This window comes from Cucumis melo, chromosome 5, assembly GCF_025177605.1.
Source record: "Cucumis melo cultivar AY chromosome 5, USDA_Cmelo_AY_1.0, whole genome shotgun sequence".
Classification (NCBI taxonomy): Eukaryota; Viridiplantae; Streptophyta; class Magnoliopsida; order Cucurbitales; family Cucurbitaceae; genus Cucumis; species Cucumis melo.
The window spans coordinates 15,309,004-15,381,092 of NC_066861.1; the positions used below are offsets into that span (position 1 = coordinate 15,309,004).

The 72,089-nt window shown below is 35.1% G+C and overlaps 1 protein-coding gene and 2 long non-coding RNA genes across 9 annotated transcripts; all 3 read right to left on the reverse strand.

Moving 5' to 3' along the window:
- Window positions 1-6,556: 6,556 nt before the first annotated feature.
- Window positions 6,557-12,876, reverse strand: LOC127149278 (uncharacterized). The gene is made up of 5 exons (XM_051084413.1): window positions 12,755-12,876; window positions 11,347-11,841; window positions 7,214-7,272; window positions 6,778-7,132; window positions 6,557-6,692 (listed from the first exon to the last, which is right to left on the reverse strand). The coding sequence occupies exons 2-4, from the start codon at window positions 11,837-11,839 to the stop codon at window positions 6,923-6,925; spliced, it is 762 nt and encodes a 253-aa protein (XP_050940370.1). The 5' UTR covers window positions 11,840-11,841; window positions 12,755-12,876; the 3' UTR covers window positions 6,557-6,692; window positions 6,778-6,922.
- A 26,573-nt stretch (window positions 12,877-39,449) lies between these two features.
- On the reverse strand, window positions 39,450-54,605 carry LOC127149279 (uncharacterized). Of its 6 annotated transcripts, XR_007820677.1 has the most exons (6): window positions 54,175-54,597; window positions 53,985-54,069; window positions 53,799-53,898; window positions 53,505-53,554; window positions 52,265-52,700; window positions 39,450-39,477 (listed from the first exon to the last, which is right to left on the reverse strand). It is a non-coding gene; the product is annotated as an uncharacterized LOC127149279 (long non-coding RNA). The 6 variants fall into 6 exon arrangements; XR_007820678.1 differs by having other exon boundaries at window positions 52,265-53,554; window positions 54,175-54,605; XR_007820679.1 differs by having other exon boundaries at window positions 52,265-53,554; window positions 53,980-54,069; window positions 54,175-54,605.
- On the reverse strand, window positions 39,699-41,595 carry LOC127149280 (uncharacterized). 2 transcript variants are annotated; one of them, XR_007820683.1, is made up of 4 exons: window positions 41,377-41,595; window positions 41,186-41,270; window positions 40,704-41,099; window positions 39,699-39,899 (listed from the first exon to the last, which is right to left on the reverse strand). It is a non-coding gene; the product is annotated as an uncharacterized LOC127149280 (long non-coding RNA). The 2 variants fall into 2 exon arrangements; XR_007820684.1 differs by having other exon boundaries at window positions 41,186-41,277.
- Window positions 54,606-72,089: the final 17,484 nt, after the last annotated feature.

Consider the following 72,089-nt stretch of genomic DNA (forward strand, 5'->3'; position numbering starts at 1 on the left):
TGGCTATCATCCAACAGTTCTCCCAAATTAATTAACTTCCTTAAAAAATGGGTTTGAAACCAATTCAATCTTGATTGGAAAAAATCTAAGATTAAATCTTCAAAAATTAGCCAATTGAACTTTTAAAGAAACCTCAATTAGATTCGAAATTAAATGTAACGCCCCGAATTTTTTGAGGTAATTTTTATCATTTTGTGTGAATTTTTCGCAAATTTAAAATTTTGGTGTAAATTCTTGGTTCGCTTTGAAGAGGGAAGAAAAAGAAATTTAGGGTTATGAATTTCTTTAAATTTAATATTGTGTAAATTGATAGAATAATAATATAATATTAATTATATTATTATTATTATTATTAATAATATTATTATTATTTAATATTAATAATATTATTATTATTTAATATTATTATTATTATTATTATTTAATATTATTATTAATTATATTATCGTTATTATTATTATTTATTTTTATTTAATATATATATATATATATATGTATATAATAATTTTTTTTAAAAACCCTAACGCGCGCGTCCGTCCCCCCCGACTTCTTCGTCTTCTCCTTCTTCATCTACATGCAGCTGTCGCTCCATCTCCCTCTTTCGCACGCGTCTTCACCTTCGTCCCCGTCTCCGCCTCTTTCTCCATCTCCGTCTCCGTTGTCGCCTCCGTCTCTGCATCGAATAGCCGTCGCGGCCACCCCCATTTCCGATCTCCTCTCGGGCTCAACCGACTAGTCACCGTCGTGTGTCTCTTCCGTTGGCCGTCCACCGCGTTGAAGCAGAGCCGGTTGTCGAACTCCTCCAAGCCACGAAACGTCACTGCCGTCGAGCGTCCGAAGACTCGTTGCTCGTGGTTGCCCCGACTTCAAGCTGACCCGACCCGAGAACCCTCCTCCAATCTGACCCGCAGTTCAAGCCGCAAATCCAAGTCGAGCCGCGAGCCGAAGACTGAGCCGAGCTGCGAGTCGAGCCGAAGACTTAGCTGAGCCGCGAATCGAGTCGAGCCGAAGACTGAGCCGAGTCGCGAGCCGAGCCGCAAGCTGAGTCAAGCCGAAGACTGAGCCGAGCCGCAAGCCGAGTCAAGTCATGAGTCGAGAGTTGAGCCGAGCCGAGCCAAAACTTTACTCAAACATCATAACATACAATTCATCAAAATCTCAACAAACATCACAAGCCAAAACTTTTAGCTAATTAAATTTTCATCCAACAAATATTTAATTAATTTCAACTTCCATAAAATCAAATAATTCTCATTAAATGAATTAAAAAATAATGTCCAATAAATTAAATATAATTAAACAAAACTAAGATAATTGAATCCAAAATTATCTTAGTTTTGGGGGCGTTACACACTCACTAACTTTTGACTTATGTTTTAAGTCTCTCCCCCCTGGCCGGTTTTTAGGCGTTAAGGCTAAGTATGGAAGGAAGAAGAGTTCTTACATGTGGAAGCTAAACAAGGAGTTCTAAGGTTTACTCCATAGTTTATGTATTTAAGAAATAGTGTAACATACTTGGAACGTGTATTTATAAGGACTAGAAGAAGTCTTTGTTATTAATATCTTGCATCGTATATCTTGTCGTCTAATGACTACGTATCTAGTTGTGCATTAAAATAATTGAATTGGAAATAGGCGTTTAACCTAAAGTTCAAGTGTTTAAGTTGGGGATACTATTGTTTTACAATAGAGGCGCTAGTACTGCTCAAGTAGTGTTGCATGCCGCATTGCGCGGTTAGGACGCGTGCAAGGCAGGGTGTGACGATTTCTTAAAACTCTAATTTAATTTAATTGTGTAAATGCATGTTAATTTCTAATAGGATTAGATGCAATTAGGGTAAAATTGATTCGATTTCTGCTAGGCATGTCTATCGTATCCATAAAAATATTAATTTGATGCAAATTTACTTCGAATTAAAACTATAACTTATGAGAGGAATATATAGGTAAATATGATTCAAATCCGAGCTGAAATAAATAAAACTACACGTTTGACTTGTATATTAGTGGTAATAATCGAAATCGATTCGATGGGGACATGACAGAGATGTAAATGAAACTCTTTTTTATTTTTATTTTTCTTTGTTAGAGAAGCTTCCTTCTGTTTTTGTTCACTTTATTTTACATTTAATGTGAAAACATGTGCATGCTTTATATAAATATACTAATATTTCAACTCTGGAGCATTCTTATTTCAAGGAAAGCAAGTAACGGAGGTTTCAGAGTGTTGCAAACATGGGCCACTTGCATAAACGAGCCATCTGCAATAGGTGCAAGTCTTTCCATCTCTTTTAAAGTCAGAAATGGTGAAGCACTGGGGTTGACCTTTAACCCATTCGAAGACACAGTAAAATAATGTCGTTCCCTAGAAGTTGGGTCTAAAGTTAAATAAGTAACTTTTTTCTGACGATACGACATTAACTCTCAAGTCATCTTGCTTGGACCTACAATGAATGCCCAAAAGAGGGCCACCCACTTTGTTAACAACAGTGACTGTAGTTTTTGGTAAAAGTGAGATCAATTCATCTGTGGCATGTAGGCTGATGGGTAGTAACAAAAACACTGAGAATGCAAGTGCTAAAGATGAAGTCATTTTGTCAATGAAAAGGATAAAGAACTATTACAATGTAATTATCTATCAACTACTTGTTTTTGTTTTAAAGTTCCTCGATTACAAAGAGGATATAATCAAAATCTTCATATATATAGGGAGGTTTGACGGTGTTGTAGGAAACTACAGTACTAGAAAGTTTCCCTAAAAAAGATTGTTAATTATAATTGTTAGTTAGATATTAACATCCATTTACCATAAATAATTATAAGGAGGAAGTATGAGAATATCTTAAAACCCATAACAGATTCAATGTAACTACAAGTTAGCATTTTACATCACGTATAATTAATAATAAAATAAAATAAAAGTAAGAAAAATAAAATAAAAGTAAGAAATATATGGAATATATATGTGAAAATCGAATAATTTATTTCATTAAGGATATAATTAGTGCATGTTACCCTACCTCCATACAATTAATTAAAATAAATTAGAACGATAAAGGATGAGAAGAAATCCAGTGTTGGGTGCACAATGAATTTTTGTTAGTGCAAGTTATATCCTTCCACATTTACACTAATGTTTTGGTACATCATATAATATAATTCTCCATTACTATTTTGTTTCTAATTCGTTTTTAAAAAAATGAGTTTATTATTTAATAAAAAAATAAAGATAATGGTATAAAAGTAAAAGTTAGAAATTGAATCAAATATTTAAATGACATTACAAAATTATGTCTGGTCGGTTTAGATGAGATGTGCAATTTAATTGATTCCTCCTTTCTCTCTTTATTTGTTAATAAAAATGAAGGTTCTTGAATAATCTGTTACTTTGGTCAAATCAAATTATGCAAAACAAAAAACATAAATTAAAATGCTAAATGGAAATGATTAAAACATTTTCGCCGAAGCATTACTCTCTAATTTTTACTTATGATTAATGACATGAGTTTAAAGTGCCAACGAAGATGGCTAAAAAGTTCTCTTTTTTTCTTCTTTAAAGAAGAAAAAAGAACTTTGGTTAACAATCAACTAAAATATTTAGAGATTAATTTTATGAACTACAATAGGATTTATAAATTATATAGATAGATAAAAATAGATAGATATAATCATAAAAATGACCGTCTAATGTATGATAGCGATGGATATAAAGGATTTTAAAATGGTTTTAGAATAGATAATTTAACTAATATTTGTTACTAAAAAATGCTTATATAATAAGTATTTTCACTTAGTTACAGTATTTGACAATTTTTATTCGAGTGTTGCAAAACTAATTCTCATTCCAATGCCTTTAGAGGATTTATTAAAATGCTTTTTTGGTGGCTTAGTTAGAGGAACTCCAAAGTTTAGTGTGTTTAGTTTGGACCAATCCTATGTTGGGTAATCTCTTGAAATTTTTTTTAAGGTACTTGTGAGTGATGACAAAACATGTTAAAAGAACCTGTGTTTGGTTATGAGGACGACTTTCACTTTAATAAGTCTTCAACACAAGCAAGGATGACATGACAATGTCAAAATGGATACATGGTAGTGTCAAAGCAATCAAGTACCGAATCCGGATTCTGAATCTTGGTTCGAATTCTGCTCGAGGCATTACAATGTGGTAAGTTTTAAGACATGAGTTTGCTCATCCGATTAGTCTGATTGGTAGAAAGGCCTTTTAAGATTAGAAAATTATGGAACTAATGCATGTTAAGTCAGCTCATAACCCCTCTTTTAGTTGATTTTGTAACGACCCAACTTTCCGGACTAAGCTGAGGTCACTACTAAATACCAAAACTCGACCATACAACATAAAATTTAAAACGGACCGGTTACGATTCATTAAAAACGTTAGAAACATTACAAAAGACAGTTTCGGGCCCTATTTTAAATCAATCATAAAAGTCTCAAATAAAAAAAACTCACGTCATCAGTTCAAAGTCACAAACCAAATATTCTAACAAAAATACATAGCGGAAACAATAAGAAAACCAGACGCGTCCATATGGCCTTCACGCATCCTTCCTGCCTCTCGTCGGTCTGCCCCTCGCTGTGCCCTTACCTGAAAGTTTAAGAAGAGAAAAGGGTGAGTATAAACATACCCAGTAAGGGACCCACTACTGGGCTCGTCAGGGAACAACAGTTAACTTCCTATTCAGGGGTACCCTACATAACAGTCTAGTGGTTCCGTAGAACGCACATATCAGTCTAGTGCTCCCGAAGGATGCACATATCAGTCTAGTGCTCCCGAAGGATGCACACATCAGTCTAGTGCTCCCGAAGGATACACACATCAGTCTAGTGCTCCCGAAGGATGCACACATCAGTCTAGTGCTCCCGAAGGATGCACACATCAGTCTAGTGCTCCCGAGGGATGCACATATCAGTAAGGCACACTACCCCATAGATGAAGCTAACCGTTACCCCTCAGTCCATACTAAACCGTCTACAACAGTCATACCCCGTCCACACTCATATTACAATTTCGTCATAGGCTTTGCCAGTCAGATAGAACAGGTTTAAACAACTACATCCTCAGTTGCCATGCGCGTAACCGTAACTTCAAGGTCCATCGACATGCAATTCCAATCTACCACGTAACCCGTTAACATAACCACACTATACCGGACATCTAACATCGGGGTCTACTAGCAAGAAACTCCTTATACCCGATAACGCACAAATTACAACTAGCGGTCGCATTTCTCTTACATCAGACAAGAATATATTAACAATGCTTAAAAGTCAAACACACAAATATTTATTCGGTACAATTACTAACGTGTAATCCCCTGTGGACTACTACGTTTCCAGCCTCGCTCCGAGGTCCAGTAGTAGGAAAACCCTTACCTGAAACTTGGTTATGCCCCTCGATCGAGTCCACGCTCAACAGATCCACCTAAACGAAAACACGCAGGTTTTAATCGAAGATACTAGTAGAAGTCATTTTAAATGGTCCTAAGCGACATCCGTTGACTTACTCGAGGAAAGGAAAACTATCTCCAAACAAGCCTGCCGCAGAACCCGAGAACTTAAACGTCAATTCCTTAATACCTTCAAGGGATGAAAGATAGGACCAAAGCTTATTCCAATATTCAACTCGAATCGGATATGGCAACATTAGGGAATTCATCAAAAACAATCCTTACCGAAGACTCACCGTGACCCGAAGTGGAGGAAGGAAGGCTTAGGTGGCTCGGCTCGGCTCGGCTCACTCTCGGCTCGGCTCGGCTTGGCCTCGACTCACGGCTCGGCTCGCTCTCGGCTCGGCTCGGCTTGGCCTCGGCTCACGGCTCGGCTCGGCTCGGCTTGGCCTCGGCTCACAGCTCGGCTCAACTCGGCTCGGCTCGGCTTGGCCTCGGCTCAGCTCGGCTCGGCTCGGCTTAACTCGACTTGGTTCTCGGCTAGGCTCGCGGCTCGCGGCTCGGCTCAACTCGGCTCGGCTCGGCTTAACTCGGTTCGCGGCTCGGCTCGCGGCTCGGCTCCACTCGGCTCGCAGCTTGAAACACGGGTTGGATTGATTCGGGTTTTCGGGTCGGGTCGGCTTGAAAACGGGCAACCTCCACTACAAGAGACGTGGGTACTCCCGACGCACAAATACGTCGGCGAAAATGCAAAGCACGTCGGGAAAGGATATCCCGACGTACAAAACGACGTCGGGAAGAACGTCGGGGCAAATGCGTCGCGAGAGGCTTTCCCGACGCCGTACCAAATCGGCGTCGGGAACGGCTTTCCCGACGCCGTGAGATGCGTCGGCATCGACGGCGTCGGGAAAACCTTATTCCCGACGTCGTCTATGCCGACGCATCTCACGGCGTCGGGAAAGCCTATTTTCCGACGTTTTTTTCCCGACGTAATGAACGTCGGGAAATATTTTTTATATATTTTTTTAAATATTTTATTTTTACTTTTTTCCTTATAATATTTTGCTCAAACATTCACAATGATGTTCGGATTGCTCAAAAAAATTTGGCGACGTTTTGGATTAAATTAATAAATATACAAACACAAATTAAAAAATAGAATTAAAATTAATAATACGAATAAGTTGACTACAAGAAAATATAGTTCTCAATATACAAAAAACATAAACATAAGACCCAATCTCCCAACGAGGTGCGTATGCGCGTCATTCTACACCTTCGGTCCTAAAAATGGTATAAAAATAACTAAGTTTAATACATAATCATATATTGCAAAAACTTAAGAATAATAGAGACATATACGACGTACCGCAGGGCTAGGGATCATGTGGTGGTCCCTGTTGTGCACGAGTTAGGTCTTCAATCATCTTTTTCATAGCTTCCACTTGTGAAGCTAATGCTTGGTGATTTCTATCTTGTACTTCAATCCGTTCCAAAGCTTCATGAAGTTTAGCTTATAATTCAATCTCTTTTTGTGTGGACTGCGAACAAGATGTCGACGAACTGCTTGCACTTGCCGTTCTGCGGGCCTTCGGCTTGGGTCCCCAACCAAGGCCTTTTGAGTAGCCTGGTCGTCTACCCAACACCTGATCGCATATCTCATCCTCAGAGAGTGGCTGACTACCCTCTGGGGTAGGCTGGGATTGGAGTTCCAGCATTTGATTCTGCAACAAATTTAAAAATTATGTTAGGTAACGCGCAAAAATATATAATAAAAGTGGATAATTAATAAGGGTATAACTTACATGCGCATCCTCGGCGGCCTGCGACACGAATGTCCCAGCTCGAACGTGTGTTTCCCGGAACAATTCCACACGATCGACCGGCTGAACTCTTCTTTCAGCGAGCTCATACTGTCGTTGTAGAAACGACTTGGACCCGCTACTATGATTGTAAGGCTGCTTCTGTCTAGCAGCCTTGTTTGTCCGTGATTGCTCCTGCATTAAAACAATTATATTGTTTATTTCTTATACATATAAAAACTTGTTATCATAATTAATCATGACAAATACCTGGAATGCACGGCTGATATAATGGTCGCAGAGGAAGTGTCAATCCTCATCACGTCCAACCAATGCGTTTGGTGGGTTGGCACGAGCCTCCTCCGGGTCGCTGTACTTTTTGAAATGTTTATGACAGTCGGCCCGGAACTCTTTAAAGGTCGTGAGCATCTGATGCTCAACAAACCTGTTCATTGCTTGATCATTGAAATCAAGCACAAAGAATCGCTGCACATTACAAACATAACACATTAGATTGGTTAAAGTTAGATATGTTTCAAATGAAATCATATATAAATGTGTAGTGCATTTAATTACCTGGAGGTCGCCCTTGACGACCTCAATGTATTCTCTCCCAACGTCCGTCCACTTAAGACAGCGGACGGGAAATGTCTTTCGCACGCACACGCCTATCGCTTGGCTGAAGCGAATGGCGTGTGGAGAAATAGGCTTCTCCGCTCCAGGGGCGATCGTCATCGGAATGCGCCCATTTATTGCAACGTGGCGCTCTAACTCCAAGAGTCGAGACTGCGCACGTCTCCTAGGAGTCGGAGTCGTTTGTTGAGAAGAAGACCCTGCTCAATAAATAGACAATAAGATATAAAGTTAGGAACCCCTACATGAAATATTTGTAAGTTAAAAATGAATAAAATTCTTAGACTCACCCGTATTGTCGCCCACAGATGACGACCCTCCCGCAATGTTATCTAAATCCTCCTCAAACTGGAGGAACATATCGTCCGTCTCCATAAAACTTGATCGTCGATATGACATAATGACTATGGACATATAAAAAACAAACATTCAATAACCAAATACAAACACATAGCTAGAATCAAAATATATAAACTAGATATAAATATGTGCATACGTGGTTTAATTTGTCACTATAATTCCTCATCGCTTGCATGTGACAAGTGTTCATCCACATCGTCGATGAAGTCGTCAGTGACATGACGCACAACTGGTCTTTCAACGATTGTGGGATCAACGTCATTTCTGCATAGAGTGTCATCCTCGATGTGGTCATCCACTTGGTGGCTTACAACAACTTCTACTATATTAATATGGTCATTCTGAACATCCTCCACTTCTGGCACGTCCCAAATACGCTTATTTTGGATGACTTGCACAACTTTCCAATTGATACCATTTTTTGGATCATCTACATAAAAAACTTGATGTGCTTGAGTTGCAAGAATTACAGGTTCCTCCGCGTACCAAAATCGGGATGTGTTGAGAGATTTGTACCCTACTTCAATGTGTGTCGTTCTTTGACTTTTGTTTACGTCCGTGTCATACCACCGACACTTAAATAGCCATACATTTCTTCCCAACGGATATTGTACGTGCAACACTTCGTCCAGAACACCGTAGAAATTATTGTCTCCAGTTCCACTTGCATCGCTTTCACCAATGACCATTATTCCACTATTTTGAGTAGTACGTCGAGAATCAAGTTCAATAGTGTGAAATCTTACACCACCAACGATGCATCCATTGTAACAACGAACGTCAAAGGATGGTCCCATCGCTAGTGAGAAGAAATCATCAGATAGGTTTGCAGACTGACGCAGTTCTAACACCTGTGCTCGAAACCATTCAGGGAATGCTCGTTCATGTATTTTATACAAATCCATAGAAGTTTGAGCATGTCGACGTTGGAGCCTCAAATGTTTCCTAATAGAGATGAGTTTAATTTCTGTAAGAACAATATATAACAAATATTTAAAAATTACAAAGATGATGAATATGCTTACTTGCGATACTCTGATATTTCGTCAGCATTATTCAGTATGTACCAATGGAAGAGTCGTTTCTCTTCCTCTGATATAGCACGAACACTTGATGCACCTAAGGGTCGTACTTTCTGCTTGAAAATTTCAAAGTCACCAATTACCTCGTTCTCTACAATGGTATCATCATTTCGCTCATCTCTGGTGAATCGAGTCTCTATACCACGTAGGTAACGTGAACAAAAGGTACTAGATTCATTCATGATATGGCCTTCTGCAATTGACCCCTCAGGACGTGCTTTGTTTCTAACATACTGCTTTAACGTTCGTAGACTCCTTTCAATCGGATACATCCAACTATAAGAAACCGGACCAGTAATCTTCGTTTCATATGGTAAGTGAACGGCAAGGTGCACCATAACGCTAAAAAAGGCAGGTGGAAATATTCTTTCCAACTTACAAAGTATGATTATGATATCTGCTTGCAATCTGTCTAGATCACTTACTCTTATCGTTCGGGCGCACAAGTCACGGAAAAAATTACATAATTCGGTTATAGCAGTGTATACGTTCTTCGGTAAGAATGCTCGAATACCAATTGGTAGCAGTCGATGTAATAAAACATGACAATCATGCGTTTTTAGTCCTGATATTTTCCCGTCTCTTTCATGCACACATCTCGATATATTGGAAACAAATCCATCGGGAAACTTAACTGATTTCAGAAACTTACAAAACTCTACTCGTTCACTGGTAGTCAACGTGTAGCTCGCATGTGGCTTCACCAATCAGTTACCCACTTCTACAAGATGTAAATCCTTTCTTATCTTCAGATCTTGTAAGTCCAACCTAGCATTCGTGGTATCCTTCGTTTTCCCTTCGATGTTCAATAACGTACCAATCAAATTGTCACAAACATTCTTCTCAATGTGCATTACATCAAGTTTGTGACGTAACAAAAGTCTCGACCAATAAGGAAGATTGAAAAAAATACTTTTCTTCGTCCAATTAAGAGCTCTCTTTCTTTTCTTATCCTGTATTGAAGGATGTTTACTCATAACTGGAAATTCCAACTGATCTAGTTGTTCTAATATTTCATGCCCATTCATCACCACAGGAGGAGCCTTACGCTCTACCTTTCCATCGTGTAGCCTACTTCTACGCCACACGTGATTCTGTGGAAGATAGCGTCTATGTCCCATGAAAGATATTCTACCTCGTATCCCGAAGGACGATCTATCACTCATGCATATAGGACATGCCTGATACCCCTTCGTACTCCACCCTGATAGGTCACCATACGCCGGGAAGTCATTAATCGTCCACAACAAGGCTGCGTATAGCTGAAAGAACTGACCTGTAAGAGAGTCATACGTACGCACCCCAAAAGTCCATAAGTCTTTCAATTCCTCAATCAATGATTGGAGATACACATCAATTTCCCTACCAGGAGATTTAGGACCGGGTATGAGCAATGACATAAAGAAATTTGTCTCTTTCATGCATTTCCATGGTGGCAAATTGTAAGGAAGTAACACAACAGGCCACATACTGTACGAGGTACTCATTTGACCAAATGGGTTAAACCCATCTGAAGCCAAGCCCAAACGCACGTTTCGTGGATCAGAAGCAAAATCAGGAAATTCAGAATCGAAGTGCTTCCACCCCTCTGCATCAGCTGGATGTCTCAAGACATCATCTGTTTCAACACGTTTGTCCCTATGCCATCTCATGTCAGCAGACCCTTCCTGCGATACAAACAAGCGCTGTAATCTAGGTACTAAAGGAAAGTGGCGCAATACCTTATGCGGAATTTTTTTCCCTCTATTATGATTAACCTTGTACCTAGCCTCGCCACATGTAGGACAATGTTGCAAATCAGCAAACTCTTTCCAATACAATACACAATCATACTTGCACGCGTGAATAGTCTCGTATCCCAAGCCCAAGTCACGAAGTTTTCATTGGAAGTTTTCATTGCTTCATAAAATGAACTAGGAATAGTACTATTACACATTGGAAACGCTGCTCTTAAAAGTTCTAACAACATGTCGAACGACTTGTTACTCCAACCATTTATAACTTTCACATGCATCAACTTAACCAAAAAATTCAACGACGAAAATTCAGAACAACCGGGGTACAACTCATTACGTGCTTGATTCAATAAGTCCTGAAATATATTATTTGTTGTATCTTCATCTATATTTACCCCAACATTCATCGCCATTTCATCTTCCAAACGAAATTCCTCTATTTCCTCTTCATGTTCAATAGGGGCTTGTAAATCATTTAGCATACCAAAGATATCACCTTCTTCATTAAATTGTGTACTACTAGTTCCTTCATTAAAAGGATTACTACTAGTTCCTTCCTCAAAGTTTTCTGTACCTCTATAGCTTAATGACTCTCCATGATACACCCATTCTGTGTAGTAGGGGGATATTCCTATAGTCAGCAGATGTCTTTCCACACCCTCTAATGAGCTCCAATTTAAATTCAAACATCTCTTGCATGGACACCTCAATCGTCCGTAAGCATCAACGTGAAATTTGGCAAATTCTAAAAATTGGGTCATTCCATGTCTATACTCAAGGGATAACTTATTTCTAAGTTTCATCCAACCCTTATCCATAACTGCAGGATAGCCAACACAACCTAATTATTAACAACACAATACTTCAAAATATCTTCACATCCTACAAACCCCTCCAAACTACAAAGGCTACCATAACTGCAGGATAGCCAACACAACCTAATTATTAACAACAAAATACTTCAAGCTATCCTAACTACCACCCCTTGATACCAGCAAATTCAAAACAAAAAAGGCTACCATAACTGCAGGATAGCCATCCCAAACATAAACAAATTCAAAACAAAAAAGGCTACCATAACTGCAGGATAGCCATCCCAAACATAAACAAATTCAAAACAAAAAAGGCTACCATAACTGCAGGATAGCAAAAACAAATCTTAACACACATATTACATTCCCAATTCAATTTAACTATTAACTCCCCCCCCCCCCCTCCAATTTCAATTTTTCATTCAACTATAAATTCCCCCCCCCCCCCCCCCCCATCTCAATTTTCAATTTAACTTAAACCCCCTCCCTCCAATTCAATTTTAAATTTAACTATTAACTCCACTCCCCCCCCCCCCCTCCAATTTCAATTTTCCATTCAACTATAAATTCCCCTCCCCCCCCCCCCCCCAATTTCAATTTTCAATTTTCAATTTTCAATTCAAATATAAACCCCCCTCCCAATTCAATTTTCAATTTAACAATAAACCCCTCCCCCAATTCAACCCCCATTCAATTTTATTCAATTTTCTAAAACAAAAATCCTAAACCATTCAAATTTCAAATTTCAATTCAACTACAAATTACACACACTCTATACAAAAATACATTTAACAAACAAAAATCTATTCCAAAAGAAAATCCTAAACTAATTTTCATAAAAAATAACCCTAAACTAATTTTTATCAAAAAAAAACCCTAAAACATAAACTTAAACTAAATAAATTTACATATTTCACTTACCTAAAGTGGCAGACGGCGACGAGGAACAACGGCGAGGGCGGTCGGCGACGGACGGCGGCGGAACAAAAGGAAAGAACGGCCGGCGGCGACTTCTTCTTCTTCTCCTTTCTTTTTCTCCTCTCCTCTCGGCTTTGGTTCTGTGAATACAGAACTTAAACGAATTTAAAGGGGATTTCCCGACGCAGTCACGAGGCGTCGGGAAATCCCTCAAAATGCGTCGGGAAAAGGGGAATTCCCGACGCTCATTAAACCCCTTTTCCCGACGTATTCTTGCCGACGCCTTCGTGGTGCGTCGGGAAAGATTGTTTTCCCGACGCATCTCCCGACGCGTTGTTGATGGCGTCGGGAAAGCCCTTATTCCCGACGTTCTTTATGCCGACGTGATTTTCGGCGTCGGGAATGCTCCATTTTCTTGTAGTGCTCAACGACAACTTCGGGCGTTCGACGACGGGGTGAGTCGCGGCTAGGTGGAGTCCGACGACTGGCTCTGTTCTCACACGGCGGAGGACGACGGCTTGACGGCGGACACGGTCGGACGATTTGAAGCCGAGAGGAGATCCGAAATGGCAGGGAGGCCGCGACGGACGAACACGATGAAGCTGACGACGCTGGAGGCGGAAAAGGAGACGGAACGTGGCGGGGAAGGTGGAGACGCGGCGTGCACGGAGAAGAGATGGTGGACGGCGGCGCTGAAACGGAATGGAGAGAGAGACGGCTGCGGCGCGCGAGGAAGATGAAACGAAGAAGATGGATTGGGGGGGGGGGGGCTCGCGCGCGGTAAGTAGGGTTCCTCTTTTTTTAAAAAAAAAAAATATATATATATATATTAAGTTAAATAAATAATAATAATAATAATATTTAATAATAATAATAATAATAATAATAATAATAATAATAATGATAATAATAATAATATAATAAATAATAATATTAATTAATACTAATGTAATAATAATGTTAAATTACAATAATAATAATATTAAATAATAGTAATAATAACAATAATATTATTATAATAATAATAATAAAAGAAAATATTAATATTAAATTATATATATAAAGATTATAATAAATATTAATGATAATAATAATATAATTACTATTATATTATTATTATATAAATTTACAAATATTAATTTCAGAATTTCAGAAATAAATCCAAAATTTAAAATTCCCGAAAAAAATTACATAAAACGGTAAAAGTTTACCTCGAAAATTCGGGGCGTTACAGATTTGGAGCGTTGTACTTGTGTCACACCTCCTCCCAAATCACCTACACTTAGATCAAGAGATGGAATTAAGCCCAAAAACTTCGTTCTCCGCTCCACGATACCTGTAAACTCTGTTGGATATTTGATGTCCTTAAACTCGTAATTTGTAATCATATTTAATTTAATAAAGTCGTTATGGAAAAATTGAGTACTATAATCTTAAATCCAATAAACTAAAGTCTTGAGGCTATTTAGAGTAAACTTTAACTTTATTTAGAGACATAAACGTGGATCAAGTTTGAGTATATAGCCTAAAACGATCTATATTATATGAATAAAGGTTGGGCACCTTATTCTAAGACACTGTGGATGCATGAAAGTAGGTGCATCATATGTAAAGAGTTTACATAAGGTTGAACCGGGAAATAGTCACTTTTAAGTTATAATGTCCCTTACTGTTTAGAATTGACTATTACAATTATTGATTATCTAGGTAACTTAATCTTAATCCTGAACTAACTACGAACTCCTGTTCACATGAGATTATCCTTAGATCTGCATAGAGGAGGGCAGCTCTTTGGCGCTTGCCCATTAAGCCTCCCATTTCAGGGGTAAGATCGGGTGAATAGCTGAGGACATAGGGTACAAGATGGAATTCACTCCTACCCGCTTTAAGGTTAGTAGATAGGTTGTTCTCTAAAGGACTGAATCCAAGTCTTAAACAAGGAGTTTCACCCTCTCATTGGCCCGAGAGGGATTCGGTTTTTAGGTTCGACCTTAAACCAATTGTTCAATAGTGGATTAGTGGGACTTAAGGAGCAAGATGTAATCTTAGAGGTAAAACAGTATTTTGTCCTAACCGAGCTCACGAACAACCTATGAAGGATTAACTTACTAATCATGGTTATATCAGATGGACACAAATATATCTATAGTGAAGGGAGTGCAACTACGGGACTTTAGTTGAATGACTCGTTACTTAAAAAATGTTGATAAGCTTGGTCTAAAAAGGTTTAGCCAGTTAGTCTCGAATAGTTGGAGCCCATGATCTATAGGTCTATTAGGTTCACCTGCTAGCTCATATGGAATAAACTTGGTACAATATGTGGATTGATTCAAATTGTTTGAATTAGATAAGGAGATGGAAATTGACAAGTATATGTGATATAATCGTTGATTTAGAGATAGAGCATTATGTTTAAATATGATTTAAATATCAAATATATGAATACAGATTCAAATACGGATTCAAACTTGGAAACTTGAAAATAATGGAATTGGTTAAAGTTGTAAAAAGTCAAAATGTTGACTTTTGACTTTGAAAAGACCACTAAGCGAAAATACAATGGTGATTAAATCCACTAATTGATGTGGAAAGTGAGGTGTTGAAATTGGGTGAACTAATTACATGCAATAGTTGCATGTAATTAGGTTATTTATGGAAAACTTTTTCAAATTATGAAAAGTTTTCGGTTATTTAAAAGAAAATTAAAATTTCTTTTGAAAGAGTTTCTCCACAAAAATAAATCTAAAAAATTTCAACCTTTGAAAATTATCATTAACCTTCCAATTCTATTTCTCTCTCGATCCTTTCATCTATTGGGTCCCACAAACTGGTTCTAAGTTTGAAGGATAGTAGGTGATTACTAGTGGTGGTCCAAGTTCGTGATCGAGGAGTAAATGAGTTTTGGAACTACAAAGGTAAACTATTCCTAAGTTTATGTACAATCTAGATGTATGTCTAAGAACCAACCATACAAGTAGAAACAACTACTTAATGTACTCTAGCAAATTGGCAGACGTTGTCAGGCATCGGTTCCATGATCTCTACCTATAAAGTAAGGAAACATTTGACATGTATGAGCTATAAAGCCCTATGAATGAAAAACCTTTAAACATCATGCTTTACAAATGATGAGAATAACAAACTTTATCAATAGAAAACGATTAGTAATAAATAACGAACCTTTTTTGTAAAGCAATAAAACAATTTCTGAAAACTTTCTTTCCCTCTCTATACCCTAAACTAATCCTTGAGAATGGCAAAACTGAATTGATACCATAACCCTAATCCTCAAATCAAATAGCAGAGCAAGCTCTATGCTATATTAGTCCATCCTTTAAGACTGTGACCTCAATAACCCTTTGTGCGCAGTATCCTCCCCTAATTTAAAATCGTTAAAGAGTACGAGTGTTCTTGACATTTAAAAATCATAAAGAATGTACTTGTTTGTGATATTTAAAAAACGTCAAGAATATACTTGTTTATGACATTTAAAAAACGTCAAGAATGTATTTGTTAATGACATTGAAAACTCGTCAAGAATGTATTTGTTTATGACATCTAAAAAACATCAAACCTGTTTCAGATTTTTTTTTTAATTGTAATTTAGTTATATTTTTGTTTTTGTATTGCCCCTGTAATCCTTGTAGTGTGGTCCAACAATCTCATAGATATGCACGAGGACAATTTAGAAACTTTAACCAATATTAACATTTCACCATATATGTATGAACCTTTCGAAAACTTTATATATTTGTTCGATATTGTCATATACATAACACTACTTCTATCAACCCCTACCTAATATGATAATTCCAAAATTACAAAACCAATCCAACTATGCTATTCCAAAAATCACGAAACTACAATTCTAGTTCAAGAAACACAAACTTAATATACAAACTTGAATTCCAGAACCTAAACCAAAATACAATAATGTCAAATTAAAATGGATTTAGCAACATTTTATCAAATAGTTGCAATATTTCAAATAAGCAATAATTAAAATTCACATATCGATAGTGAAGAACTATAACACTTGTCCTTCATCGGCCTGTTATAATAGAGGAAAGCACAAGTTTTACCAATATATATATATATATAGAAATTACAATGATATGGATTTGAATAAATTACATTATATAATATATTTATCGAAAATGGGATCAGAAATTGAATTTATCATAGGATCATGTTCTATGAACTTCATCACAATAACTTCTCTGGCATTTTTTGGAAATGGAAATATCAAATTGAATACCAATGAAATCTAAAACAATTTTTTTCATCATATTGCCCATCCACAATCAAACTGCCTCTTCAAAATTAAATCCAATATTCCATGATTCAAAAATCAAAGCAGTACATAAAATTGTTCGGACTAAAACCTTTATGATATAAAATCTTTATATGTGAAATTTCTTCATAATGAAAAGACTGGTAAATTTAGTGCCCCACTAGTGATTGATTTAATGGTAAAACGTTTCATTTTTTCTTAGACAACAGATGAACTCATTACCTTTATTTCACTACACGATTTAAGCTTTCCTACTAATATGTCATCATGCAAGCTGTCCACAATCTTATCAGTGATCCTTGGCCAAAAATTAGAAACCAATAGTTCGTACAAAATTTCAACAACACGATTAACTATTGATTTTTTAATTTTCCTTACGTATGATTTTTCAAAAGACTCTCGTCTCCGGAATTAAAAAGAGTACCTACTTATATCAATAAACAAGAGCATAGCCAAATTACAAAACATTCAAGCAATAATAATTTCAATTCTAAGAGACTATAGATTCAAACTTATTCTAGGAAATGAAGACCTGAGAAAAGCTTAAAAGAAGAGATAAAAGTTACTTCATTAATCCTCTAGTTGCAACCAGAGCATCCCATCAAATGCATCAACTGGGAGAAAAATTACCTAGCTTTCCAGAAAAGTGCTGAGATAGATAGATTCTTTAAGATTGTACCTAAAGATTTCGAGGGGAATGACAAACAAAAACAAAAAGAAAGGGCAAGTGTGTTACTTCATTACTTTTTTGAGTAGTCTTCCTATAGGAGATAAATGTATTGAAATAACAATATTTGCTATAAATGTATGAAAATCATATTTGTTGTAGTGACCCTAGACAAAATTAGTCTACCTAGTTCCCAAAACATAATGCTAGAAATATTACCCCCTTGAGTAGCACTCAAGTTTTGATAGACAAAAAAATAGCACAGCTAGAAACTAATTTTATATATAAATAGTAAAAAAATTTCATGTTTCATGATTATGAAAAAAACCTAATAATTAATTTAAGATAGCAATACTAAACTGCACGATATGATCGCAAAATATCTTATATGTACTTGTCTTCCTTGTGAAGAGACAAAAAATTCAACTCTGTCAATGCACTAAATAATTGTCTCGAATTGAATTAAGGGAAAAAAAATATATAAGATGGAATCATTCTCACACATGATGATAAAGCCCTAGTATAATTAAGAATAAGAACACTATCTCATTTTAGATGTGCAAAAAAATTTACCCAGCTTTCCCTCGAAACAGAAGCTACTCCAATACCGCGATTCTAGAAACCCTTCAGCTTTCTTCTGAAATTTCTCCTCTTTCCAAACATTGTTAGATCAAAAGTTCTTTAGAGAAATTGTCAGAAATTGAATAAGCTTTCTAACATAACTAAATAATGTCTACACTTTGGCCTACTAATAAAACTAGAATGCTTCCAGAAACGCGCATAGAAACTGTAGCTTGACTTCTCCTTAAATTTTCATCAATATCCCTTTAGCATCGGCTCAAGCATACTTCATAAACTTTGTTAGAATTTGGATTAGCTTTCAAACCTGATAAACTTCAGTTTCTAACTACTTTTGTATGGTTTGAAATCAAAAGAAAACTAAAGATATGTTGAATGAACCAAAAATCTAATATGAATGAAGATTTACGTTGAAAAATCTTGTCTTCTCCAACCCCAAATCTTCAGATCTTCTTCTTCTTTCACTTTTACCTATTCTCCTCAAAATATCTATGAAATTTGGTGAAGAAATGGATTCGAATGGTGAAGAAACAAGTTGGCAGTGGTGGGTTCTTTAAACAACAACAATGCACCGAACACCATTTTCTTTTCCTTTATTTTCTTTATTTCTTTCTTGCATATCCATTCCACTCCACTCCACTCTGGTTCTTTCTTTTCTTTTCTTTTTTTGATTTTTTCTTTTTCCTTTTGCTTAATTATTCAATTCCAAAATTATTAAAAACAATTTTCATTCAAATGCTTTATCGTCTTCTCCGTTGTAAAGTAACAAGTTTACTCTTAATGCTTAAATGAACAACGAAAGAGGTTACTCAGTTGTTTTGGGTGTAGAATCGTAGGGAGGAAGCATCTCCTCACCAAAAGTCTTATGTCCGATGGTTATCTGTAGAGGATAAGAACTCAACTTTTATTGTTGGGTTGTTAAGAATTGTGAGAACGCTTGAAATACGCTATTTTTCTCTCATTAATTCATGTCTGTACTGCTACCTTATATGATTATGTGTTGACTTTCTAGATGTTTGGTGCCCAAGTTGTTGATCAACTTGTTGGGTTTTCAGTCCTAAAACAAGTATGTAGTAAATAGGATTCATTTATTGTTATGAATAAAGTGTTATTATTGTAATTTTAATAAGTGTTATCGATTATTTTATTAGTTTCGTCTTAATAATCTAAATCCAATAAACCAACATCCTAAGCTACCTTATGTGTCTGAAATTGTATGTGAAGACATACCCTTATCAACGCCCAAGATACAACTGAAAGAGTCCATAATATAATGATAAGGCTTAGTACTTAGGTTGGTAACACTATGGATACGACCCACTTTATATTTGATACAAACATAACGACCTAACGCGTTCTTATAGGTGACATGTGAGTGTGGGTATCCTATGTAATGAGTTTGCATAAGGTTGGACCACAAAATAGCAACACTAGATGTAACTCCGTTAGCTAAGTATGTTTCTATTTCAATAAGATGACCTAGAGTACAAGTTTAATCTTGAATGTATTATGAACTCATGGTCGCGAGGACTTGTCCTTTGTTTTATTTGGGTGAGTGTGGCTGGATTTCCAACTTAATGAGCTTACCATTTTGGGGACAATATGATGACTGCTTCCCAATTTTAGGGTAAGTTGATGACTGCTCTCTTAAATGATGTCTTTTGAACTTGAACATAAGACCCTGCCCTCTCAATGGTTCGAGAGGAGATTTTGTTTATTGGTTGGATCATAAACAAGTTGTTCATTAAAGGAACATTGGTATTTAAGAACTAAGAAGTAGCCTAAGAGTAAAACGATAATTTGACCCAACTTATGTTACGACTTTCGTAAAGGACTAACTTACTGTTATTAGTCTATACCTGTGGACATAGAAATATATCTACAGTGAGAAAAAATTTGTTGTGAGTCTTTAGTAAAGTGTTCACCCAATTAACGAATATATTATTGATCTATAGGCCTATTAAGTCCTCTTCCAAGCTCGTAAACGGTAATGAGATTATTAGATCTTGGATGAAATTTGAATTGTTCAAGTTAATTTAGGGAAATAATATAATATATGATGATGTATTATAATATAAAGTTTGTACTTTAATTAAACTTTATAATATAAATTTTGTATTCGATTTCTTTTAATGAGAGAATAAAATATTTTAATAAGTTAAAATATTAATTTAATGTGAACAATATTTATATTAAATCTATAGGTTAATTTAATATTTATATGATACACATTAAAACTATAGGTTAGGAGAGAAATATATTTATGAATATATGATTCGAATATGTTAATTTATAATAGGATTAGATGTAATCATGGTAAAATTTATCCAATTTTCGCTGGGCATGTCTACCGTACCCATAAAAAAATGAATTTAATGAGAATTAGCTTCAAATTAAAACTATAGATTACGAGAGGAATAAATATGCGAATATGAGTCAAATACAGACTGAATAAAAAAAAAAACTGCATGTTTGACTTGTACATTAATGGTAATAATCAATATCGATTTAACGGGGACATGAAAGAGATAAATGCAACTCTTTTTTATTTTTATTTGTTAGAGAAGCTTCCCTTTGTTTATGTTTACATTTAATATGAAAACATGTTCATGCTTTATATAAATATACTAATATTTCAACTATGGAGCATTCTTGTTCCAAGGAAAGCAAGTAATGAAGGTTTCAAAGTGTTTCAACATGACGATTTTTTCTAAATTAGGGTCTCCCAAAATAGGACATTATAACGACCCAACTTTCCGGACTAAGCTGAGGTCACTACTCAGTATTAAGACTCGACCATAAGACACACAAGCTCATAAAGGATCGGTTACGATTCATTAAAAACGTTTTAAAATATCACAAAAGCAGTTTCGGGCCCTATTTTAAATCACATCCACGAGAGTTCCAAAATACAGTGCTCAAATCATCAAACACAAAACCACAACCCAAACATTCTAACCATGACTCGATCTGACAATGAAAATAACGAGTAACAAAATACATCAGCGGAAGCATAAAGAAAACCAGACACGTCCATATGGCCTTCACGCATCCTTCTTGCCCCTCGTCAGTCTGCCCCTTGCTGTACCCTTACCTGAAAAGTTAAAGAGGAAAAAGGGTGAGTATAAGATATACCCAGTAAGGGACCCACTATTGGGCCCGTTAGGGAATAACAGTTAACTTCCTATTCAGGGGTACCCTACAAAAACAGTCTAGTGGTTCTGTAGAACGCACACATCAGTCTCGTGATCCCGAAGGATGCACGTATCAATCTAGTGATCTCGAAGGATGCACATATCAGTCAAGTGATCCCGAAGGATACACATATCACTAAGGTGCACTACTCCATAGATGAAGCTAACCATTACCCCACGGCCTATACAAACCATCTACAACAGTCACATCTCGATAACGTTCAAACTAACATTATAGGCTTAACCGGTCAAACAATATAGGTTTAAACAACTATCTCCTCAATCGCTATATGCATGTTCAATTCACACATCATTGTGACATTTATTTAAATCCAGTCAATCAGTCAAATCTTCACTTTGTAAAGTTATCTGATGATACTTCGACTCAATTCAAACTCTAGTGTATCCCCAGGTAATCTACATTATGCGCAATGCCCACATTATATCTAACAATCCTATTCAGTCCATAACACAATTCAACGGCGTATACTCAAAGTATACGAAAGGTTCTCGGACTCTTAATCCTTCCACAACATAACTCCATAACCAATATCCCGACAACAGATTTCCACTTACATAACCTTAAGACTTTATAGTCCATCGACATACTATTCCAGTTCACAACGTAGCCCACCAACATAGCTACAATACACAAAACATCCGGGCATTGGTGTCTATCTGTAAACAACTCATTACATATGATAGCACATAAGCTATTACTAACAATCACGTTACCTTTAATAAGTCAAGAGCATATAAGTGACATGTATTAGTTAAACATGCGTCAATCCACTCAATACAGTTACTAACGTATAATCCCATATGGACTACTACGTTTCCAGCCTCGATCCGAGGTCCAGTAGTAAGAAATCCATTACCTAAGATGTAGCTAAAATCTCGTTCAAGTCCGCGTCCAAATGAATCCACCTAAACACAATCATACAGTTTAACAATGACATCACCACAATTCACAGTACAAAACGCCCCAAGCAACAACTACCGACTTACCCAAGCAGAGGAGAGTTGGTTTCTACTGCGCTTGCCGTAAAATTCCTGAACTCGAATGTCACCTCCCCAACACCTTCAGAGGATCAACGGATAACCCAATCAATCAGTTCAACATTTTAAACCAACACTTAGGCTCTCATGGAATATGGAAAACATTAGAAATTCCTCACATTGACCTTACCAAGACTCACCGGGACACGACGTGGAAAAAAAATGGCTTAGTGAACAGGGAGTTCGGCTTGGCTGGGAAGGTGGCTCAACTCGACTCGGCTCGGCTCAGCTCGCAGCTCGCGGCTCGCCGCTCGCGGCTCGCGGCTCGTCTTAGTCATCAGCTCGCTGCTCGTGGCTCGGCTCAGTCCTCGGCTCAGCTCAGCTCGTGGCTCGGCTCAGTTCTCAGCTCGCGACTCGCGGCTCGGCTCAGTTTGGATTTGCAGCTCGGTCGGCTTGGATTCCCGACTCGGGTACGGCTCGGATTGCTCGAAGTAGCAGGCGTACGCGCGAGCGGCTGGCCGTCTTTGCTTCACTCGACAACGGCTGAATGAGGGACGTCGATGGCAGAAGTGAGCAGCTCACCTCGATTGTTTTGGGCTGCATCGGGTACACAAGATGAGGAGAGAGGAAGCGTCGGAGGTGGCAGAGACGAAGAGGGAGGAAGAGAGCGTCGGCTGTAGACGGTCGGATGGCCGATTCGGGGATCCCGTCGGTGGCTGGCTGGGCGCGGATGGAGAACAGGGACGGTTGCGGTCGACGGTGTTGCAAGGCGAACCGTTACAGAGACGGAGACGGGGACGGAGGCGGGACGAGTGCTGAAGAGAAATGGATGGAGAGACGGGCGACAGCGTCGACTTCGTGAAGGGACTGAAGATGAAGAAGAAGATGGAGCAGGGGGGTGCGGCGCGCGGGTTAGTGTTTTTTTTAAAAAATAAATTATATATATATATTAAATAATAATAATAATAATAATAATATAATTTATATATTATATTATTATTATATTAATTTATACCATATTATATTATAAAAAAATTTATACCCTTCGGTTTTTTTTTTCTTCCCTCTTCAAAACCAGCCAAAAATTAACACCAAAGTTTTTAAATTCTAAAAAATTTACATAAAATGATAAAATTTACCTCGAAAATTTTGGGACATTACAGACATAATTGACTCACCAAAATTCTTCCCAACTTGTGGGTGATTTGTTTTCAACTTCAACTTCATTAGCCGCACATCCTAAACCATATAAACTGTCATGCGTTTCCATAATAGATTGCATAAGTCGTCAACCACAATGGGCATGCTTCCATGCATATAACTCAGTCAAAACTCTAACTCATGCTGACTTTTTTATGCATATTCTCTAAAATTCCAAAGCTCTTGTGTCACACCCCCTTCCAGACAACCTCCTCTTGATCCAAGAGATGGCGTGAAGTCAATCAATATCGTTCTCTTTTCAACGATAATTGCTCACCCTAACATCTAACACTTTTATTTAAAATTCACACGGAAGCAAATAACACAACACTAGAGAAAGATATGATGAAACGACTAAAGAAAAGAAAAGATGAAATAGCAAAAACGACAACAGCGGATCAGGCCCCGACGAAAACACGATTTTTAATATTGCTATTAATGTGATTACTTAGTAAATGGACAACCATCTGGTGGGCCAAGTGATATATATATATATATATATATATATATCATGCATTCAACTTGCAAGTATATAATTTCTATTCAAAACAAGTTTTACATTTAGGTTTTAGGTTTATATATATATATTATATACATAATTGGGTTGGGTCGGGTCGGGTCAACCCGATCCCTTACTTGCACAACCTGGCAATCCGTCTCAACTTTTTTCCTCCAATTTTCTAATCCAAACCAACCCAACACAAAATTTAACCCAACCCTTACGATTTGGGTTGGGTAATTCAAGTTAGTCGGATTACCTGTTTTTTCTAACACCTATAATCTCTTCCTGGAAAGTGGTAAATAATTTTGAAAAAGTGAGCTAAAAAGTCCAATGATTGACTTGGTTTATCAAAACAAAGTGTAGTATAAAATGTTTAGGCAAATAACTCAGTAAAGCATTTATAGAAACAATTTATAAATCTTAGGTTTTTCCTGGTCTATACCAAATAGCAAATCCTTAGAAGATAGCAGAGCTAATCAATACGAAATCCAATATAATCATTGACTCAGAAAATGGAGTAAGATTGATTCTATCGACACCTCAGAGATCAGCATCCCCAACTCTAGCTCAGAGATGGGCGTCCCTACCTCAAATCTTCAAATATAGGCATCCCTACCTCAAAATTTCATGACGCTTATGCTACCTTGTAGGACTATAGTTGTAACAAGATAACTTGTTACAGATTAAATTAGGTTTAAAATCATAAAATTTGAGAACAATACCTCAAATCATAAACCATGTATTGCTATTTTACAATCTCATTATCTCTTGCTAGCCAGACGTAAAACTTCGTAATTCATGCTAGATAAATACTTTTTATAAGTCACATGCTTTAAAAATAGCTGTAAATTAGATTAAACTCAAAGTATTTTATAAAATTTGGCTACCAAATTCATATAGAAATCCTTAAGAGAAATACATTTTGGCACTTACAAATAAGAGCTAAAACCTTGGCCTATAAACTTTTTCAATCTCCTCTTGACCTGAAATAATGATATTTAAATAAAAATTAATCCCTTAGGACTAGAATCTAGCCATGTGCTAATCTCTCAAGCCTTATCACGCGTACGAGCATCACGTATGTTGTGCATTGTGTGCCTATGATTTCCATATTTCATGTGTCCTACGTTGAACATGATATTCTTGTCTACATGTTCTTGCTACATGTTCTGAGAACCCCGCATGGCTTAGGCCTGTGCCTTATGTCGCCTAGCCGTCAGCTGACCATGCGATGGATATGCTTTGAGTCTTAAATAAACTATCTTCACCAATTTGCACGTCCATCTCACATTGTCATCGTAACACACAACCCACCCTTAGCCTTGCTAGAAACTTAATTTTCAACCAGAAACTTTACTCAACTTTGGAGCTTATTAGCTTAAATTGTGGAACTCAAATCAAGAAACTTCTGTCTTACAACTTGTGTAGAAATTTCTTAACTAGCTAACCTCAAAATACAAGCCAAAAATTCCAAGTATTAAGTTCTATAGCTAAAACATACTCAACACTACCTAGATTTTCTTCGAAAATGACCTTTGTGGCTTTCTTCACTCTAACGCCTCCCTTCCTAGTGTCTTCTCTTCTTGGTATCCCTTCCCTTGATACCAAACTCAATGAACACAAGTCGATTGTGAATACCATTCATCCAACGTTTCCTTTACATAGGAGTTCTTGCATGCTACTTAATGACATCTCATTCTCACCTCCTACAGACCATTCTTGTCACTTTCCACCTCATGTTGCTTACCTTATACCTTCTACTTGGCAAAACCTAGGTGTCTTGCATGATATGCCACTTATACTCTATCTTACCTGTTGACATACAATGTAGTGTGACATCATTGGCCGCCTTCCTCTTTTTTCTTTAAGAGGTTCTTTTGTCAATAGCTCAATTGTAGAATCCCTATGACTTTCTTTTCTGCAGCTAACCTCTCAACAATCTTACAAGGCCTTCAACAAACCTTGTCATCCAAAGACTAGCACTTGGCCAAATGACATCAATCATCAGAACATTCACCACTCTTCACCGCGACGTGGAATTCTTCCATCACTTAGACTTGGAATTGTCTTCACCATTACCTCACAATAGACTTAAGATTTCCACTGGCGTCTCACGATAATCACGCTTTTCTCATGTCAATGCAAGGTTCACTAAAAACATCCAAAGGTGTGTAAAGTCCATGCGGTTGTGTCTTAGATTGAGCTTCCTTACATTTACAACATTGTGTGCATACTTTATTCACATATTTTCTCATTTTTAACCAATAAAAGTGTTCGCGCAACATGCCATGTGTTTTAGATTCCCCAAAATGCCCCATAAGTCCTCCCCCATGAGCCTCATTCACACGTAATTCTTGAATAGAACATTTAAGAATACATATTTTTCCTTTTCTAAAAAGCAATTCATCATAGACAATATAATCATTCACATTTTTTTCCTTTTAAACATTGCATATATATATTAGGAAATTCAAAATTCTCAACTTTGTATAACTCAATCTTGTGTTTAAAACCAAGAACTTTTGCAATAAGGGAAGAAACAATGCTTACCTTCTTGACAATGCATCGACCAACACATTGTCCTTACCTTTCTTGCAATGAATGACATATAGAAATGTCTCAATCAACTCTACCCATTTAGCATGTCTTTTGTTTAACTTGGTTTGGCTTTTGAGGTGCTTCAAGCTTTTGTGATCTATATGGATGATAAATTCTTTTGGCCACAAGTAATGTTGCCAAACTTTCAAAGTTCTTACAAATGCATGTAATTCCTTGTCATATGTTGGGCAACTAAGTTGTGCTCCATTTAACTTCTCACTAGAGAACATGATGGGTCAATTTTCTTGCATTAAAACAGCTCCAATTCTCATTCCACTTGCATTGCATTCAATCTCAAGAAATTTGTCAAAGTTAGGCAAAGCAAAACAAGGTGCATTAGTCAATTTATCTTTTAATTCATTGAATGCATTTTCATGTCTTTCTTTCAATTCAAATTTCACATTCTATTTCACAAGTTCATTCAAAGGTGAGGCTATGCTACTAAATTTTTTAATAAACCTTCTATAAAAACTAGCCAAGTCATTAAAAGATCTCACCTCAGTGGCCTTGGTTGTTGTGGGCCAACCATAAGAAGTTGGTTTTTTCTAGACAAAAACTACACTTTTTGAAGTTGGTATAAAGTTTTTCTTCATTAAGTTTAAGCAAAATTGTCTTGACATGCAAAATATGTTCATCCAAGCTTTTTAAGTAAACAAGAATATCATCAAAGTATATAACGACAAACTTTCCAATGTATTCTGTAAAAACATAATTCATTACCAGTGCTTGGTGCATTAGTAAGACCAAAGGGCATAACAAGCCACTCTGAAAGACTAAATTTCGTTTTTAAAGTTGTTTTCCACTCATCTCCCACATGCATTCAAATTTGATAACCACTTTGAGGAACATATTTGGAAAAAAACTTTGCACTATGTAATTCATCCAACATGTTATCTAATCTAGGAATAGGACGTCGATACTTTACCATTATTTTGTTATTGGCTCGACAATTAATACACATCCTCCATGTTCCATCTTTTTTGGGTACCAAAAATCACCAAAACTAAACAAGAACTCATGCTTTCCCTCACATAACCTTTATGCATGATTTCTTCTACTTGCCTTTGAATTTCTTTGGCCTTGGTTGGATTAGTGATATAGGCAGCCATATCTGAAGGAGTTGTCTTAAGTATAAAGTCAATTTGATGTTCAATTCCTCTTAAAGTAGGTAGACCCGTTGGTGCATCTTCATGTAGAAACATGTCATTAAACTCTTGTAAAAGAGACTTAAAAGCACTAGGCAAAGCATCATCAGAGTTAGGTTCATCAACTAAACACATTCTTTTGCACACAAGTACAAAGTTTGGTGCTTCGATTGAAAACAAGTCTCTCACTTCCCCCTTTCTTATAACCATGCTCACATTGTTTCTTTTTTCCTCCAAATCACTCCTTTTCCCTCTTGATTTTCATTCACCTTTTGCCCTTCTCTTTTGTTGCTTTTCTTTCTTTCTTTAAACTTGCTTTCTTCTTTCATCTCTTATTCTTTAAATCTTTTCTTTCCTTTTCTATTTTCATTTGATCACATTGGACTTCAAATGAAGACAATGGAAGCAAAGTAAACTTCGTCCTCTTTTAAGTAAATGTGTATTCATTCAACAACCCATTGTAGGTGACCTCCCTATCGTATTGCCAAGTTCGCCTCAATAATATATCACTCGCATGCATTCGTACTACATCATAAAGGACTTCATCTTTATAAATCCCCAAGGTAAAAGAAATAAGAACTTGGGAGTTTACCTTATGTTCACCTTTGTTTGTCAACCATTGAAGTTTGTATGGTTTCGAAGCTAATAACGGTAGTATTTACAACTTTAATATTTACAAGTAGTTACTTTCTATCCCTTTTTATAGTTTATGAAGTTAGGTATTATTTCTGGTGAGACAACTCCGATTTAGATTGTTTGAAGCACTAGTAAAAGTATGGTTTCCATCTCTCTCTGCTAACAGAAATTGATTACTTTATAGAAAGATCAATTCGCATCATCAAGGCATGCCCCTTAATGGTATCTTTAACATTTTCTACATGATCATCCTTTACCTACTACGGTGGACACATCTCTCGTTGAGCAAGAACCCACTAACTCCTGCATCTATACAGACCGTTGTTCTTTTTCTTCCTGCATATTCTTTTCCATCTCAATCAAGGCTGCAGTCAATATGTACAAGCTTTACCATCTATTATTAGTGATTTCCGGTGTATGGAATTCACGGTTGGAATTTATATCCTAAAACTCGTAGTTTGTAATCATATTATATTCAATAAAGTTGTTATTGAGAAATGAAATACTATAATCTTAAATTCAATAAACTAAGATCCCAAGCTATTTTGAGTAAACTTGAACTTTATGTAGAGACATAAATATGGATTAAGTTCGAGTAAATAGCCTAAATAGTCTATAGTATATAAATAAAAGTTGGGTGCCTTATCCAGAGATACTATGGATGCGGCCCGCTTTGTAGTTAATATAAACGATGTAATCATGAATCGTTCATGTAGAGACATGAAAGTGGGAGCATCCTAGTAAAATGTTTACATAATACAGAACCATGAAATAGTCACTTTTACGTTATAACACCGTTTACTGTTTAAAACTGATTATCTCGATTATTGATTACCTAGGTAACTTAATTTTAATCTTGAGCTAACTATGAACTCCTATTCACATGAGATTATCCTTAGATCTGCATAGGTGAGGGCAACTCATTAGTGTTGGCCCAATAAGCCTCCCATTTCAAGGGTAAGATTGGGTGGATAATTGGAAATATAGAGTGCAAGACGAAATTCACTCCTACCCGTTTTAGGGTTAGTAGATAGATTGTCCCCTTAAGGACTGAATCCAAGTCTTGAACAATGGGACCCCACCCTCTCATTGGCCCGAGAGGGATTCGGTTTATAGGTTATACCTTAAAACCAATTGTTCAATAATGGATCAGTGGGACTTAAGGAGAAAGATGTAGTCTTAGGGGTAAAACGGTACTTTTCGACCCAGCCAAGCTTACGAACAACCTGTGAAGGATCAACTTACTTATCATGGTTATATCAAATGGACACAAATATATCTATAGTGTAGGGAGTGCAACTATGGGACTTTAGTGGAATGACCCATTAGTTAACGAATGTTGATTAGCCCGGTATAAAAGAGTTTAGCTTGTTAATCTCGGATCGTTGGAGCCTATGATCTATAGGTCCATTAGGTTTCCCTACTAGCTCATATGGAATAAACTTAGAACAGTATGATGGAATGAGTCAAATTGTTTGACACAGGAGAGGAGGGAGAAATCGACAAGTATATGTGATATAGTCGTAGGTGTTAAATTACTAATAGAGCTTTTTGCTTAAATAGGATTTAAATATTAAAGATATGAATGTGGATTCATACTCAGAAGCTCGGAAAAGATGGAAATAGTCAAAGTTGTAGACTTTTTTACTTTTGAAAAGTCAAACTTTGGCCGGCAATATATTCAAATGTGATTTGAATCTTGAGAAAATAAATGCAAATTCATTCTCGAAAGGTCAAAATTAGTCAAGATGGACAAAATTGTAAAAAGTCAAAATGTTGACTTTTTGGTTTGGAAAGTCAAAGTTTGACTTGGGCCAGGTGTTAGCAAACGATGAAGACATTAAGCCTACTAATGGTTAGTGGGTTATGTGTTGTTGGCCCATGTATGTACATGCACATGCAACCTTGCATGTGAATTCTATATAAAATAGGCTCCTTGGGCCTTAAGAAAAAGGCTTAGCAGTTTTTCCTAAAAAAATTTGGGCTACTTTTTTTCTGTTTGGTTTTATTAAAAATCAAAATTTAAAACTCAACCCTTTTTCCATCTTATTTTTCTCTCTCCCGGTATCCTTCATCCAACGGGTCTCACAACCCGATTCTAAGTCCGGAGGATAGTAGGTCAATCGTAGTGGTGGTTCAAGCATTAATCGAAGCTTCGAGCGTAAGTTTTCTTAAAAACCCTGTTTTTAATCTTATTTCGGTTTAGGGTTTTTTTGTTAATTAGTTGCAATTAGGGTAATTTTTCGGTATTTCTTCCACCCTGCTCGTTTAATCTCTATCATTCACTTCGCAGGCCATCTATCAATTTCCTACACAACTCCTTTTCTAGAACATAGGGAATAGTTATATATTACATTGTTTCTTGTAAATTTTTCAGCGTGCTCAATAACAGAATCCGACCCTTGGAAGAATTCTCCCTCAAATATGCCTTGAAACATTTGCCAGCTTAACTTCTTCAGTGGTCAACTTCTATTTGACCGTCTTCCACCACTCTTTCACATCTCATTGTAACATTGCTTTAACTAATTCTACCTTTTAGTTTTTAGGGCATCTAGTAGCCAGAAACATTCAGTCAGTCTACTAATCCATTTGTTTGCCTCGGCGAACTATTGGAATCTTAAATTCATAAACTTCTAAGGTTTCCATACTCCCTTTAAAAATTTAGTTCTAAGGTCCATTGTTTAGTTCTAACCCTATGCTATCTACGAGTGGCATAAATTGTTAGAATTATTTTGTATATAATATTATTATTAATGTGACCCATGTGCATTATATGTTATTTTATCTCTTTCAGACCTGTTATTTTATTAGACCCATTCGGTGAAAAGATAATACCCTAATGAAACACCATGATCGATAGTGTCTATAAATAGAATCTTAGGGATTGGTCCTCTCATTGCCTCATTCAAGAAGTCCACTCTTTCCTATCAAAAACCTAATTAAGTTCTAAAGGAAGGTAAACAGAGAGAAACACAATCCCTTAGAAAACCATTCATGGATCAAGGTATATTGTTCTCTAACTAAATTTAATTTAGGAAAATCGTCTAGTTCAAAGATCTTGACATTTATTGATTTATACATTGTTAGAGTTTTATTGTGTAATCATGAAAATAAAACATACATAAGTTTCCTATCTTAAAAGTTGAGCTTAAAATTTAGGAAATATAACTTGAAAAAATAGTGAAACAATCAACGACTATATCTGGAGATATTTGGCACTCACTCTCAACAATAGTAAGAGCAACAATAAGATCATATAGTAAGAATAGTAAGGACACAAAGGCTTGTTAACCCAGTTCGATGACACAGTATCTAAGTCTAGGGGGCACTTGACCCATGATAGGAGATTTTATTACTAACAGTCATTGATCATAAGAAATTCCTTATGATAGTCAGTATAGAGTTTACACATTGATTCTCACTCTATACATAAATTATTATTATTAGGAAACACACATACATGTTATAATTAAGTCTATGTTTGATCTAAAACAAAAAAAAAAATCTCCCTCTTAACCAAGATTCTTTAATTAAGTAAATTTATAATAAAGATCTCCTCCTCGACAAATTTTCTCATCAATCATTCGACTAGGGTTCTGTACATAAACTGAGTTGTACGTGATCTTCATACGAATCAAGTGTTGCACAACATCATATCATTTTCTATCTCATGTCATGTTTAGAAATATTCGCGCATCTACACTTACGTGCAACACTGTGCTCTATAGCTGAATTAGCTCATCGACATCACAGTTTCTAGTATTTTAACAACCATCAACAGAAAATCAACCATCTGTATATATTCTGTTTTTCGTAACACTACACAGTAAATCTCAACAAACAACATTTCGTAAATCTTTGAATAATCGAGATAAGAATCTCTTTCCCAAAAATTTTTTAGCAAATAAAATTTGATGCCTCAATTACATGTGTGATATCTTTTGTCCACGGTGAGCAACAAATTGATATCAACAAGCTTCGTCACACATCGTTTCGCCTGTCTTTGTTTTGCTATTTTTGGCCTCACTATTGCATCAAACCGTTCGTCTGTTCTTTGTCACCACCTCTGATCGGCTGTCGTAACACTCCACTGTCGATCAAGCCATTGAAGCACCGACCGAGCCGAGTGCATCAATAGAGTAGATTCTTTCGAGCTGCATGCGAGCCCCCTTTCTTTGTCTGAGTTGTATGTGTAAGCCAAGTCGTGTCGTTGCAAGTCATGTGCAAGTCGTATCCTAGCCGAGTTTCAAAATCGAGCCAACCTTATCCTCCTTTAGTCGAGCCGCGCGCGCCGTTCCCTCTTCCTTGCTGAGCCACCGGGCCACCAAGTTTATTTTAGCCTTTTCCCACCTATTTTGGAATATTATTGATAATTGTTTTTAATGGGTCTTGGGTAATACCCATGAAGGGTAAACTTTGGACACTAAATAAATTAATTTTGGATTTATGTTGAATTTTGGAATATTTTCTTGAAGGATTTTTAGTTGAATTTTGGAAGTAATTACTTGAGAAATTCTGCAACTCAACCTTATTTGTTGGTAAGTTGGAAACCCTAATTAAATTTTGGTAGATATTGGTTAACAAAATTATTAAATTAATTATGTCTGTATTAGGACTTGATTGTTTAGGAAAGCTTGGTTATAGATTTTAAAAATATTTTTGGTTAACCTAATCTCGAGGTAATAAATTCTCCTACTAGACCCTCGTACTAAAGTTAAGAGTTTGCATGTGATTTTTCTATTATGCATTGATGTAAATGCATAATGTATTGATGACGTATGATGATGACTGATAGTATGATTGAGTTATGTTGATGAAGATGATGATCGAGTTATATTAATGTTGAGGTATGAAATATTAATCTCATGATTAAGAACGTTATGATTAATATTCATGTCATGTTTATGATGTTATGAAGTGTTACATGCTATGGATAGGGTGTTCTGTTAACTTTATCTATCAGAGTTGTACCTATATGGGTGTCCCTTGGGATCACCACTTTTTTATGATTGTATGGTCTGACAAAATCACCAGTCTTATGAAATGTTATGTATATGAGTGGTCCGACGGGGTCACAATCCGATTGTCCTATTCCTTCAGGTTTATTAAAGACCAGTTTGTCCTAGGTGTGGTTTGGAGTTCACCGAAGATCAGTATTTTCCTACGCATTCCTTTAGGTTCACCAAATACCAGAGAAGTTCCTACGGGATCATTAGATTGCGCATGTTCGAGAACACGTTAGTTTAGGGGTACCTCTTTACAGGATTTTAATGGAAAGTTAACAGACACCCAACAGGACTGGTAGTAGGTCCTTTACTGAGTATATGTTTATACTCACTCTTTCTATGTTTAATTTCTCAAGTAGAGGTAGAGGTAAGGGTAGAGATTTTGTCAATTTAGTTCCAAGTCGTAGAGCAATACAATTATGTATGTGACATGTAGTATTGACCGCTTCTGCCCAAAAATATATCAGTAGAGACTTTGCATGAATCATAACTCTCGTCATCTCCTATAGTGTTCGGTTCTTCCTTTCAACGACTTTGTTATGTTGAGGAGTCATAGAAGCTAAGAATTCGTGAAATATTCCTTCTGCTTGACAAAATGCAACAAAATACTGATTTTCAAATTCTTTGACATGGTCAGTCCTAATCCTACACACATTATGATTTTTTTCACACTGAAGTTGCAAGCATAATGTCTTAAATGTTTCAAAAGTTTCTAACTTATCTATAATAAACCGTACCCAGGTGTATCATGAGTAGTCATCTATGGTCACAAGAACATACCTTTTTCCCCAAGACTGTCTACTTGCATTGGCCCCATAAAATCTAGATGTAGTAGTTCCAAAACATGCCTTAATGATCCCTGGTCATTTACCTTGTGTGAAGATTTTATTTGTTTCCCTGCAGGACATTCTGAGCAAACTAAGTCATCACACTGTTTTAACTGAGATAAGCCAAGTACAACCTTTACCTTCTATGTCTTGTAGAGTTTCGCCATACTGACATGGCCAAGTCACTTATGCCACAACATCATTTTAGCAGATCAAGATAAGTTGCATTTCAACTCTTAACTTAATTTGTCCCAATGATAACAATTATCTACAAGCCTGGTTCCAGACATAATCATTTGTTGTTCACCATCCAGAACTTTACATTTTTCTTTGGAGAACTTTACAAAATATCCTTAGCCATATAGTTGACCTCTGCTGATAATATTTGCTGATAGCCCCTTAACTAGTTTGACATTTTTTAATTTTGGTGCACTAAGTAGATCAATATTGCCTTGACCAATATCATTACCTTTAACTTCATCACCGAAGGTCAAACAAAAGTGAGTTTCCTGTCATGTGTCTCGAGCACCCACTATTAAAATAGCAATCTTCTGAGTTAGCAGTGAAGACTGTTGTAAAGACTACACAGCACTTGACACTTTCTTTTACTGTCCACTCAAATTTCTTTGGTTTTTTATCAGAGAATGGTCTTTTCATATACAATCGAGCAGACCTATTACTTTGATGTAGTTTGTAGCACTGAAGTCTGATGTGTCCAGGTTTACCACAGAAGTAACATATTTTCTTATGTGTTAAGCCACCACTTTTCTTTTCAGTCCGACAGTTTGATGATTCTGCCACATCATCTAGATATTGTTGATCAGTAGCTTGAATAAACACTGGAGCCTTCCCTTTGGATGACACTTGGTTTCTAACATAATTGAGGCCTTCACGACCACTTTTCTGCTTTCCAAGGTTGAGGACATCATCGAGACTCTATGTCCCTAAAAAAGCAGTCAAACTAATTTCATGAGGTTGTCATATTCTTTGCACACCTTTCTAAGTTCGCCCTTAAGGTCGCATATACTAATCATCAGTCGATGATTGTCATTGAAAAGTTTTAGAAATCTTTCTTGGTGTTGTATAGGGTATGCCCAGTATAACCAATGTTTATTAACTCTATGATGTAGTGGGATCCATCCAGCACTTCCATCATCTTTGTCGTAGTGGGGGCTCACACAGCACTCACAACAGCATCGTTGTCACGGAGTATACTCAATGTCAACAACGAAAAATAACCTCTGTGCACACGGTATCCTCTAGCCTCAGGCTCAAGATCTCAGTCATGTAGTCAATGAAAAATTCCATAAATCATCTAAAATATTAAAACATGTCTGCTTATTTTTATCTTGCATAAAGCTCAAAATTTATTCAGTTCGTTCGTATAAACTGTAGTTCTTAAAACAAAACTTGCTCATTAATGCTTTGCTTGAAACTCTATGGTTTAAATACTTTTCGGAGATTCAATATTCATGTGCTAGCATAAATTTTCATTAAAAAATCTAGTCTCGAAACTTATACTTGAAAATAGTCATGGAATTCAAATAATTTCAAAGCTTCATAAATAAACGTATAAAACTATTAATCATAAATATCAGTTACGAAAAATATTTTCAAAACTAGTTTTGTCATAGTCTTGAGCTAGATTCTTGGTCTGTAAGTTCGGTTTAATTCTTCTCGATCTGTCAACAACCAAAACCATGTATTAGAACCCTAGGTATTATGCTTTTCTAAAGATAGGTTTAACATGTCATACAACAGATAACGCTCATGAATTCAAAGTTTAAGAAATAGAACCATATTCCACACAACTTTCTGAATTTTTCAGATTTTTAGTACAAATTTCAAATGACCATAACTCCCTCAATACTTAATAAAAATAAGTGTTCTTTATTTCAAAATCTTCATTTTTATGTCCTCTATATTGTACCTCAATAAATATAAACCAAATTCCTAGTCGATAATCTCAGAAACACTTCGAAACAGAACCATTCTAAAATCATGCACTCTGCTACCCCTCAACATTTCCCTGCAATTTAACACTTTTTCAGTCATATGTGGCTCTCGTCTCTTTATAACAGTTATAAGAAATTGAATAAGCTTTCTGATCACATCAAATAGAGAATCTAACTCAATGAGGACACACCGAGACACTATAAAAATACCAGAGGTGTCTGATTTCACGTGGAAAGAACCTGCTCTGTCTTCTCTGTCAAATAACACCAAATTAACAATAGAATTGGCTCAAGCTCCCTTCACAAAAATCATTCAAAAATAAGTTAGCTTTCAGGAAATTCAAAGCTCACCTCTTAGTTCTTATTGAGTAGATCAAACCGAATTGAAAACTAGAAGTGTGCAGTGTGTGTCAAAGTATGCCATGGATGCAACTTCCATTGAGTTTTTCCTCTTCTTCTTCAACCTTAGAACGCAGAAATTCTGAAGTTCTAGAGAATTGATGAGGAAAATGGAGAAGAAAGGTTTAAATTGTGGTGGGTTTGAAAGAAAAAAGCGCACCGACTGTTTCCTTTTCCTTTATCCTTTTTTTTCTTTTTTTATTTTTCGTTTCAATAATTTCCTCTTTCTTGTTTTCTTTAAATTTTTAAATTCTAAAACCCAAAATTAATAAAAACCAACTTCAATTTTTATTCATCCTACTAATGTCACACCCCTCCCAGACTACCTGCTACCTTAGACCGAAAGATGGCGTGAAGCCGACGAACAACGCTTTTCTGTACCTGTATCTGTCGACTCTGCTTAAAACTTTTATGTGATGAACTTGCCAATCTAGTATATAAACTATTGTACATGCCACAAAACACAGCGGATCCTAGGCTAGTTAAACACATACATGAAGTGTACCTCAAAATTTACCGATTTCACGAGTAGTTCTTGTAACTGCATCTTCAATTCTTTTAGCTCGATTGGAGCCATTCTATACGGGGCCTGTGAAATAGGTGCTGTTTCTGGTAATAATTCAATGGTGAACTCAATCTCTCTATCAGGTGGCAAACCTGACAGATCATCTGGAAATACATCAAGAAACTCTTTCACCACAGGAACATCTTCTGGCTTTAGTTTTTCTCTCTGCACTACTACGATGTGTGCAAGAAACGCTATGCAACCCTTCCTCAGTAATTTCTCAGCTTTCAAAACTGAGATTAAACTTCTAGAAACGGCCTTCCTCATACCTCTAAAAACCATTTCAGCAAAGCCTGGTTTTCTGAAAACCACTTCCTTCCTATGGCAATCCATAGATGCATAATGAGCAAATAAGAAATCCATTCCCAAAATTACATCTAACCTTTGCAACTCTAGTGGTAGCAAGTCCACTAGCAAACTGATACCTTCTACTAAAACTTCACAATTACGTAACACCTCATTAACAAGTAAAACGTCACCAACTGGAGTGTATATAGCTAACCCCTCAGATAAAGGCTCTAGCATCCTATTCAACTTAGTCAGAAATATACTAGAAACAAAGGAATGCGTAGCACCTGGATCAAATAAAACATCTGCAGATACATTACAAATAAGAATCGTACCAGTAATAACGTCTGGTGCGTCCTCTATTAAGAATCGTACCAGTAATAATTTCTGGTGCGTCCTCTGCTTCTTGTTGAGTCATAGCATAGACTTTTCCCTGTTGCCTCGGTCTTCCAACAACTCCCTTTTGCCTTGCACCACTGGTGCCCTCTGTTGGAACCACTGAAACTCTCGATTGCTCAACTGTCTGGGACCCAACTCCCTGATCTCTCTGAACTGTCATGTTCAACTGCGGACAATCTTTCTTGAAATGTCCTGGCTGTCCGCACTGGTAACATACACCGGCACCTACCAAACACTGACCCCGATGGTTCCTGCCACAACTCGTGCATGGTATTCGCCTAACGGTACTAGCAATGGACTCCTGACCTGGTTGCGATCTTACTGTTGATCTAATGGGTTGACTAGGTATTCTCTGGCTCTGTCTCTGAAAAACACTACCATAACTCACGTTCCTCGATGCTTGGCCTCCAAAGCGATTCTTAAAATCTTGACGGCTTGAAATATTTATCCCAGGCGTGAACCTCCGCTGCTCACGGCCTCTAAATCCACTAGCTGTTGAAGTCCCACGACTAAGCTCCACTGCCAATTTCTCTTCTGTTATACTCTGCTCCACACGAAGGGCAGTCTCCACTAACTGAGAGAAATTCGTCCACTTAGCAATGGCTGTAACTGGGGTACGTATTTCAAAACGCAACCCTCTTTCAAACCTTCGGCACCTGTCACTCTCAGAAGCTATAATAACGTCAGCATACCGTGAAAGCTCGGTATACTTCCTCTCATACTCAGCCACTGAAAGTGATCCTTGTTTCAACCCCAGAAATTCATCCCTCTTGGCTTCGCAGTATGTGCTGGGATAATACTTATCTTCGAATATGCCTCTAAAAGTCTGCCAGTCTAAACCACGTGCATCACTGCGTCTTGCTAATATAGATTTCCACCATCCTTCAGCCTCTTTTTGCAACAAAAATGTGGCCAATCTAACCTTTCGCTCCTCAGGACAATTCATCACATCAAAACACTTTTCAAGCATATTCAGCCAGTTCTCTGCATCAGCTGGATCTGTGGAACCTTCAAACACTGTAGCTCCTAACTTCTTCAGTCGTTCAATTCCGTATGCCTTTTCTGGATCACTAAGCTCTGCTCTATCTGGCCTTCCTATTTCCTGCACCACCTCAAACTCCTAGGGTACTAGATTCCCCTACAGATGGACCTTGGGTAGGACCTTGCATCCCGTTCTGATTCTGCCGACGTCGTCTACCAGTACGTGGTGGCATGACTCCTATAATATGTCAACACATTAGACATACTATAAATACTTAACTCAAATGCATGATACTAAATGTCTACTCACGTATTAATAATAATTGGACTCACTTCTACCCTTACCTAGACCATACTCCACTAGTTCCCTTTAAGCTAACTTGACTTTCAATTATTTACTTTCCAGTTTCTTCTTAGAGCTAACCGCTCTACCTTAATTCCCATGAAGCAAACTGCTCTGATATCAAGTTGTCACACCCCCTCCCGGACTACCTGCTACCTTAGACCGAAAGATGGCGTGAAGCCGACGAACAACGCTTTTCTGTACCTGTATCTGTCGACTCTGCTTAAAACTTTTATGTGATGAACTTGCCAATCTAGTATATAAACTATTGTACATGCCACAAAACACAGCGGATCCTAGGCTAGTCAAACACATACATGAAGTGTACCTCAAAATTTACCGATTTCACGAGTAAACCTAAAGACACCTTAAACAAAATATAACCAACAAAATTTACACAACTACAGCTCCTAAAGCTTATACAAACTGTGGAGTATCTATAACATACAAGGGTGTGAATACATCACAACACAACAGACTTTATGCCCAACTCAAAACACGTACTGGCAATCGATAATGAAGCTTCCGCAGACTAAGGCAGTCTATCAGGCACCGGGAAGTCGATCTCTACCTGGAAAATGGGTAAAACATTTTGGAAAAGGTGAGCTATGAAGCTCAGTGAGTGACTCAGTTTAAAACTATGAATTTAAAGATAAGAGCACGTGAAAACTTTACACATATAAATCTGTTTATACAAGTCGTAAATGTAAATGTGTAATAGTAAGAATAGCTTCCTTAAATACTCAGCATGTTCATCATTGAAATCTAGCAAGGCATATCAAGTATATCGAAGCATTTTAACTAACATGACGAATCTACGTTGTGTAGGGTACACCTAGTACAACAACGTTTACAAGCACTATGATGTAGTGGGGCCCGCCCAACACTCCCATCGTCTTTGTCGTAGTGGGGCCCGCCCAGTACTCACGACAGCATCGTTGTTACGGAGTACACTCAACGTCAACAACGAAATCTAACCAGTGTGCACACGGTAATCTCTAGCCTCAGGCTCAAGATCTCAGTCATGTAGTTAATGAAAATTTCATAAATCATCATAAAATATTAAAACATGCCTGCTTATAAATTTTACAAAAAGCTCGAACTTTACTCAGCTCTTTCGTGAAAAATTGTAGTTCTTAAAACAAAACTTCATACTAATTCATGCTTTGCTTAAAATATTGTGGTTTAAATACTTTCCAAACATTTAATATCTACGTGCTAGCATAAATTTCTTTAAGAAATCTAGTCTCCAAATGTATACTTGAAAATAGTCATGAAATTCAAATACCTTTCATGGCTTCGTAAATAAACATTTATCGCATTCAATCATAATAACAATTATTGAAAATATTTCAAAGTTGGTTTTGTCACTCACAGTCTTGGGCTAGATCCTTGGTCCATAAGCTCGGTTTAATTCTTCTCGGCCTGCCAACAACCCAACCGAGTATTAAAACCCTAAACATTCTGGTTTCCTAAAGATATACATAACATGTCGCACCAAAGATGACGCTCACGAAAACAAAGCTTAAGAAATAAAATCCTATTTCAACAATTCTCTAAAATTTCCAGATTTCTAACATAAACTTCAAAGGACTATAACTTTCTCAATACTTAACCAAAATGAGTGTTCTTTATATCAAACTCTTCATTTTGAGATCCTCTAAAACTTACCTGAAGACATATAAATCTGATTCCCCGTGCATAAACACATATAACCCTCAAAACAGAACCACTTCCAGAATCGCGCGCACACGACCTCTTTAACTTGTTCCTACAATTTAACCAATTGTTAGTCATTTTTGGTTTACAATTGCTTCATGAAAGTTGTAGTAAATTGAATAAGCTTTCCAACCATACCAAATAGAGATTCTAACTCCACCGATACACTCTGAAATACAAGAAAAACCAGAGACCTCCTGATTTCGAGTGAAAACCAACTGCCCTGTTTTCTTCATCAAAAAACACCAAATGAATATCCGAATTTGCTCCAACGTTCTTCATAAAGTTTGTTTAAAAATGAGTTAACTTTCAGTAAATGTAAATCTCACCTCTTAATTCCTTTTGAAGAGTTCAAACCGAATTAAAAACCAGTGATGTGCAGAATGAACTAAAATTCAACCATTGATACACTTTGCTTGAGTTCTCCTCCTCTTCTTCAACCTAAAAATTCTAGTAAAATTTCTCTTCTTCTTCCAAACTCTCTCTTAGAAGTTCTCTGCAAATTGAAGAAGGAAAAAGAAAAAAAAAATAAAGGGAACTTGGATGTCTTCAAAATCTTCGCGGTGAAGGGAAGAGAAGAAGAAGAAGAAAAGAGAAAATGAAATTTTCTTCTCCTTTTCTTTCTTTTGTCCTTTCTTTTCTTTCTTTTATTTAATTAATTTAATAAAACTATTTAATATATAAATATATATATTTATATTTACACTTAATTTCCATTTTCTTTTTCTTTTTTTTTCCACATTTAAAGAAATTAAACCAAGAAAATATCGGGTTTACAACTAATATGTGAATGAGCAAATAATAGAAGGATGTCTCGGGTTTAACACCAACACTGGTAGAGGCGGATCCACAATGACAACAAAGCGCCATCATGATGATTTTTTATTGTTCGAGGTGTTGGGCAACATGGCAAGATGAAAATTGATGGAATCAAAAGAAAACCAAGGAAAATTGGCTACTTACCCACAAGTGACGACGAATGAACAATGGTCAATTGAACGAGCAGATGAAACTAATATGGTTGTCATGAAGGCAGATCTGAACGATACAAAACCAAGGGTGCTTACGCGAACAACCTATCAAAATCTAAGACGATGGGCGGACTTATAAGAATGGAGTATAACTTATCTCGATCCCTTCTCCCCAAAGAGAAAAACATTGTAATCAATTGAATTTTTATTGAATGGCTCTGATACCAATTGCTCAAGTAGAAATTAAATGTAGAAACTAAAAGATAAGGTTATATTTGATATGTTAGGATATAACCCATATCATATCAATTACAATAGTTAAAAAAAATATATCAAAAGAAAGAAAGGATAACAATAAATAAACCATAGGATAAAAAGAAAGATAAGGATTTGGATATTCTTGAGAATAATTTTACTAGGATTTATGGATGTCAGAACAATAACTACAGAGTATACTATAATAATTACATAGCATACTTATCATTTTAACTAGGGATGAGAATACACAAAGTTGAAAAAACGTTTCTTTTTTAGAAATAACAAATAGAGTTCTTCTCTGTGAAGACTTCTTACGAATTTTGTAAGTAGGACCTACGAGTTTATGAGAGTTTAAGGATGACTAATTAAATTTAGAATTAGTATAAAGAGGAGAAGGAATCAAATTAAAGAGAAAGAGATCAAAAGAGAAAGATGTTACTCTAAGATTTTGATAAGGAAAGTATTTATGTGTTGTCTTGTTAAAGAATCACTAGGTAAGAAGAAAATCTTTAGGAAGCTAGGTGTTATGAAGAAAGGGACTTGAGTAGTGTGTGATTTTCTAAAAGTGTTTAAAAATTCTAAAGCTTTCATCTTAATGTCTTGTTGATCTATAATGATGTTCATGTGTTAATGTTATAAAATAATGATTTTGAAAGAAAGCCTATCTTATGTTTAATGATTACTTTGTGTGCTATATTTGTTGTAAACCATTAGCCTTATTTCTATCAATGTGATAACTATTATGTTCACATAAGGTGTAAAGGAAACCATGTAAAAAAGGACTGCCTGGTGGATTGAAGCTGGCCAATGTATAAAAGGAGCGCATTGAGCTTAACGATATGAACAATAGAAAGTGAACAAGAAAATTCTCTAAGGGATGTTGTTGATGAAAAGGACATTGCGATAGTCTATGTGTGGGAATGGTTCATGTTCTTGCAAGAAATGAATATGTAAGACTAATGTTTGATTCTATTTTATGAAATAAGCTGATTAAAGCCATGCTTATGAAAATAATTTTATTGTTATATGCCAAAAGGTTTTCAAAACTAATACTCACTAACTTTTGACTTATGTTTTAAGTACCTCCCCCCTAGGTTTTCAAGCCTTAATGCTAAGTCTGGAAGGGAAGCTGAACAAGGAGTTCTAAGTTTTACTCCATAGTTTATGTATTTAAGGAATAATGTAACATGTGAACTTGGAACGTGTATTTATAAGGAATAGAAGAAGTCTTTTGTTACTAATATCTTGCATCTGATATCTCTTGTCACCTAATGACTAAGTAATTGCATTAAAATAATTGAATTGGAAATAGGCATCTAAGCTAAAGCTCAAGTGTTTAAGCTAGGGATTCAGGAGTTCCACAATGGAGGCGCTAGGTCTGCTCAAATTGTGTTGCGTGCCGCATTACGAGGTTAGGATGCGTGCGAGGTGTGGTGTGACGGTTTCTTAAAACTCTAATTTAATTTAATTAGGTAAATGCATGTTAATTTCTAATAGGATTAGATGAAATTAGGATAAAATTGATCCGATTTCTGCTAGGCATGTCTACCGTATCTATAAAAATATTAATCTAACGCAAATTAACTTCGAATTAAAACTATAGCTTATGAGAGGAATATATATGTAAATATGATTCAAATACAGACTGAAATAAATAAAACTACATGTTTGACTTGTACATTAATGGTAATAATCGATATGGAGTCGATAGGGACATCGAAGTGATATGAATGAAACTCTTTCTTATTTTTGTTTTTGTTTTTGTTTTTATTTTTATTTGTTAGAGAAGATTCCTTCTATTTTTGTTTACTTCATTTTACATTTAATGTGAAAACATGTGCATGCTTTATATAAATATCCTAATGTTTCAACTCTGGAGCATTCTTGTTCCAAGGAAAGCAAGTAACGTAGGCTTCAAAGTGTTGCAAACATGGGCCACTTGCATAAACGAGCCATCTGCAATTCGTGAAAGTCTTTCCATCTCTTTTAAAGTCATAAATGGTGAAGTAGTGGGGCTGACCCTTAACCCATTCGAAGACAATAAAATAATGTCGTTCCCCAGACGTTGGGTCTAAAGTTAAATGAGTAACTTTTATCTGAAGATACAACATTAACTCCCAAGTCAGAATGCCTAAAAGAGGGCCACCCACTTCGTTAACAATAGTGACTGTAGTTTCTAGTAAAAGTGAGATCAATTCATCTATGGCATGTAGGCTGAAGGGTAGTAACAAGAACGACACTGAGAATGCAAGTGCTAAAGATAAAGTCATTTTACCAATGAAAAAGATAAAGAACTATTACAATATAATTATATATCAACTACTTGTTTTTATTTTAAAGTTCCTCGATTGCAAAGAGGATATAATAAAAAATTTCATATAGGGAAGTTTGACCGTGTTGTAGGAAACTGCACTACTAGAAAGTTTCCCTAAAAAGATTGTTAATTATAATTGTAAGTTAGATATCAATCTACATTTATCACAAATAATTATAAGGAGGAAGTATGAGAATTATTTAAAACCCATAACAGATTCTATGTAACTACAAGTTAACATTTCACATTCACGCACAATTAATAATAAAACAAAAGTAAAGTAAAGTAAGAAATATATGTTAAAATTGGATAATTTATTTCATAATTAATGTTATAATTACTGCTTGTTACCCTACATCCACATAATTAATTAAAACAAATTAGAGAGATAAATGAGAAGAAATCCAGTTTTTGTGCACAATGAACTCTATAACTACAAGTTATAGCCTTCTGTTTCTTTATTTTGTTTTTCTTCTTCTACTTCTTTTTTTTAAAAAAAAAATGAGTTTATTATTTAAGTAAGAAAATACAGAAAATGGGATAAAAGTAAAAGTTAGAAACTTAATCAAATACTTAAAAGGAAAAAGCCCAATACAAATGGGGTGTTTAGCAAGCCAAATGACGTCCCAAGAATTCAGAATGTCTAAAACTCATTTTGAGCGTCGGCTTTGGTACATATAACTTCTTAATTCTTAGTTGATGATAATTTGATCTCAAATCAATCTTTGAGAACAAAGAGGTATCCTCTAACTTAGTAAACAAATCTCTTAATGTCACGCCTCGCCTCACTAGCCACTTCATGAAACCAAAAGAAGATATGCCGCCTAGACACCCAATGTGTACCTCTCTACGAGATAACAAGTTGAATGCCTAGTAAGCAGAACTTCTCAAACCAATCTCCAGCACAAAGTTCCAACTTTGGACTCAGGATTAGAACTTTACACGTGTCCTCTTATCTTTTTGGGAATCTAAACTCTTCTTCACTTTCTCCTTCTTGGGAAACTAAACTCTTTTCCCACCTTCTTCTTCCTTGCCTTCTCTTTTCCGCGATAGACCACAACCACTCACTTCTTTTCTGACTTCGTTTCCCATTACTTCACTAAATTTTCTAACTCTTCTTACGATAAAACTCCTTTGCTGCAACAACTCTCCCTCCATCGCCTCCATCGACTTCCTTCCATTTGAATTATATCCTTAGAATGATCAATATTTTCATTTTAGAAGGATTAGCCCACTCCTCGACGTCTTTCTTCTTCAACAGGACTCTTTTTTGAATTTGGGGCTTATACCCAATACATGGTAATTAATAATTATTATGGATCGTTAACTTGTCAAGTTGTTGCCAATCATTGCCTAAACATAGAACACCATCTTTCTTTCTAACAAACAAAAACTAGTGCACCACATATAGGAACACCAAGTCAAATGTACCCTTTATCTACTAGTTTTTGTGTTGGGTTTTTAACTCCCTACACTCCATTAAAGTCATTCCTCAGTCCTTATCATAATTATCTTGTATAACTTACATACCAACAACAATTTCTTGATCCAATCATGTCATGCCCCGCCCTAACTTCCGCTTCATGCTATCAGCTGAGGGCGTGTTGCCTAGACATCTGTCGCGTATTCCTCTGCGAGATGACGCACCAAACACCTTGTAAGCAAAACACCAAACATCCTTCATAAGTTTCTTCGTAAAGTTCTTTACTTGAACCTTACAGACATTTACAACACTTTGCACTTCGCCTAGCTCTTAACATCTAACTCTAAACAACTTTAGCTTCTAGGCGATAAGCACAAAAGATAAAATATGGCGATATAAAAACAACTTCCTCTCTTATTAAGTTAACACTTTACACAGAGTTCTCAAATTACAAATACATTCATTTTCTTTCTTACATAAAATTAAACCAAGTCTGATCTTCACGTCCTTCTTCTTCCACCAAGGTACTGCCTCTTCACATTTAACCCACGTCACGTGAGTTACTGAGGATATCCACCAGCGTCTCGTCATATTTAATCTTTCTCGTACCTAGAATTCACATTCAACCAGCGTCTCATCAAATTCAATCTTTTCTCCAACCTAGGATTCACATTCAACCAGCGACTCATTATCATTCCTTACTTAGACATGAGATTCACATTCAACCAGCATCCAACGTCAAGCTTTCATCACCACTCGCCCTGAACTCAGATTCACCCTTCATCGAGACTTGGGATTCATACCCAACCAGCATCACATGACTTATCTAGGATTTCCACCAGCATCTTGTAATATATCATACCACATCACAATGCACAAACCACACGATTAATAACAAGGAAGTATTAGCTCATTGCTTACACCTAACAAAGATTATCACAGAAATAGCAAAGTCATGCAATAAGCATAAACACGAGGTCACGAAAGAATACTTGTAACACAACACTTATAAAACATTTATTTCCAAAACGAGGATCATATAACAACCATTCAATCGTACAGAAATACTCGTTTTACTTTAGGAAGAATCATTCACAACATTTATTCATAAACTCGTATTCAAGCATAAAAAACATTTAAACATAAATACAGTTTAGAAACCACTTTAAAAATCTATTTTGTCACTCACAAATGTTTGATCATCATAAGTGACCATCACAAAAATACTTAGCCTCAACTCCTTCCTTCTTTGCTTTCAACTTTCTCTTCTCGTATAGTGGTTCTCTCAATCGACCGTTTTAGCATTCAAAACTTCCTCTCGTCATTTTCATTAGAAAATCTATCATTTTTTGGAAAATTGTTTTTTCCTTTGACCTTTGGCCTTATTTATAATGATCTTTCATATCGAAGGATCACTTTCACACTTTACACGTGTCTCCTTACCGATTCGTCATGCTTACAACCAACCCAAACCTGACACGTAGGCTAAAATGCAAGCGGTGGTTGGGCGTTCCTTTGAAATGCCAACCTTCGGCCTTGGAAATCCAAACTCTTTAATTGCCTGACTCTATCTTCTCGAGAAGCAACAGACATTTACTTTCCTCAGGCAATTGTGTAGTCTTGTCAACAGGATACCTACTTCTCGTCACGCTCACTTAAGCTAGGCAATTCTTCCCACATTACTATGTTAAACGCCTAGCTTTTGGCATCCAATGCATGCTTCTTCCTTGCCAGCTACTCTTATCGCGTCGCTTACCTTAACGCGATAGAACTTAGACTCAAATATTTCTCTTCTCATCACCTTTTCTTTTATCACATCCTTCTTCACAGGATGCCCCGTACTTACACTTATCCGAGACAACTTCCCAGGAAGCCTCATTTTCAAGAGGACTCCCTTTTTCTAAATTAGGGCCTCCCTAGGACATAATTGACTCACAAAAATTCTACCCAACTTGTGGATGTAGTTTTCAACTTCAACTTTATTAACCACACATTCTGAACCACCGAGATTGTCATGTGTTCTCTTAATAGATTGCATGAGTCGTCAGCCATAATGGGCATGCTTCCATGCATCTTCCTCAGCCAACTCTAACTCATGCTGTCTTTTCTATGCATATTCTCGAAAATTCCAAAGCTCTTGTGTCACACCCCCTTCTAGACCACCTCCTCTCGATCCGAGAAACGACGTGAAGTCAATCAATATTGTTCTCTTCTCGACGATAGAAATTCACACAGAAGAAAATAACACAACTTTAGAGAAAGATATGATGAAAGGACTCAAGTGCAGCCCCTTTTACAAGATATTTCAAGATAAGCCTTGCATAGACTAATAATACAAACCATAGTTTCCTTAAATACGATCCAACCCTCACTACCCATGACTCAAAACTCACCATAACTTAGGGATATTTAGAAGAGTGTATGTACATAAAAGTACAAATAAACCAACAACTTACTAAAGAAAAGAGAGGATCAAATAGCAAAAATGATAGCAACGTATCAGGCCCTAGAAATACAATCTTTACTAGGGGTATACATAATTCGGGTTGGAGAAAAATTATGGACCAAACCAAAGCACCTGGGTTGGCCAAAAAAATAAACCCTATTGGTTCAATATGCAAGTGTCAACCGAACCCAAACAATTAGGGTATGGCTAGGTTGAGTTGGCGAGATGGCTTTTTTTCATCTCTCCATAATTTCGACAAATTTTTATATTGTTTTTCAATCTGCAAGATAAACAAATTGTCATTCAAGGTGCAAAGTGACATATATACATATATATATATCCTTATAATTAATTTTTCAGTATGAAATTTGATTGTTATCTGATTATCATTTGATTACCTTATATCGTTTTTTATTAATTAGTTAATTGATTATGATAGTCATCTGATTGTCGTATGAATACTTTTCAATTAGTGAATAATTTTGCGTAGCTTTTATCGTAAATTCATAAATATGAGAGTATACAACTTGCATAAGTCTTCATGCCTATTTTACCTTGTTTTTAGTGTTTTATCGCAGAATTATAAAGAAAAGAAGAAAGACAGTGAATCATAGATGAGTCTGTGCTACGCAATAGAAGGCTTTTCTGGTGATTATACATCTCTAGACGAGGAATCACATCATCACGCAATGAAGATTCACTGAAAGACAAGAATGATAGTTGGAGTTGATGTGACTTGACAAGGTTACTTTTAGCGCTGACATGTATAAAGGAATAAAACCTTCCTGCCCAAAGTAACCTATAAAAGAGCTCTATCGCTACATGTAAATAGTCTAATCTGAATGGACCAAAACCTAGAGAGCTCATGAGAGACGACGGAAAGGACTAGTCTTTCTACCTTCCATGAAACATTTCTTCCCTCTTCTTTGATCAACTATAAGTGAGAGCTTAGAGAAAACTAGAGAGATATCAATCATCTTCTTCCCCTTAATTGTAAAAGAGCCAAGGAATCCTTGTGCATTATGCAGCTTGGCTCACTCTTTCTTACTTTCCATTTTGTACTTTCATTGTAATGTATTATTTTTTATATTATATAGTAGCCAAAGGCGTACATTCATAAGTACACTGCATATTTATCCCTTTTCAATCTGTCATGTCTTCACTGTTCATTTTTCAAAGTGTTATAAGTAGTTTAGGCTTGTGATAAGTTCTTGATAACAAATCCAACTTATAAGGTTTATCGCATTAGTTGAGCTTAACCTCATCACTTGGCCAGCATCTATCGCCAACTACTTGAGAGAGTAAGTAGCAAGGTCATAGCTAATGCGCACAGGAAGGAGTTTAGAGACAAACTCCATCCTACGGATTAAACCTGCATCATTTGTGTCCCGAAAGGGAAACAAGTGTGGTAACTTGACACCATGAGGTTGTCACCATTAAAAGAGAGGTAATACAAGTCTTATAAGTAACAACTTCTAGATCACTATCGCTTAAGTAAGCTTTATCATTTGTATCACGAGAGGCAAACAAGTGTGGCATTTAAGGTACTAAGAGGTGTTCGCCTTAATTTAAAGATGGTTAACATATCCTTATCGCATTCAAGGACTACCGCATGGCTTAGTCGCCTAACAACACGGAGATGTTCCTTTACACCTTCTTAACACAAGTTAGTTCAATGTCCATATTCTCATCACTTTATGCCACCTTTCACAGAATCTCTAGTATAGATATTACGTTCAGTACATATACATACTTTTACTTTATACTATATAGAGTTTGTATACTGCCTAGATGAGAAGTAAGCTTTATAACTAAGGTTTGATAGAAATTCCCTAACTTCGACCTTGGCTTACCAAAGAAACCTATTGTTTCGTCTATAATAGGACAAGCGATAGGAAAACTTGTACTACATGTTTATCATTTGTGAATCAGCAAGCACTTTTTATCTCATAATCCTATCCTAATCGCCTACTAAGTCTATTACTTATAACTTATATGACATAACCATGAACAAACATTGCACACAATCCCAAAAAACAATGGGCATTCGTTACGACAATGTAGTAATGTCACACTAATAAATCCTAAGACATGAGTTGCTTTGCTAGAAATACTTACTAGTGAAGGTGTGATGCAAAGAGTTTTTTCTAAGTTTTGGCATACTTGTTTTAGTAAGCATGTTTTGGTTTTAAAAGTTGTCACTCATGGGGCTTTATAGCTCACCCTTTGATGTTTTATTTTTCTTACAAGGTAGAGTTGTAGTCTTGGTGCCTGACAAAAGTCTGCTCACTCTGCTAGAAGTTGGAATTAGGATTTTTTAGTACAACTCATTTCATTTTTGTGCATGATGGTCTGTAACTAAGAGTAGGTTTATTCTTAATTGTGGTATCTGTAATTGACTAGTAAGAACCACTTGAGTTGAATTTGTAAAGCTATAGTTTTGTGTTGTTGAGACTCTGATTTCATGATTTTATGTTTACATAAGACTTGATTAAACAGGTTGTCCATTGGTTGGATGCCCTAAAGCTGTTTAGTCGCATATTTTCAGGTTGTAGATGTTTTCCGATTGTGTATATTTACAAAAAGATAGTTTAAGTTTAGGTTAAGAAAGGTCGATAGGCATCGTTAGAAGGAGAACAATATTGGTCAACTTCACGCTGCTGTTTCGAGCCTAGTGAGGAGGGGCTCCAGGATGAGGTGTCCCTATCAACTTTATGCTTTTTATGTATTATATATTGAAAATCTAATTAAATTCCAAAAATGGTAGTTAATCCAATTGTTAATGCATCTCTTAGCTCTCTTTACCCTTACGTTCAAATCTCATCTCATGTAAATATCTTTTAAAAAAATTTCTTACTTGATAAAGCCCTCTGTCGATAAAATTTTTAAATCTATCATTGTAAGTAGATATTTTGTTTCGATGTTTATGAATATTAGAGGTCCATTTAATTTAGTTCTAATTTCTTGTTTTCAGTTTCTAGTTTCTTAAGAATTAGAAGCAAAGATGTGTATTTGGTAATTGTTTTCTTTTTCTTATTCTTAGTGTTGAAATATAATTTAGTTATATAATATAAATAATACATAATATATCGTAAGTCCTAAATCAAGCACAATATACCATGCACCTGTACATATTTTTAAATATTATAAAAAAAAACTCACCTTATTTGATATAAATCGATATGCACTCAAGATTAATAAGAATAATAAAAGATGTTTGAATTAATGGGCTTGGCCCTTAGAGTACTTTTGGAAAAAATATGGAAGATTTTCCTTTTTCCTAAATCTTTTCCATTTTTACTTCTTATTATATTCTATTAATTTATTCTCCCTCCTTGTACCTATAGTATTCATTCATTAGAAAAACAATAAAACTAAAATCATCGTGGTTTTTCTCCCGATTCTCAGGTTTCCACGTAAGCCTTGCTTTCGTGTTTATTGTTTTCAATATGTCATCAAAGCAAAGCAACAACGAAACCCTAGAAAAAAATTTAGGACGAACTCAGACAAAACTAGCCGCCGACACTGTCATCGTTGCTGCCACCGTAGACGTCATCATGAAAAGTTACTCCAAATGCTTCAGAAACTGTCGATCTACACAGTGGGACCACCCTCGCTTCCAATCATCCGCAATCCCATGCACCGCCCATGCCCTCCAGTTATGGATAGATACCACAAAAGTTATCAGATCTGTCCGTTCGCGTGCTACTGTCTGTCGACCTTTTGCAACAACCCTTTCATGAGACTGATGGTATCAATAACAGATCGAGGTTTGAAGCGGGTGTCACACCCCCTCCCGAACTACCTGCTACCTTAGACCGAAAGATGGCGTGAAGCCGACGTACAACGTTATTCTGTACCTGTATCTGTCGACTCTGCTTAAAACTTTCATGTGATGAACTTGCCAATCTAGTATATAAACTATTGTACATGCCACAAAACACATCGGATCCTAGGCTAGTCAAACACAGCTAGTCAAACACATACATGAAGTGTACCTCAAAATTTACCAATTTCACGAGTAAACCTAAAGACACCTTAATCAAAATATAACCAACAAAATTTACACAACTACAGCTCCTAAAGCTTATACAAACTGTGGAGTATCTATAACATACAAGGGTGTGAATACATCACAACACAACAGACTTTATGCCCAACTCAAAACACGTACTGGCAATCGATAATGAAGCTTCCGCAGACTAAGGCAGTCTATCAGGCACCGGGAAGTCGATCTCTACCTGGAAAATGGGTAAAACATTTTGGAAAGGGTGAGCTATGGAGCTCAGTGAGTGACTCAGTTTAAAACTATGAATTTAAAGATAAGAGCACGTGAAAACTTTACACATATAAATCTGTTTATACAAGTCGTAAATGTAAATGTGTAATAGTAAGAATAGCTTCCTTAAATACTCAGCATGTTCATCATTGAAATCTAGCAAGGCATATCAAGTATATCGAAGCATTTTAACTAACATGACGAATCTACGTTGTGTAGGGTACACCTAGTACAACAACGTTTACAAGCACTACGATGTAGTGGGGCCCGCCCAGCACTCCCATCGTCTTTGTCGTAGTGGGGCCCGCCCAGCACTCACGACAGCATCGTTGTTACGGAGTACACTCAACGTCAACAACGAAATCTAACCAGTGTGCACACGGTAATCTCTAGCCTCAGGCTCAAGATCTCAGTCATGTAGTTAATGAAAATTTCATAAATCATCATAAAATATTAAAACATGCCTGCTTATAAATTTTACACAAAGCTCGAACTTTACTCAGCTCTTTCGTGGAAAATTGTAGTTCTTAAAACAAAACTTCATACTAATTCATGCTTTGCTTAAAATATTGTGGTTTAAATACTTTCCAAACATTTAATATCTACGTGCTAGCATAAATTTCTTTAAGAAATCTAGTCTCCAAATGTATACTTGAAAATAGTCATGAAATTCAAATACCTTTCATGGCTTCGTAAATAAACATTTATCGCATTCAATCATAATAACAATTATGGAAAATATTTCAAAGTTGGTTTTGTCACTCACAGTCTTGGGCTAGATCCTTGGTCTATAAGCTCGGTTTAATTCTTCTCGGCCTGCCAACAACCCAACCGAGTATTAAAACCTTAAACATTCTGGTTTCCTAAAGATATACATAACATGTCGCACCAAAGATGACGCTCGAAAACAAAGCTTAAGAAATAAAATCCTATTTCAACAATTCTCTAAAATTTCTAGATTTCTAACATAAACTTCAAAGAACTATAACTTTCTCAATAATTAACCAAAATGAGTGTTCTTTATATCAAACTCTTCATTTTGAGATCCTCTAAAACTTACCTGAAGACATATAAATCTGATTCCCCGTGCATAAACACATATAAGCCTCAAAACAGAACCACTTCCAGAATCGCGCGCACACGACCTCTTTAACTTGTTCCTACAATTTAACCAATTTTTAGTCGTTTTTGGTTTACAATATCTTCATGAAAGTTGTAGTAAATTGAATAATCTTTCGAACCATACCAAATAGAAATTCTAACTCCACCGATACACTCTGAAATACAAGAAAAACCAGAGACCTCCTGATTTCGAGTGAAAACCAACTGCCCTGTTTTCTTCATCAAAAGCACCAAATGAAAATCCGAATTTGCTCCAACGTTCTTCATAAAGTTTGTTTAAAAATGAGTTAAAGTTCATTAAATGTAAATCTCACCTCTTAATTCCTTTTGAAGAGTTCAAACCGAATTAAAAACCAGTGATGTGCAGAATGAACTAAAATTCAGCCATTGATACACTTTGCTTGAGTTCTCCTCCTCTTCTTCAACCTAAAAATTCTAGTAAAATTTCTCTTCTTCTTCCAAACTCTCTCTTAGAAGTTCTCTGCAAATTGAAGAAGGAAAAAGAACAAAAAAATAAAGGGAACTTGGATGTCTTCAAACTTGGCGGTGAAGGGAAGAGAAGAAGAAGAAGAAAAGAGAAAATGAAATTTTCTTCTCCTTTTCTTCTTTTTGTCCTTTCTTTTCTTTCTTTTCTTTAATTAATTTAATAAAACTATTTAATATATAAATATATATATTTATATTTACACTTAATTTCCATTTTTTTTCTTTTTTTTTTCCACATTTAAAGAAATTAAACCAAGAAAATATCGGGTTTACAGCGGGTGAGTCTTTGGTACATTCTAAGCCAATGAGTTGTTGATGTATTCCAAGAACCTGATAATTAGGCTTTCTAATGTGCCTTCAAATTATATAACTAACTTTGTTGCCTTTAGTGCTTGATCCATGAACCATGATAATGAGAAGAATATAGTGGGAAACCAATTCTCGTTTGTGTGCACTACAAGAAACAATGGCATAGCAAGGATCAGTGTTGGAAAGGTCATGGTCGGTCCCCAATAGGTAACAAACATTCCTCCAACGAGCAACAAAACTTAGGGCATACAGATGTAAGGGAGATTGCCCGTACCTCTCAACCAACTGGCTCTAATGCTAGTCAGATCAACTCTCCTACTCGAGGTCCCATTGCTTAGCCACGTATGCCTCAATCTCTTGGCCTTATTAGTGTTGATAGGAAGAATCCCTAGATTTTGGACTCGATGGCCATAGATCACTTGACAGGTTTTTCGAAGAACTTTGTCTCTTATACCCCCTATGTCGGTAATAAGAAAATTTGGATAGTCGTTGGCTCTTTAGCACCGATTGCTGGCAAAGGACAAATAGTTCTCTTTGACGGTTTCTCTCTAGAATGTTTTCTATGTGCCTAAGCTTTCTTATAATTTATTATCTATCAATAAGATCACCCGTGAGCTGCACTGTAAAGCTACTTTCTTACTTGAAATTGTTTGCTTTTAGGACTTGAGTTCGGCAAGGATGATTGGCACTCCAGCATAGCAGGGAACTTTACATCCTTGATGATGATACCTCTGATAGTAGTATCTCTAGGACTAGTTTATTGTCGTCCTATTTCAGCACTTCTGAACATGACTTTATGTTGTGGCATTTTCAGTTGGGTCACCCGAACTTTACTTATATGAAAATTTTGTTTCCCTATCTTTTTTCTAAAATATCTGTCTCCTCGTTATCTCGTAATGTGAGCATTTAGGAAAAACAACATCAGTTTCTTTTCCCTCACAACCATATAAACCCATACAACTGTTTACTCTTATCCATAATGACGTTTGGGGTCCCTCCAAGGTCATCACCTCATCTGGGAAACGGTGGTTTGTAACTTTCATTGATGATCATACCTGTCTTACCTGGTCTACCTTATCATCGATAAATCTAAGGTTTCCTCTATTTTCCAAAAATTCTATCACACCATCAGGAGAGGTTCAAAGAATTTGAATGAAAGCGAAGTCCTGATCCCTGAACTATTTTCAAGAGCCTCAATGAACAAGGGCGACTGAAAATTCGCCTTTTAATAGGTCCGACTATCCACTGAAAGTAGAAAAAGTCAAAAGTCTATCCGTCTCATTGATAAGGACATATGAACCTGTTCCATGAATGAGTCCGACCGCCCCGTGGGAATATGGCCGGATTCAAGGATGGGGACCCATTTGATCCACTAAAGAAAGGATGGAACTCTTTCTTATGGCTCCGCACAGTCCGAATGGAATCAAAAGAAAAAGGAATCTGACAACAACATCGATCAGTCTCATTGATAAGGACGGACCAGTCGCAAATTCTTTGCACCTTTATCAATGAGTCTTTATTCATTGAGGCTCCTTCGTCGAACCTTTTCAGTCGCCCTTGTTCATTGACTCCTTCTTAGTCGACTTTCTTCGAATTGGGAGTCGTCCGGAGGTTATTCTTTATATGGATTTCTTTCGTTGCACTCCTGAAAATATTTGAAATCAGTCCTTTCGCTTTATGAAATGAGTCTTTATTCAGGTTTCCTCTATTTTCCAAAAATTCTATCACACCATTGAAACATAATTTCATAAAAAATTAATATTCTTCGGAGTGATAATCGTCAGGAATTCCAAAACCATAACCTGAGTGAATTTCTAGCCTCCAAGAGGATTGTTCACCAAAAGTCGTGCACCTACACTCCTCAACAAAATGGAGTGGTCAAGGGAAAAAATCATCAACTTTTGGAAGTAGTCTGTTCTTACAGCACCTCATTAATCAATATAATGCCTTCTCATATCCTCCACCTTTAGACTCCGTTAGATTGTCTTAAGGAGGCCTACCCTTCTACTCGTCTTGTTTCTGAGGTTCCCTTTCGTGTGTTTTGGTGTACCGCTTATGTCCACAATTTTGGCCCTAATCATACCAAATTTACCCCTCGAGCTCAGGCTTGTATGTTTGTTGGGTATCCTCTTCACTAGCGCGATTATAAATGTTTTCACCCGCCATTCAGGAAATACTTTGTCAGTATGGATGTTACTTTTTGTGAGGACTACTCTACTTTCCCGTTAGCCATCTTTAGGGGTAGAGTATGAGTGAAGAGTCTAACAGCACCTTTGAATTTATTGAATCTACTCCTATTGAATTCAACTGTAAACTAGGAAACTCTAATAATCAAGTTCCAGTTGATAAAGAACAATATCAGCGCCTCGTTGGTAAATTGATTTACTTATCCCATACTCATTCTAATATTTCCTTTACTATGAGTGTTGTCAGCCAGTTTATGCAAGCTCACTATGAGAAGACATGGAAGCTGTCAACATAATTCGGAGATACTTGAGAACAACACCTAGTAAAGAGTTGATGTTTAGAAAGACAGACAGAAATACCATTGAGCCATATATTAACTCGAATTGGGTGGGATCTGTTTTTGACAAAAAGTCTTCCTCCGATATTGTACCTTTATTTGGGGCAATCTTGTAACTTGGAGGAGTAAAAAGAAAAGTTTTGTGGTAAGTAGCAGCGCTGAGGCTGAATATAGAGCTATGAGTTTGGGAATATGTGAGAAAATTTGGCTCTAGAAAGTCCTATCAAATCTTCATCAGGAATGTGAGACACCATTGAAACTTTTTTGTGATAATAAAACATCTATAAGTATTTGTAAAAATCAAGTTCAACATGATAGAACTAAACATATTGAGATTGATCAGCATTTCATCAAAGAAAGACTTAACAGTGGGAGCATATGCATACCATATATTTCTTCGAGCCAATAAGTTGCTGATGTTCTCACCAAGGGGCTTCTTAGGTGAAACTTCAACTTTTGTGTTAGCAAGTTAGGCCTCATTGATATTTACTACTCAACTTGAGGGGGAGTGTTAGAATTTGTGGGTTTGACGACCCTTAGAGTACTTTTCGAAAGAATATGGAAAATTTTCCCATTTTCCTAAATCTTTTCCTCTTCTACTTCTTATTATATTCTATTTATTTTTTCTCTTTGTACCTATTGTATTTATTCTTTAGAAAAACAATAAAACTAAAGACATCGTAGTTTTTCTTCCGGTTCTCGTGTTTCCATGTAAGCCTTGGTTTCGTGTTTATTGCTTGGGATAAAAGAAAATTATTATAAATGATAAAAATGTTGAGGATATTTATAAAATAAAGTAAATTTTCATATGTAATTGACAGACACTAATAAATATTTGAGAATGCCTTAAAAATAATAAAAATATTTAGATCTTTTAAATGTTGTCAAACTATTTTTTTATATATAATTTCTCAAATTTAAAATATTTTTAGAAATGTTTTGGTTGTTTTAATTTAGAAACAATAAACGAAAACAATTGCTCAACAAATCTATTTTTAGAAAAATGAGAGGTAACAAAAGATTATTAATATATCCAAAGTATTTCGGATTAAATGTTTAAGACTTATGTACTTTAATTTAGATATGTTTTTACTTTTTCTTTTTTTCTATCCGTGAGTTTCCAGACCAGCTTACGCGCACCTCGACTAATCTCACAGGACAACCCGCCTAATCCTACCTTATTTAGATATGTTGAAATTGTTGGTGCTTGCTTTCTAAGTTTTACGGTTGGAATTTCAAAAGTAAAAAGACGCTTAGAAAAAGGGGTCTTTTAAAAAATATAACAAAGTGACAAAATATTTACACTGTATAGAACAATTTTGAAAACGGAAAAAGCCCACAGGCCCACCGTGGAAAATACCAAAAATGTCTCGTCAACCACGTCGTCAACAACGCGCGCGTAATATATTTGGTACACGATCATTTAGATTTGGCTACAATTTATTTTTACAATTTTATCGTTTAATTTTGTTACACAATTATTTAGATTTGGACCCAAATCTAAACGATTTTTTTTTCAAAAGTTGGTACACGGTCGTTTAGAATTGGCTAAAGGATTTTTTTTAGTTATTTTGATACACAATCGTTTAGATTTGTTTACACGATCATTTATTTTTTTTTTTACACAATCCTTTACATTTGGCTACTCCAATCTAAATGATTTTTTTCAAGATTCTTTATACGATCTTTTAAATTTTACTATTTTTGTACACAGTCGTTTAGATTTAGTTATTCAAATTTAAAAGACATAAAAAAAAAAGAGGAAAAGAAGAAAGACATGGAAAGAAATCGCAGCGAAAAAAAAAAAGAAGGAAGGAGGAAGACGATGAAAGAAATCGCAACGAGGAGGAGAAGAAGGATGGAAGGACAAATCATGAATACATTTGGCTAAATTCATGGGATTTGTTATACGGACCGTAAATAGTTTGGTGTTTTGTTACATTTACAAAAATTATCCTTAGAAAATTTGTTTAAAATATGTATATTATTGTATACAAATAAAGCATTAAAATTCAATTATATGTTTAACGATGAATGTTTCAAGCATCTATGAATTTTCTCAAATTGATGGCAAAATCAAAGTAATTAAGGATCCATTTCATAACGTTTTCATTTTCTGTTGCATGGTTTCTATTTTCTTGTTCCCACTTTCTTTCTTTTATAATAAGAAATTAGAGTATATTGATAACTATTATCGTTTCCTGTTTATTGAAAAAAATTATATATAAACTTGTTTCGTAATCATTTTTGTGTTATTTTCCCTAATATTTTATCTTATTTGTATAGTTTATATAGATAATTTAATGAAGTTTTTTTAAACATATAACAAAGCGGCAAAATATTTACATTGTATATATAAAAATTTCGAAAACGGAAAAAGCCTACAGACCCATAAAAAAAGTACAAAAAATGCTCTCATGATTAATTGGCAACCAACGTGCGTAATATATTTGGTAAACGATCGTTTAGATTTTGTTATTCTTTGCTACACAATCATTTAGATTTGGGTAGCCAAATCTAAATGATTTTTTTTCAAGACTCTTTGGTACACGGTCGTTTAGATTTTGTCGTTTAGATTTGGCTAATTTGAGTAGCCAAATCTAAACAATTTTTTTTTACAATTTTTAGTACTCGATCGATCATTTAGATTTGGTACACGATCATTTAGAATTTATCATTTAAATTTGGGTAGCTAAATCTAAACGATTTATTTTCAAGATTCTTTGGTATAGGATCGTTTCGATTTGACTATTCTTCGATATACAATTATTTAAATTCGATCATTTAAATTTGGGTAACCAAATTTAAATGATTTTTTTAAGATTTTGGGTCCATAATCGTTTAGATTTGTTACACAATTGTTGAGATTTGGCTACCTAAAATCTAAACAATTTTTTAAAAATTCTTTGTACACGATCGTTTAGATTTGGCTACCTAATATCCCAACAACTTTTTTCACGATCTTTTATATTTGGCACGCAATCTTGAACAACCAAATAACAGTTTAAAAAAATAAAAAAAAAATAGATCTTTTATATTTGATACATGATCTTGAACCAAATAACAGTTTTAAAAAAAATTGTAGAAGAAGAGAAAAGGACGATGGAAAAGAAAAAAAAATTGCATAAGAAAGAAGATAAAAAGGAAGGCAAACCTAAAATATTTAAAAAAGTAGTCAGCTCCATAGGCTTTTTGATTTTGTTACACAGGCTGTAAATATTTTGGTGTTTTATTATATTTATGAAAATTAACCTAATTTAATTATGTAAAATAAAAAATACATAGAATTGATCAAAATATAAAAAACAGAGTTGACTAAGTACGTGATCATTTAGATCATATCAAAGTGATATTTAAACGATTTTGGTATTCTAGAAAAGGAGCTGGAAGAAAGAAAGTGAAGATGAAGAAAGAAAGAAAAAGAAGAAGAATAAAAATAGATAAAAGAAAATCCAAAAGAGAAACTAAAGAAATCTGGAAGAGATCAAGATATGAATAAATCGCAAAGAAGAAGAAGAAAGATAAGTGATGAATCGTCCGCAATATCAAAGACAAATCTGAAATTTATAAAAATATTTTACTGGCTTCATAAGATTTTTGTTTTTTATTACATGGGCCGTAAATATTTTGATGTTTTATTACATTTATGAAAATTAACATTTATATAATATAAAATTCCAACTAATTTCAATGGTATTAAAAATAATAAATTTAAATTTAAAATAACATATAAGCATGCTTAATACAAAATTTTAAATCTAACATTTAGAAAATATTTAAATAAATATATTCAATTTTCAAATTTGGAAGATCAAAATAATATATAAATTTAAATATTCAGCATTTTAAAATTCAAACTTAAATTAAACATTTAAATATAATAATAAATAAATAAAATTTAAAACTTTTTAAATTTTGAAAATCAAATAATACGTCAATCTAGATATTGAAAATTTTAATTATGAAAAATTAATATATTGAAAATTTTAATTATGAAAAATTAATAACGAAGTCAAAAAATTTTAAAGAAACAAATTAAAAAAATATTAAACATGTATATGAAAGATTAACAAAGGAATGAAAAATAAATAAATTACGTAATATTAAGATTAATTTTCATAAATGTAACAAAACACAAAACCATTTACAGCCCGTGTAACAAAGTTCATCAAGTTAGCCATTTTTTAAATATTCAAGGTTTGTCTTTTTATCTTTCTTCTCCTTTTCGCTGCGATTTCTTTTATCGTTTTTCTCCTTATTGTGATTTCTTTCATCGTCTTTCTTCTTTTCCTTTTCTTCTTTCCGCTGTCATTTCTTCCCATCGTCTTTTTTCTTTTCCTATTCTTTTTTTACATCATTTAACCTTTTCATCGTCTTTCTTCTTTTCTTCTTCTTTTCTTCTTCTTTTCTTTCCGCTGCGATTTCTTTCCATCGTCTTTCTTCTTTTCCTCTTCTTTTTTTTTTTACATCGTTTAAATTTAGGTAACCAAACCTAAACGATCATGTACAAAAAATAGCAAAATTAAAAGATCGTGTATAAAGAATTTTTAAAAAAAATCATTTAGATTGGCGTATCCAAATGTAAACTATCATGTAAAAAAAGTAAACGATAGTATAATAAAATAAATCATCGTGTAGACAAATCTAAACGATCGTGTACCAAAAGAATTAAAAAAATTGTTTAGCCAAATCTAAACAATTGTGTACTAAAGAATCTTGAAAAAATAAACAATCGTGTAAACAAATCTAAATGATCATGTAAAAAAAAATAAACGATCGTGTACCAAATTTTGAAAAAAAAAATCCCAAATTTAAACATAACCAAATTAAACAATTATGTAACAAAATTAAACAATAGAATCGAAAAAATAAATTGTAGCCAAATCTAAACAATCGTGTATCAAATATATTACACATGTGTTGTTGACGAGGCATTTTTGGTATTTTCCACGGTGGGCCTATGGGCTTTTTCCATTTTCGGTATTATTCTATACAATGTACATATTTTTCCGCCACTAGTACAATTTTGGGTTTTAACGATGCAAAATTTGCGTCATAATTACTTTTGATGACACAATTTTCACGTCATTGAAGCCACTGTCAAGAAAGACTACTTAACGACACTTTGTAAAATGTGTCATTAAATATGTTTAGACGACATCAAAAATGTGTCATTAATACCTATACATTGACGCTATAAATATGTCACCATTATCTATAACTCAACACAAATATATTGTCATCAATACCCTTACATTGACATTTTACATGTGTAACCATTATCTATACCTTGACACCACTATATTGTTATTAATACTATTACATTGACACTTTAAATGTGTCACCGTTATCTATCACTCGACATGAATATATTATCATTAATAATCTTACATTGACGCTTTAAATGTGTCACCGTTATCTATACCATGACATGAATATAGTGTCATTAATACCCTTATATTGACACTTTATATGTGTCATAGTAATGTATTACTCTACACGAATATATTGTCATTAATATCCTTATAACGACGCTTTAAGTGTGTCACCTTTCAATATAACTCGACAATAATATATTGTCATTGTAAATGTTTTGTTACACATAATTCTTGTCAAGAAATGTGCTTTGACAACACTGTTTATGTTTAATAAAGGCTTATGTCAACATATATTTTTCTTTCATATATTCCTTCAAAAAAATTAAATACTAAATTTCAACATTACCCACATAAGTTTAGAAAGATTTTTATATTGATAATAAAAAAATGTAAATTACATTGTCAGTAAAGGGTTTACAATAATCCAAAAGATAAATTAATTGTAATATTACATGTATGTGTGACCTATTCTAATCAAACTGACGCATAAATGAACTTGATCGATACCATGATCCATGGATTCTTCATTACCTGCAAATTTGAAGAAAATGAACCTTAGTTAACATTCATTACAGAAAATGCATAAGCATAAACATAAACATTAAATAAATACGTGCATATTTCACCTTCTTATAAGAATAAAAACTAGTAAAGCACACAAAGAAACTTTTTAAAATAAGCTAAGGTAAAACTAAAAGATAAATAAGGGATGCCAAATTGAGATAAAAACTTAAAAAAATATGCTTCAATTTAGTGTACACTTGAACATAGAAATGTCAAACACTACAGTTGGTCAATGGACATTTAATCCTTACAATTCTAACTGTTACAATACAATCATATTGGGCCTAGTAGCAACTACTATAAATCTCCATACACAAAACTTTTCAATCGGGTAACTTTTATTTTACAAATCTTAGAATTTTCATTTTAAACAAGCCATCCAACATGAGTACACATAATGCAAACAACGGGCGTAGAAGTCTTACATGAATTTGATCACAGAAAATTAATCTGATTAAACCGCACGAGAAATGCTAAGTAATCCTTCAACGGAAGAATCCAATATTAGACTATAGTCGTTGTATCATGTTGAGACGATTATTGTATTTTTCTTACAATCTATCTAAAGCAAATAATTTGTATTTAACACAACACTTTCATGTCTTGACTAGATTCACATGATCTCCACAATATCTTCAGGTTCTTAGTTATTCCAATTTATTAGCGTCATAAAAGTGCTAGTTTCTTAGCCTGATTTAAGATTATTAGTCGATTAAATGTGCTTAAATATGTTATTTTTTAGGCATTAATGATCAAAGAGATAGAGTCGTATTACGGAGCTAACACAACTAAAATCAACCAATCGAAGCTCTATCAAAGAAATTACACCAGAAGGCGCACAACTGACACTGGAGTTGCGCTTTACGACCAATTCACGAGCCTAATGAGCGTTGTTTTTTAGCACAAATGTACTACAAAAGCATGACTAGAGCGCAATTGCACCTTTTTTGAAGCGCATCTACGCTTTGACCACTACAAATGCTCACTTTTGCCTAATAATTTAGGTTATCAGAAGTCCATTACTGAATATGTATATGTTATATGAAAGCTCAATCTATTTTAACACAACATATGAGATAACGTGATTTAGTCATTCGTAGATTTATCACTTAAGTTCTAAGTATGTGATTTAGTTTAGAAGACAATATTATATAATACTGGAAAAAAAATGCAATGATGTAGTGTAACGACCCAACTCTTTATACTAAGCTGAGGTCATTACTACCTAAAAGATGATAAAACTTTCTTAAATTCAAAAAAAAATAACAAACTCCTTAATTTAAAAACTCAAATATTCATTAAAATCATAAATAAGCTAAAGTAAGTAGAAATAAATCTATAAGTAAGATCCTAGCTCGAGCCCTATCTAGTTTTAAAAGAGTAAAATAAATAAAAGTGCATAAATACTGAAATCAAAATCTAATAACATAAGGTGGAAGCAAAAGTGTTCCCCAATGACACGTCACGGCCACTTCTTGTTATTTGCAAGCTTTCCTCTACTCTTACCTCTACCTCTGCCTAAAAATTAAACATAAAGGAATGAGTATAAAATATACTCAGTAAAGGACCTACTACTAGCCCCGCTAGGTGTATATTAACTTCCTATTAGAGTTCTGTAAAGTGGTACCGTTAAACTGACACGTTCCCAAACACGCGCAATCTGTAATCCCGTAGGAACATCTCTAGTCTTCGATGAACCCAAAGGAACATCTAGAACACAATTGATCTTCGGGAAACATAAGGAACACCTAGGACAAACTGGTCTTTAGTGAACCTCGAAAGAAACACTAAGACAATTGGGTTGTGAGTGACCCAATCGAGTCACTCGTAACATATCATCTCATGTTGGACTAGAGATCCCATCAGACTACATAGTCATAAAAGGTGGTGATCTCGAGGGACATCCATGTGGATACGACTCTAATAGATAAAGCCAACAATACAATCTATCCATAGCATGTAGCATAATATAACATCATAATCATGGCATGAATATTAACAATAGCATTCTTAATCATGAGATTAATAATTCATGCATAACATCAACATCAACCGTCATCATCAACATAACTCAGTCAGAACTAATAGTCATCATAAGCATAGACTAGTCATGACTACCAATCATCATAAATCATAAACACACTATGCATATTAGCTACATTAATGCATAATAGAAAAAGTTACATGCTCATACTTCAATTCGAAGGTCTAGTAGGAGAATATATTACCTGGATATTAGCTTAATTCATGGAAATACACTCCTAACAGCAAAGTCAAGCTTCTCAAGAAAATTCTAAACAGTAAGAATAAAAATACTAAGATGATAACTTAATTTGCAGTTAATTTAAGATTCAAAATTCAAGTTGATTCAACTTACTCAAAGTTGAGGTGGGATCCAACTCAACTGAAGTCTTCATAATATATTATTAAATATTATTATATTTAATCACAATTCAAGTGACTCGCAGCTGATGGATCGACGAAGGATTGACTCGACAGCCGACGGATCGACAGAAAATCGTAGAAAAATAGCAGACGAATGCGAAGCTCCGTCATGACTCGAACGACGGCCGACGACTAACAAAGGAGGAGACGCAGCGGCTTGCGACGATCTGCGACGGAGAAGACGAAAAAATGGACGCCGCATGGCGAAGGTGAGCGCGAGCGACGACTAGGGTTTTTGAAGGAAAAGAAATTAGGGTTTTCTTTTATGATAGAGGAAGAAGATGAATAGTAATCACGCAAATCGAGATCTATTTAAAAGAAAATTATTATTATTTTCTTTTCTCCCCTTTTTTTTCCTTATTCTTTTACAAACAACTCCTTCTCTATCTTCATTTAAAACACACCAAAATTTTCTTTTTATCTTTCCGAAACAATATATTCCTAAATAATTATATTATCTTCATAATATAATTATTTTAACTTCAATTTCAAATAATTACTTAACCAACTATAATTAATCAAAATTCCTTTACATATCAATTCCACCAACACAAATAACTTAAAAACAAACAAATTCAATCATCAATTCCAAATTCAATTAATTAGATATTTTTCCAAAGTATCTAATTAATTTTCATCTCTACAAATTGAAGATTTCCAACAATTAAATCAAATAACACCCAAAATAATTTCATCATTAGTCAAAATTAAACTTAAGATAATTAAGAATAAATTACCTTAATTTGGGGCGTTACATGTAACCTCTATTTTGTTGTTTAAACTTCTCGTTATATGTCTATTGAGTACTAGTTTGTTGTTCTCTCTCCCAAGTATAAGTAGAAAAAGTGGTTTCCTGGGTAAGCCAAGGCCAAGCATAAAGATTTTAAGTTTAATTATCTTAAGTTTAATTTTGACTATGTTGAAATTATTGATTTTTGTAGAAATTAGAATTAATTAGATATTTTGGAAAAATATCTAATTAATTATTTGAAATTTGGAAGTCAATAATTGAAATTGTTTGTTTTAAGTGAATGTTATTGGTTGTTTTAATTTTGGTGGATTTGGGGGTAATTATATATATATATATATATATATATATATATATATATATATATATATATATTAAGGGAATGATGATATAATTATATTAAGTATAATATAATTATTAGAGATTGGTTTATTATTTTGGAAAGATAAAGTGATGTGATTGGAGAGAGAGAATATTGGAGTTTAAAAAGGGATTTTATGGGTTTTAAGTGAAGCGAGAGAAGGTTTGAGATTTATTTTGTTTTGGGGAATGAAATAAAGGAAAAAGAAAAGAATAATAATAATAATAATAATAATAATAATAATAATAATAATAATAATATTTTCTTTATTTAAAGAAGTCCTCGTAAAGCGTGAAAGAAAAAAAGAAATTTACTCATTTTCCTCCTTGAAACCCTAGCCACGGTCAACATTCCTCTTCCTCTGACCATTGTCATGCACCAGCTGACTGCCATTCCTCCTTCGTCGCCATCGGTCTTCTCCGCTCGTCTTTTCATCGTGCAACAGCGTCGCCAGTCCAACCGGTTCTTCGTCGCGCAACCAAACGCCGCGTTGATCTGTGCATCCATCGCACCGGTCGTCATTCACAAACCACCACAAGCGTCACCGATCGTCGCAAGCCTCATGTACGTTGCCAGCTTTCGCGATTCGTCAGCCATCATCCCGAGTTGCATGCTCTCTTCTCTCGGGCCTAGCCGTGAGCTTCCATCCAACCAAGCCAAGCCGTGTGCCTTCTCTTCCTTCAGCCATGAGCTGCATACTTCTCTTCAAGTCACCACTTGAGCCGCCAAGCCATTTTTAAGCCACCAAGCTTATTTTTTGCCCTTTTTCCCCCTATTTTTGGTAAGTTTGATTAGGTTTTGTTAATGCCCAACAAAGATTAATTCTGTATCCTGAATAATTTAATTTTGGATTAAATTGGATTATTTTTCATAAAGGATTGGCTAGATCAAATTAGGAGTTGGTGTTGTGAAATTTATCCCCAATCAAGGTTGAATTGGAATTTAACCTCAACTTTGGGTAAGTTGAATTAAACGAATTTTTTGGATCCTTAAGCAACTGCTAATTAAGTTATTGAACTTAGTATATTTTACCCTAACTCTTTAGAACTTTTCTTGGGAAGCTTGACCTTGCTGACAAGATTATATTTTTGGTTTAAGCTAATCTTCAGGTAAGAGATTCTCTTACTAGACCTTCGAACTAAAGTAAGAGCTTGCATGAAATTTTCCATTATGCATTGATGTAGCTAAAATGCATAATGTATTGATGACTGAGTTTAGGTTTATGATGACTGATAGTTATGACTGACAGTTATGACTGAGTTATATTGATGATGATGTTGATGTTGATGCATGAAATATTAATCTCATGATTAAGAATGCTATAATTAATATTCATGTCATGCCTATGATGTTATGTTATGCTATATGCTATGGATAAGATGTACTGTTAGCTTTATCTGTAAAAGTCGTACCCACATGGGTGTCCTTCGGGATCACCGCTTTTTGACTGTATAGTCTGATGAGCACTAGTCCAGTATGAGATGATATGTACATGAGTGACTCGACGAGATCACTCACAGCCCGATTGTCTTAGTGTTTCTTTCGAGTTCACTAAAGACCAGTTTTGTCCTAGGTGTTCCTTGTGTTCACTGAAAACCAGTTTTATCTTAGATGTTCCTTTGGGTTCATCGAAGACCAAAGATGTTCCTATGGGATCACAGATTGTGCGTGTTTGGGAACGTGCCAGTTTAGGAGTACTACTTTACAGGACTCTAATAGAAAGTTAACAGACACCTAGCAAGACTAGTAGTAGGTCCCTTACTGAGTATATTTTTATACTCGCTCTTTAATGTTTAATTTTACAGGCAAAGGTAGAGTTATAGGTAAAGGAAAGCTGGCGAATGACAAGAAGTGACCGTGGCGTGCCATAGGGAAACGTTTTGCTTCTGTCATTATGTTATTAGTTTTGATTTCAATATTTTGTTCTTTCATTATTACTCTTTTAAAACTAGATAGGGTCTGAACTAAGATTTTACTTTTGAGATTTATTTCTATTTGCATTAGTTTATTTATGATTTGAATGAGTACTTGAGGTTTGATTATGAAAATTAGTTTTATTTTCCATTTTGTTTTAAGAAAGTTTTTATTTTCTTTTAAGTAGTAATGATCTCAGCTTAGTATAAAGAGTTGGGTCATTACACACCTTGAAACGTAAGTGTACATGGTCAAGTAGTAATAAAGCGGTGTAAGATACCGAGTATCGTTTTGTTACACGAGATTTTGGAAGAAATTTAATTCGTGGAGTTGAAGTTGTGCTGATGTTTTGTTTGTGTTGATTTGATGCGATGTGGTTCGATCTTTACTATTTGATACTTTGATTCTCTCTCGATTAAATGTCTACGCTTGATTTGAGGAAGTAGAGCACGTGATATTCTTGGAGCTGGAGTCTTGAAAGAAAGCTTGTATCTTCAAAAGAATTTCAATATTCAAAGACGATCGACTTCAAATGTTAGGAAGTCTTCTAGCTCTTGGGAGAATTCTCTCTAAATCTTTTGGAGTCAACAATTTTTGTCCCTCACGAATGAAGAGAACTCCTCTATTTATAGAAATCCTCTAATTTACATAAACTGGACATCCCATGGGCTCAACCATATGGATTTTGGTCATATTTATCATTTGAGCTAAACTAAACTTATTTTGAGTTTCAATTGAACTTTAGTCAACAATCAACGGCCATAAACGAAATGTCAAAAATGAAATTAAAGGTGTGAACTTAAAGTCAAATCCATAAATGAAAAACAATTCATTTGCACGAATATACATATACAATAAAGATGTTATATTGTATTAATATAACTACGTAACCTATCTTTTGTGCTTTTGGACTGATTGATAATTATCTACATTATATCAAAGCAAGTATTCTCTATTCAAAACATTGTAACATAATTTTCTTCCTCAAAAGCAAGGGAATAATTAATATTTAATGCCATATCAAATGATTATGGAAACTCATTTTATAAGCCTTTGGATTGATGAATAATTTTCGCAACACAATCCAAATTTCAATATAGCTACACCTAGCTTTATTGGAAGGAACAATTAAAAAAGAAAAAGCAAAAAGAGGCTAAGTTTGAGAAGAGGATTAACGGGGAATTAAGAACGGTTCTTTGTGTTCATGCTCTTCTCCACAGACTTAGCATTTGCTTTGACAAATTCCTTTTAGTCATTGGCAGTGTCAACCAATGTGTCTTTTGCCCTTTGGGCTGTCTCCTTTGCTAAATCCCATGCTGCTTCCTTTGCTTTTGTTGAAACTTCATCTGCTTTTTCTCTCACCAAAATTTGACCAAAAATTAAGTACCATTTTATATTATTGTTTATTCTTATGCTAATTATTTGTTCTTTTTAAATTCAATGGATAAGACGTTAATTATTATTTTAAAAATCAATGGTTTGATTATCCACAAATTTTTGTTCTATAGAAAATGTTAAATTAAAAAAGTTGAAATAACATCTTAATTTTAAAAGGGTGGAATTTTGTTATATTTTAGTCTTTATATTTTTTAGTATCCATATTTTTTATTATCCAATTTACTTTGTATTAAATTTTAACTTCAAGTTATTGTTGTTGATTTATGGTTAGTTAAACCATTTTCTTTATACATATTACTTTCAACTTATTACTTCGCAATTTATGACCATTTTTCAGAAGACGATTTTATATTATTATTATTATTAATAATAAGTTTTTTTTTTAATGATTATTGTAACTTTTCTTTTATCATTTCGTTTTTTTTTTTTAATTCTCTCTTATAATCAAATAGATTTGTCTTCTCATCATTTTAACTTTCTTTTTACCTGATTATTAAAAGCACATTTAAATTCTTTGAATTTTTTTTCCTAAGAACGGTTAATTAACAAACAACCAAAAAGGAAAGCTAGGTTTATAAGCATAATTTAAAGAGATATTTTAAAAAATATAATAAATCGGCAAAATATTTACACTGTACAGAATAATTCTGAAAACGAAAAAACCCACAAGTCCACAATAGAAAATATAAAAAATGTCTTGTCAACAACGCGCGTAATATATTTGGTATACGATCATTTTGATTTGACTATTCTTTAGTACACGATCATTTACATTTGGTCGTTTAGATTTGGATAGTCAAATTTAAACGATTTATTATTTCAATTCCATCGTTTAATTTTAATTTGGTTACACAATCGTTTAAATTTGGTTACACGATTGATCGTTTAGATTTTTTTTTTCAAAATTTGGTACACGGTCGTTTAGATTTGGCTAAACAAATTTTTTCAAGATTCTTTTGGTACACGATCGTTTAGATTTATTTACACGATCGTTTATTTTTTCAAAATTTATTGGTACACGGTCGTTTAGATTTGGTTAAACGATATTGTTTTAATTCTTTTGGTATATAATCGTTTAAATTTGTCTACACGATCGTTTATTTTTTTTACACCAATCGTTTAGATTTGGCTACTTCAATCTAAACGATTTTTTCAAAATTATTTATACACGATCTTTTTGTTGGAAAATTTTGAGACTATAGACCAAGATAATTGTTGTGTCGTGACGAACGACTACCCTGAAAGCAAATTCGACTGACCGTGGTGCTAATCGTTATGTCGGTTGCTCCCCAAGGTTAACAAAGCTTCCCAGTACTGACGTGCACTCGTCATAACAAGGAACAGAAATAAAAGCTTTATGTAAATGCTCAGGACGTGGAGAGGAAAGAAAGATGAGAGGAGGAGTTGGAAGAACTGATTTTTGGTGTGTCAAAAACAGAAGGAGTTCTATCCAATTTATAGAGAGGTGATGAAAGCAAAGCGTGGAGGAGAGTAATTTTCGACAAAGACAAGACGTGAGTAACGATCGTAAAATTACGGCAGAAAGCAAGTGTCGGATGAACACGTTACATGTTGAACGTTGAATAAAGCGAATGCACGCCACGTTGAACAAAGAAGTCAGGATTGGCTTGACTGTGTAAATGATGTAGTTGCCAAAAGAAAAAGGTATAAAAATAAAAATATATCCTTTTTTCACCCGAGCCCGCCTAGACGGAGGACGGCGGCGGCGTGCGTGTGGGACAGGGTTATATTATCACCACTTACTTAGTTTGATATCCCCTTTGAATCTTTGAGATTATATATCCTCTTCCCACTTCAAGGATTAGCAATGTGGGACAATTTTGTTTTACTTTGCTATTTGGGCTAAAGCCCATAAGTCATTTCCAACAATCCCCCACAAATGACTATAGCAACAAAGTTAGTGGGTAGGCGAAGAAGAATGAGATTTATTCTGAGCATAGAAGAGATATTAAGCTTAGATACCAATATCCGAAGATTTGAATTGATGTGTAGTAAAGTAAGGCAACAACCTTGTTAGAGAGAGTGAATTGTATCTTGAACTCCTTGTAACACTTGGTTGAGACCCTTACGATATGCTCTAT

Bases quoted from the DNA above. Each gene is read 5' to 3' on its own strand.
- LOC127149278 (XM_051084413.1), bottom strand. From the start codon at position 11,839: ATGGATAAGGGTTGGATGAAACTTAGAAATAAGTTATCCCTTGAGTAT. The intron at 7,273-11,346 runs ACCCCGGTTGTT...GTGTGGAATTGT, and splicing joins TCAAGCACGTAATGAGTTGT to TCCGGGAAACACACGTTCGA. The intron at 7,133-7,213 runs GTAAGTTATACC...AATTTGTTGCAG, and splicing joins AGGCCGCCGAGGATGCGCAT to AATCAAATGCTGGAACTCCA.